We start from the raw sequence: 72,089 nt of genomic DNA on the forward strand, positions 1-72,089 counted from the left end.
AGGCGCGGCCAGGGGGCCCGCACCTAGCGGGCTTGTGGCCTCCTGCTGGTGCCCCTCTGGCACTTCTTCGGCCCAGTATTTTTTATAAATCCCAAAAAAATCCACGTTGATTTTCACAGCTTTTGGAGTTGCGCAGAATAGGTATCTCAAACTTGCTCCTTTTTCAGGCAGAATTCCAGCTGCCAGCATTCTCCCTCTTCATGTAAACCTTGCAAAATAAGAGAGAAAAGGCATAAGTATTGTACCGTGAAGTGTAATAACATCCCAAAAAGCGATAAATATCAACATGAAAGCATGATGCAAAATGGACGTATCAGTGTCTTCCACCCTAGTGCTAGCAGAAGATGTGGACCTGCACACACAACAAATAACTTTGCTCCCAACGAGTACACGGAGGTTGTCAATCTCTCCGGCCTTGTAGTTTGCAAAGGATCAAAAGACAAGCGGGAAGGTAATAGTGATTGCAACGGAAAAGTAAAGAAAGTGGTAAATGATGGAGGTGTAAACAATGATGGTGATATGGACCGGAGTCACATGACGTTCGCTAGTGATGTCTCTCTCCCAAAAGAAGATAAACAACTATGCTAGGGTAAACAAATCATAGTTGGGAAATTGACAAAATCATGATCGCACCGCAATGTTAATTATGCTCCTTGATAGTTAGAGGTTCAATAGTAATCGACAGTACACCAAGACAAGTAGACTGTTTATTCATCAGAATCTACTTACTAATCATCCACCTTGAGATATCTATCTAGAACATCTCTCCAGTATTAAGTTGTGAGCCCCACCCAAAGTGTAAACTCAAAGCAACGAACAACTGCATTAACGAACTATGCGTAAGGTAAACAATCCTTGCAACCGTGGTCACAAGCACCGTTGTTTTCTCCCTGGTGGCAACAAGCACATCCCCTAGTCTCATGTTTTGGACACTCAAGCTAGACATCGAGGGGCCCGAACCCACAATCATGCATAACGCTCCCTCTTGGAGTTACGATCTACTACTTGGCCAAAGCAATAAAAGGCAACGGAGAACATGCATGAATCACTAAGGAACATAATATAAAAGGATAATCGAATATATAACTCATAATAATCTGAACATAATATCATAATCCATCGGATCCCAACAAACCGAGCATAGCAATAGCATAAGAATTACATAGATGCCTTGATCATGTAGGGCAGCTCACAAGGACTAACCATTGAAGCACAAGATTGGAGAGAAGACATCACATAGCTACTGGTCATGGACTCATGGTCCAAGGAGGACTACTCACTGCACGTCCGGGAAGCGTCCATGGTGGTGGAGAAGCTCCCGAAGGTCAATCCTCCCTGTGGCAGGGTGCCGGAAAGAGGTCTCCTGATGCTCCCGATCTCGGAAGCACTGCGGTGGCGGAACGATGGAGAAATTCGTGATTCTCGAAAGTCTGCGAGGGTTTCCTCTCAGGACTCTAAATATAGGCCAAAGGAGGGCACGGGAGGAGGTGGGACCCACCCAGACGACCTCCTGGCGCGGCCTAGGGCCTGGCCGCGCCAGCAGGCCGCCTGGGAGGCCCCTCGCCCTCCTCCGGTGATCTGGAAGCTTCTGTTTTGCTGATTTTTTTATATAGTTTTTCTGAATTTTTTCGGTCTTCGGAAAATTGGGTAAAAGCCCCTGCAAAATAGACATCGGCAGACAGAAACTGCCACTAGATGCAGTGAGTTAGTAGGTTAGTACAAATATGTGTAAAATGATATAAAAGTGTAGCAAAACATATAACAATGACACCCAAAAGATCATGGAACAAGCAGAAATTATAGATACGTTTGGGACGTATCATTTGCCTTTCGGATGTCTGACATCGTAGTCGTGTCTTCGCAGGCCGATGAAACCCCGTGCACCCTATTGTACGATATCAATGGCCAGAAAGTGGACATGGGAAAGGGAACGATAATCAAACCGAAGGACCGCATGCTCCACAACAAGCAGATGCCACATGGCGTCTTGCTACAGCAACAAAGCTCGTTCCCTGGCGCTTAGGAATTCTTCTTGTTACTTCTCTGGTTTGCGTCGGTTTTTCCCTTGAAGAGGAAAGGGTGATGCAGCACAGGAGCAGTAAGTATTTACCTCAGTTTGAGAACCAAGGTATCGATCCAGAAGGAGGGCCTCGTCAAGTCCAAAGTACCTGCGCAAACACAAACAAGCTGGCACCCAATGCTTCAAAGGGGTTGTCAATCCCTTCAAGATTGTTTGGAAAGTGAGATCTGAAGGCGGAAAGAGCAACGAAGTAAAAAGTGTAAGGCTGAAAATATGGTGTGGAGTAGACCATGGGGGCCATAGTGTTCACTAGAGGATTCTCTCATAATAACAAATATCACGGTGGATGAACAAATTACTGTCGAGCAATTGATAGAACCGCGCAAAGTCATGACGATATCTAAGGCAATAATCATGCATATAGGCATCACGTCCGAGATAAGTAGACCGATACTTTCTGCATCTACTACTATTACTCCACACATCGACCGTTATCCAGCATGCATCTAGTGTATTGAGGTCATGACGAACAGAGTAACGCTTTAAGCAATATGACATGATGTAGAGGGATAATCTCAAACCAATGATGAAAACCCCATATTTTTACCCTTGATAGCAACAACATGATGCGTGCCTCGCTACCCCTTCTGTCACTAGGTGAGGTCACCGCACGGTATGAACCCAAAACCAAGCACTTCTCCCATTGCAAGAATCATAGATCTCGTTGGCCAAACAAAACCCACAGCTCGAAGAGAATTACAAGGATATGAAATCATGCATAAGAGAGATCAGAAGAAACTCAAATAAGATTCATAGATAATATGATCATAAATCCACAATTCATTGGATCTCGACAAACACACCGCAAAAGAAGATTACATCGGATAGATCTCCATGAAGATCATGGAGAACTTTGTATTGAAGATCCAAGAGAGAGAAGAAGCCATCTAGTTACTAGCTATGGACCCGTAGGTCTATGTTGAACTACTCACGCATCATCGGAAAGGTCATGGTGTTGATGGAGAAGCCCTCCGTGTCCGAATCCCCCCTCCGGCATGGCACCAGGACGTGCCCCAGATGGGATCTTGCGGAGACAGAAGCTTGCGGTGGCGGAAAAATGATTGTGATCTTCTCTTGAATTTTTTGGGAATATTTGGGAATATATAGGCGCAAGATCTAGGTCAGAGGACCTCCAGGGGGCCCACAAGCCTGGATGGCATGAACCCCTGGCCGCGGGGTGGGGGCTTGTGGGGCCCCTGGCGCTCCTCTGTCTTGGTCCCAAGTTCTCCGATCTTCTTCCGTTCCAAAAAAAGTCTTTTCGGGCATTTCCTTCCATTTGGACTCCGTTTCAAAATCTCCTCTGAAAGGGGTCGAAAACATGGAAAAAAACTGGAACTGGCACTTGGCACTGAGTTAATAAGTTAGTCCCATAAAATAAATAAAAAGCATGCAAAACATCCAAAGTTTGACAAGATAATAGCATGAAACCATCAAAAATTATAGATACGTTGGAGACGTATCAAGCACCCCCAAACTTAACTCCTACTCGTCCTCGAGTAGGGAAGTGATAAAGAATGAATTTTTGATGTGGAATGCTACCTAGCATAGTTGTCCTTTGCAACTTCTTTCACGTGGCATGAATGTTCAGATCCGTAAGATTCAAAACAATAGTTTGCTATTGACATGAAAACAGTAATACTTCAAGGAAACTAGCAAAGTAATCATGAACTTTAAAATAACAAGGCCAAAGAAAGTTATCCCTACAAAATCATATAGTCTGGCTATGCTCCATCATCCTCACACAACTAATGTAAATCATGCACAACCCCGGAATTGGCCAAGTAATTGTTTTTGCACTCTTACTTTCTCAAACCTTTTATAACTATCACGCAATACATGAGCGCGAGCCATGGATATAGCACTATAGGTGGAATAGAGTGTGGTGGTGGTTGTGAGACAAAAAGGAGGATATGGTCACATTGACTCGTCGTATCAATAGGCTATGAAGATGCCCATTAATAGATATCAATGTGAATGAGTAGGGATTTCCATACAAGAGATGCACTAGAGCTATAAGTATGTGAAAGCTCAAGAGGAAAACTAGTGGGTGTGCATCCAACTTGCTTGCTCACGAAGACCTAGGGCAATTTTGAGGAAGCCCATCATTGGAATGTACAAGCCAAGTTATAAAACAAAGATTCCCACTAGCATATGGTAGTGACAAAGCAAGAAGCTTTCAATAATGAAGAACATGGTGCTAACATGAAGGACAAGTGTGGAAAAAGATAGTAGCATTGTCCCTTCTCTCTTTTTCTCTCTTTTTTTATTTGGGCTCTTAGGCCTCTTTTTTTTATTTTCTCTTTCTTTTGTTTTAGGGCTCTTTGGCCTCTCTTTTTTTCCTCAGATGGGAAAATGCTCTAATAATGATGATCATCACACTTTTATTTACTCACAGCTCAAAGATCACAATGATGATGAATCCATAGGAAATGCCTCCGGCAGTGTACCGGGATGTGCAACGATCTAGTACGATCATGCAATGGCAATATGAGAGTGACGGCACAAGTCATGAGACGGAACGGTGGGAGTTGCATGGCAATATATCTCGGAATGGCTATGAAAATGCCATAGTAGGTAGGTATGGTGGATGTTTTGAGGAAGGAATTTGGTGGGTTTGTGCACCGGCGAGAATTGCGCGGCACTAGAGAGGCTAGCAATGGTGGAAGGGGAAAGCGCATCTATACCATGGGCTCACATTAGTCATAAAGAACTCACATACTTATTGCGAAAGTTTTTATTAGTAATCGAAACAAAGTGCTAAACGCATACTCTGAGGGGAAGGGTTGGTAGGTGTAAACCATCGCTTGATCCCGACCTCAACACAAAGGATGACAATCAATAGATCAATTATGCTCCGACTTCCTAACATAGCGGTTCACCATACGTGCATGCTACGGGAATCAATAACTTCAACACAAGTATTTCTAGATTCACAACACCTTACTAACATAACTCTCAATATTACTGAATCCACGTCTCAAACTAATTGAGAGGAATCAAAACTTCTCTTTCTACTCAATGCACATGAAGATGGAGGTTTTTGCATCCTCTTTGGGTACCTAGCACATTTGGGACTACTTTCATAGCATAAGCCAACTACCAAATCACGCACCTCCGTGCTCTAAAGATATAAGTGAAGCACAAGAGCAAAACTATCTAGCTCAAAAGATATAAGTGAAGCACTAGAGCAAAAGTATCTAGCTCAAAAGATATAAGTGAAGCACTATGAGCATTCTAGCAAAATCACGATGAGTGCATGTCTCTCTCTCTCTCAAAAAGGTGTGCAACAAGGATGATTGTGACACAATAAAAGAAAAGACTCCTAAGATACAAGATGCTCCAAGCAAAACACATATCATGTGGTGAATAAAAATATAGCTCCAAGTAATGTTATCGATGGATTAAAGACGAAAGAGGGGATGCCTTCCCGGGGCATCCCCAAGCTTAGGCTTTTTGGTGTCCTTGATTTTGGCTTGGGATGCCTTGGGCATCCCCAAGCTTGAGCTCTTTACACTCCTTATCTCTTTGTCCATGAGAACGTCACCCAAAACTTGAAAACTTCACAACACAAAACTTAAACAGAAACTTGTGATAACATTAGTACAAGAAAACAAACTACCACTTCTTTTGGTACTGTAGAAAACTTTAACTACATCTATATTGATGATGGGCTACTGTATTCTCACTTTTCCATGGCTAGTACCCCCCCCCCCCCCCCGATACTAACCATAGTTTCATCAAAACAAGCAACCAACTCAACAAAAACAGAATCTGTCAAAAACAGACCAGTTTGTAGCAATCTGTATACTTCGTATACTTCTGGTACCTCAAAAATATGAAACATTACGACGTATGGGGAAAAGCATATTAATCAGCAAAAAAAAGAATCAACTCATAAGCTCTTTCTGAACAAAAATGAAAAATCATCTCGTGAGCGAAAAGTTTCTGTCTTTTTCCAGCAGGATCAAACAACCGTTACCAAGACTAGTCATAAAGGTTTTGCTTGGCTCAAACACAAAAATAAACACAATAACAACAGAATTGTGAAAGTGTGGACTCAACAAAACAAAAATAAAAAGATAAATTCATTGGGTTGCCTCCCAACAAGCGCTATTGTTTAACGCCCTTAGCTAGGCATAGAAGCGATAGAATCACGTATCGTCGTCTTTGGTGCTCAAACCATAAGTGGCCCTCATCATGGATTCATAAGGCAATCTTATTTTCTTTATAGGAAAGTGTCCCATGCCCTTCCTTAAAATAAATTGAAATCTAATATTCCCTTCCTTCATATCGATGATAGCACCAATAGTCCTTAGGAAAGGTCTACCAAGAATAATAGGGCATGTAGGATTGGAATCAATGTCAAGCACAATGAAATCCATGGGTACATAGTTCCTATTTGCAATAATAATAACATCATTGATCCTTTCCATGGGTTTCTTGATAGTAGAATCAGCAAGATGCAAATTAAGAGAACACTCTTCAATCTCATTAAAACCCAGAACATCACATAAAGACTTTGGATTCGCAGAAACACTAGCACCCAAATCACACAAAGCATTGCACTCATAGTTTTTGATTTTGATTTTGATGGTAGGTTCCCACTCATCATGAAGATTTCTAGGGATAGAGACTTCCAATTCAAGTTTCTCTTCAAGAGCTTTTATCATAGCTTCGACTATATGATCGGTAAAGGCTTTGTTTTGGCTATAAGCGTGTGGAGAGTTCAACGTGGATTGCATCAAAGAAATGCATTCAATCAAGGAGCAACTATCATAATTGAATTCCTTGAAATCCACGGTAGTAATTTCATTACTACTGAAAGTTTTAACGTCTTCTACTCCACTTTTAATGCTTTTAGCATCAAGATAGATGGACTCCAAATCCTTGGGTACTTTTGAACCAAAGTGTATTCATATCCAGCCCCATAATCATTAGGTTTGACACAAGAAAACAAAGATTCAATGGGAGTCACACCAAGCACTTTAAGATCTTCATGATTCTCATCACGAGAACACGCCTTTTTAAGCCAGTCATGTCTAGCACGAATTTGGGCGGTTCTTTCTTGGCTCTCAATCATGGAAACACGCATAGATTTCAAAGTTTCATCCATGTTGATTTTAGAAGGAGCACATCTAGCTTTCAAAGCATCAACATCACAAGAAATCCTATGAACGCTCTTAGCCAAATCGTCAATTTTGAGTAGTTTTTCCTCTATGGACGCATTGAAAATCTTTTGAGAGTTGATGAACTCTTTGATATTACTCTCTAAATCAGAGGGTAATCTATTGTAATTTCCATGAGTATTGTTGTAGGAGTTGCCAAAGTTATTAGAGGAGTTACTAGGAAAAGGCCTAGGAACATAGTTTCCTCTAAAGGCATTGTTGTTGCCAAAGTTATTCCTACCAACAAAATTAACGTCCAAGCTAGCGTTGCTACTCTCAATCAAAGAAGAAAAAGGCATATCATTAGGATCCAAAGGAGCACTTCTAATAGCAACCAAATTCATTAACTCATCCATCTTAGCACTCAACGAGTTAATTTCTTCTATAGCGTGTACCTTCTTACTAGTAGGTGACCTTTCAGTGTGCCACCGAGAGTAGTTTGTCGTGATGTTGTCTAAGAGCTTTGTGGCTTCTTCTAACGTGATTTCCATGAACGTTCCACCTGAGGCGGAGTCCAAGATATTTCTAGAAGCGAAATTCAAGCCAGCGTAAAAGATTTGGATAATCATCCAAAGACTCAAGCCATGAGCGGGACAATTTCTAATCATTAATTTCATTCTCTCCCAAGCTTGTGCAACATGTTCATGATCAAGTTGCTTGAAATTCATGTATCATTACGGATAGAGATGATCTTACCTGGCGGAAAATACTTGGATATGTAAGCATCTTTGCACTTATCCCAAGAATCGATACTATTTTTGGGCAAAGAAGAAAACCAAGTTTTTGCACGATCTCGCAACGAGAAAGGAAAAAAGCTTCAATTTAATCACGTCATTATACACATCTTTTTTCTTTTGCATATCGCAAAGCTCAATGAAGGTATTGAGATGGGATGCGGCATCTTCACTAGGAAGGCCAGAGAATTGCTCTTTCATAACAAGATTCAGCAATGCGGCATCGATTTCGTATGGCTCCGCACTAGTGGCGGGAGCAATCGGAGTACTAATAAAATCATTATTATTAGTATTCGAGAAGTCACAAAGATTGGTGTTTTTGTTCATGGTAACTTCAGCAAGCAAGCAAGCACACGAGCAAACAAAGAGCAGGCGAGAAAAAGGGCGAACAAAAAGGCAAACGAAAAAGCGAACGAAAAAGGCAAATTGGTGAAGTGGGGGAGAGGAAAACGAGAGGCAACTGGCAAACAAAGTAAATGCAAGAGATGAGTTTGCGACACCTACTTGGATGAGTTCTTGACTTGATCTTCCCGGCAACGGCGCCAGAAATTCTTCTGCTACAGCAACAAAAGTCCTTCCCTGGCGCTTAGAAATTCTTCTTGTTACTTCTCTGGTTTGCGTCAGTTTTTTCCTTGAAGAGTAAAGGGTGATGCAGCACAGGAGCAGTAAGTATTTCCCTCAGTTTGAGAACCAAGGTATCGATCCAAAAGGAGGGCCTCGTCAAGTCCAAGGTACCTGCGCAAACACAAACAAGCTTGCACCCAACGCTTCAAAGGGGTTGTCAATCCCTTCAAGATTGTTTGCAAAGTGAGATCTGAATGCGGAAAGAGCAACAAAGTAAAAAAGTGTAAGGCTGAAAATATGGTGTGGAGTAGACCATGGGGGGCATAGTGTTCACTTGAGGCTTCTCTCATAATAGAAAATATCACGGTGGGTGAACAAATTACTCTCGAGCAATTGATATAACCGCGCAAAGTCATGACGATATCTAAGGCAATGATCATGCATATAGGCATCACGTCCGAGACAAGTAGACTGATACTTTCTGCATCTACTACTATTACTCCACACATCGACCGCTATCCAACATGCATCTAGTGTATTGAGTTCATGACGAACAGAGTAACGCTTTAAGCAAGATGACATGATGTAGAGGGATAATCTCAAACCAATGATGAAAACCCCATCTTTTTACCCTTGATGGCAACAACATGATGCGTGCCTTGCTACCCCTTCAGTCACTGGGTGAGGTCACCGCACGGTATGAACCCAAAACCAAGCACTTCTCCCATTGCAAGAATCATAGATCTAGTTGGCCAGACAAAACCCACAACTCGAAGAGAATTACAAGGATATGAAATCATGCATAAGAGAGATCAGAAGAAACTCAAATAAGATTCATAGATAATCTGATCATAAATCCACAATTCATCGGATCTCGACAAACACACCGCAAAAGAAGATTACATCGGATAGATCTCCATGAAGATCATGGAGAACTTTGTATTGAAGATCCAAGAGAGAGAAGAAGCCATCTAGTTACTAGCTATGGACCCGTAGGTCTATGGTGAACTACTCACGCATCATCGGAGAGGTCATGGTGTTGATGGAGAAGCCCTCCATGTCCGAATCCCCCCTCCGACATGGCACCAGGACGTGCTCGAGATGGGATCTTGCGGAGACAGAAGCTTGCGGCAGCGGAAAAGTGATTGCGATCGTCTTTTGATTGTTTTGGGAATATTTGGGAATATATAGGCGCAAGATCTAGGTCAGGGGACCTCCAGGGGGCCCACAAGCCTGGATGGCGCGCCCCCTGGCCGCGGGGTGGGAGCTTGTGGGGCCCCTGGCGCTCCTCTGGCTTGGCTCCCAAGTTCTCCGATCTTCTTCCGTTCCAAAAAAATCTTTTCGGGGATTTTCTTCCGTTTGGACTCCGTTTCAAAATCTCCTCTGAAAGGGGTCAAAAACACGGAAAAAAACAGGAATTGGCACTTGGCACTAAGTTAATAAGTTAGTCCCGGAAAATAAATAAAAAGCATGCAAAACATCCAAAGTTTGACAAGATAATAGCATGAAACCATCAAAAATTATAGATACGTTGGAGACGTATCACGTCTTCGAAGTTTGTGTGGCCAGTGTCAAAGCGGGCTTTGAGGATTTGGCTCTTCTGGCACCAGCCAGTGATGACGAGACCCCTCAACTAATTGGCGCATGCAAGAACTAGTTCTTGCCTTGGTCGGAGACTCACCTTCGTGTCGAGGCGCCCGGTAGCACACCAACGCCAACTCATGAACAAGGTATGAACACCACCCCACCTACCCAATTACATGCACCTGGCATGGGGGAGATAGCGGACAAAGCGGTGAGGGAGAGCCTCCATTAGTGCGAGATGACGCCGCCCCCATCGAAGAAGAAAATGTTGATGATGTCATGGAGGAGGGTGATGATGAGGACCCTAACCAGTATATCAATATCGGTTGTGACGATGCTCAGCAATATGACTCAGACTATGAGCGTGCAGATGACTTGATGATGCCTGATTTTCCAGAGCCGGAACATCTGACGGCTGATTGCAAAAAGTCTTTCTTCATGCAATCCTCGCAGGAGATGCCTCCAGATGTCGCCTCTACTCAGCAAGAACAACACAGGAGCCGTCCACTGATAATTAGCCCGACGACGCTGGGGTGTGGTTAGGGAAGGTATGGTGGGTTCAATACCGCCACCTGCCAAGAAGAAAAGGAGGAAACCGAAAAGAAAGGTTGTAAAGGTGCCAAAGCTGCTTCAAGCAGCCAGCCGCAACCCCGGGAGGTAGACAGGATACCTGTCGAAGGTGTGGAGCGTTTCCGTGTCGCCGGCCACCCGATCCTACCTCAGAAAACGGTAGAGAGCATAAAGAACAATAATCTAAGGAGACTTCATGATGATGTGCTGGCCACAGAGAAGAAACTTCTCAGCTCTAAAAAACCTGGATACTAGCTTTACCCGGTCCAAGTTCCGGGTGCGAGTGGATACGTCAACACATGGCCAGCGAACAAGTTCATCCTGCGATTTGACTACATCTACGACATGTTCCACCTGACTAAGCTGGATTTTCAGTTCATCTGCGTGTATGCATTGTATCTCAACTACATCATCAGGCACGAGAACATAGAATATATCTGCGTCGCGGACCCGTACTATATGCACGAGAGCTTGTTGGCTTGTTGGCAGAGTCTGAAGAGCACCAGGACTCTGTGAGCAAGTACATCAGTGACTTCATGCTCGCTAATAAGGACAAGGAAATAATTCTCCTGCCTTATCATCCCACGTAAGTTATCCACGGATATTCTTTCATAACTTTTGATCATTCCTTTGCAAGCATGGAGGCTAATTTGAGCTCTGCTTATTTTGTGCAGCGGGGGGCGGGGCGCCGTCCTCATCTGTTTGTACCCTCAATACTCCTATGCTCTGTACTTGGACTCATAGATGAACATCAAGAAGAAGGATTACACGCACATAAAGAATGTTCTCGATAGTGACATTTTCACGTACAGCCTTACTGGTGGATATATCAAGGTGAAAAAGTACAGGAACAAAGCACCGGCTTTCGGCCATAAGACCAAAATCTGGTGCATCCAGCAACCAAACAGTAGTAGGGCTGATGGATTCTACCTCATGCATCACATGATCGAGTTCGGAAGGCGTAGACAACGACTTCGCATGTCATCTAATTCCGGTGATGCCGATATTCTTAGATGGGCCACAAGCATAGGAAGCACACCAGATCATCGAATCCGACCTGAGTTTTATCACATCCAGTGTGAACTTGCCCAGGTGATCATGAAGCAGGTCGTCAAACTAGGAGGGATGTTCTACCATGGGCCAATGAGGCGGCAGACTGTCCGAGAGGTGCTAGTCGCTCATGGTCTGGACATGAATCCTTTCAAGAAGATCGGGTGCTTCATCCCTGAATATGAAGATTGGAACTTCGATGAAGAATAGTGATTGATGATGACAATGTGTGTGTTCAATTATAATTAATACTACTAGTCTTTATATGAACTACCGTACATTGCTCTAGTTAATTAGTTTGTGTATGAGGAACTTCGTTATTTATATATGTTTACTGCTTGTGTTTCTCAAGTACATTATGTTGCATATTATATATCATTGAATTAATCAACTTACAATGCAGGTACATAGATCGAAGATGGCGAAGGGCTGCTACATCGTATTCATTGGGAGGGTCCCAGGAGTGTACGACCACTGGCCAGACGCTCAGGCCCAGGTGGACAGGTACCCGGGGGCTAGCCATAGAGGGTTCGACAAAAGAGCCGAAGCGGAAATGAGTTACTTGAGGTGGATGATGCTACGGCAAGATACGGAGCGAAACCGGTGCCTCAAGAAGTACTACATAGTCGCGCTCTTGCTCATGTTGATCGCTCTTCTCTTATACGTGATGGTTTAGATAGGGATGATGAAACTTGTGTGTGTGTCATGACTCGTGTGTATCACTATTTTCGATATTTGATGATATTTGTGTTGGGTAATGATGATGATGATGATGGTATAAATGAAGAGACTACTTTATGTGTATGATGTGATGCAAATTATGCATGTTTATTATGATATGATGAAACCAATGTATAGAGCATGCACAGATACGTAGGGGGACATAAATACGACGCGAATTAAATATTAAAAGCAGGAATATTAGCAGTAACGCTGGAATATTAGCACTAGCGCTGCATTAGGAGTAGCGCTTTATTTATACAAGCGCTACTACTATTGTGTATACGAGTAGTGCTTCTAATTTCAACGCTACTGCTAATAGATTAGATGTAGCGCGATTGCAGTAGCGCTGGTGCCAGCGCTACTAGTAAGGGTAAAACCAGCGCTACTGGTAGCCTTTCTCCTACTGGTGTGGGTTTAATGGAAAGCCTATGATTCCTGGATCATGAGAGGCCCAAAAGGGACAGAATTTGTTTCCGAACAAAACGTATGTTGTAGATGTACATCTATCGACAATTAAGTTGTGGCGATGAGACATGCTCTATGTACCAATATGTGATGGAAGAAATAAACTAGAAAGTATAAATTCAAAAGTAAAAGTTGAGATCAAGGGGGAGAATGTTAGGTTGATCTCTTCCGTGTGGGCCCAACGACCCACCGGACCCTTGATCCACGCGCCCTGGCTGGGGGCGCGCAACCCATTATGATTGGTGGGCCCCTGCGACCCGCGCTATAAATAAAGAGGTGGGGGCCGGGCGCATGGTACGAGGTTCACCGCGTCGCCAAACACCTCACCGACATCCCTTCCGATCTAGAGTTAGTGTAGTGCTCACGGAAAGCACCGCCTCCACCACACCTCTCTCTGTCGCCGCCGCCGTCACCACCTCACCGATGAACGCCGACGGGAGCACCTCAAGTGCAGGACAAGGTAATCCCCATCATCTCTACCAGACATGTCTAGCCTAGTAGATCCGAGGATTGCATCACTTATGACCCAAATTATCAACGGATTTCTCCATTGTCTAATGAGTCGAGTGCCAGACAAGTGCCAACTTTTAATATGAACCATGGATAAGTGTTTATCAGAAGTTTGTATCACTTCATCATGTATTCCTTTGTTTAGCTAAGGTTACCCGTAATGGAAGTATCATAAGTAGTACTCCCTCCGTTCCTAAATATAAGTCTTTTAAGAGGTTTCACTAGGGAGGCTACATACGGATGTATATAGACATATTTTAGAGTATAGATTCATTCATTTTGCTCCGTATGTAGTCCTTTAGTGAAACCTCTAAAAAGACTTATATTTAGGAACGGAGGGAGTATCATGCATGTCAACTAGACAATTTCGATGAGGTGGCATAGAATTAAATGAAGAAAGAGAGGGTTGAATATCATATCATGATACCGTATCATATCATGATACCGTATCATATTGAATGATATGCTACTATGTCTTTTGCATGGCAATAAATGAACCACCATATGATACTAACACATGATATTATGCATTACGGTTGTGGTATCATACACTAGTATCATATGCACGATACTAATATATGATACTACCCGTTACAACCAGCCTAACCCGTACTTGTTCTGTTTTTCAGGGCCAAAGCTTTTATTAACAATAAAAACGGCGGGTCAACAGAACTGAGATGGTTCCTGTTCAAAATCCTTTGGCGAATGACCCACAAGTCCAAGATGACCCGACTCATGATGATGAGCCGCTATCCAAGTCGACCAGACAAGCCCTATTCGTGTGTCTACCCCTATGGTAGAGGGAATAGCAAATCCAGTTCGTGAGGCGCCTCTAGAGGCGACTCATGATGGGGTGACAATCTTGGGCGAAAAACATAGTGCTCCTCTGGAGTCATCAACCGCGTTGCCTAAGATTATAGCCAAAGAAAAATCCTCCAGCAAGGAGGAAGGGAAGACTAGTCTTCACTTTCAATCTCTTGAAGATCTCGATGTGACCTCCCTGCATCAAGGATTCCTGTCCCTGCTGTCTGAGAGCCGGGACACTGAGATTGTCATGATCAACACGCTAAAATGAAAATATAAGGTACTTCTTATTGCTTTTACTTCCTTACATATATACGTAGCCCCCAAGTCCAAAATAGGGAAAGTAGTAATTTACTTCCTTCCACATATATACACATATACGTAGCCTCCAAGTCTCAATCTTGGGCCTCTCACTCGCATTGTGCACTTGTACTCTGCAATTTATGATATCCTAATTTTAATGATATCCACGTCTTGTAACCTGTTGAAGTCTTAATATGCTTCAGTCATCGTCTTCTTCAGTTTGGAGTCATTTCAAAAATGCGGATATAGGTTTCAGAACATATGTTAGAGCAGAGTTAAGTACACTATTTTCTGTTAGAAAACACTCTTTTGTCCAATAGTTAGAAAAATCGTTGTTTCTTCTGGCTTGCTAATAAATATTTTGCGTATGTTTTACATTCGCGCTACCGATTAGTTCTATGCCGCTGAACCAATGTACTCTCTCCGGTTCTTTTTAGTCTGCATATTAGCTTTGTCCGAAGTCAAAGTATCTCTACTTTGACCAAACTTATCGAAACATGTATCAACATTCACAATACCAAATTAATATTGTTAGATCCATTACGAAATGTTGTTTCATGAAATGTATATTTGATATTGTAGATGTTGATATTTTTTAATATATATTTGGTCAAACTTTGTAAAGTTTGACTTGACACAAATCTAGTATGCGGACTAAAAAGGACCGGAGGAAGTACCGTTTTAGGGCAGATGTTTGCTAAAATTATTGTACCAATTATTCTGGTGATGTTTTATATGCGCATTGTTAAAACACCCACAACGAAAGTATTCTTCTTCTCAAGTCAATACATACAGACATGATTACAAAAAAAAGGTTAGGGTTTTCCCGTCCTAGCAAATATTGACATTTCACTCTGCAAACAAAAAAATGATATTTCATTTCTCAAAAAATGGACTTTCACCTCACGCCCTCCCTGCATTTTATAAATTTCTATTTTTCCACATATTTTATAAAATCCTACCTTTTATTGTTAAAAGTGGCAAACGCGACAACGTCCGTCGTCATGATCTGGTTGAGAATATGGTTCGGTTACTTCGGTGGAAAACCGAATGTTCTCGGCGGAGGTGACCCCGACGTGCGGGTAGTACCATTTTCCTTGTGCAGGTGTCGAGTTGGTGGTGGTGAGCTGATTCTGTTCGGTCGCTTGGGTAGAAAACCGAGTGTTCTCGGTTAGTGTTTGTGTTGCCTGCAGCACGAGCGCTTAAGCTTTCAGCGACGGCACTCCTCTCCACAGGGCAACAAGAGATAAGTCCCCTAGGTTCGCCGGCGAGAGTCCAACAGCAGCGCCAACGGGGCGCGAACCGGCGATTGCGAGCACCACATCGAGGCAGACATCAGCAGGTGACTCGAGCGGGACGAGAGAAGAGTGGGGCGCTGCCTGTGGCGCGAGGCGGCGAAACGACGGGGGAGGCGCACGCTACATCGTCGACACAAGGTCAGTTCTCCGCGCGTTAGCCTCCCAAAAATTTCGTCCCACAAACGGAACGGGGGGAGGGGATTTTTAGGGGCTCGTTTGGTGTGCGGAGAGAAGTCGGGGATCCCCGCCTAATCCTTGGGTAGCTGCCACCCGTGGATAATTCGGCCCGGGTAAATTAGCTGTGCATTTGATTGATCAAGAATAGAGGGAAATTCCATTTCCCACCAGATCCCTGTCAAATCTCGGGGCCAAAAATAATCTACCATTGAGTCGTGGAAAAACTACCCCCGTTTTCTCTCGGTTTGTTTATTCTCTTTTGATCAATTCTTATACGTAAGCTCTGTCCCCGGAGCGCCAAATGATGTCGAGAGATTCCCGAGGAATACGCCGTGGATTAGACTGTGTCTAGAAAAGTCAAGCCCGTGCCATGTAGCTCTGGAAAATCTCTCCCCGCAACCAAACATATGCATGGAATCGCCTACCACCCCACCATATAGTCACCATGCTCACGTCCTACTCAACTAATCCAGTACACTAAGTAGCTGTGACTCAAAGAGTGGAGAGCAAGTCGTCAACCAAGTCTGGCCACTCGCCCACACCCTTCACCATCGTAGGCAAACCTACAGGAGGGGCTTGCGTGCAGTAGAGAGGGGCATCAGCATCTTCATCATAGTTATCAGGGAGTCAGGGCCGGTCCTGAGATTTCTGGGATCCGGGGCGAAACTAAAATTTAAAGCCCCTAAGTATAAATAAATAGTGTAGGTTAGCGAAATAAATAGCAAGAAAAATGAGACACAATTTTTTTACGTGAAAAACCCTTACGGGAAAAAACCACGGAGGCACAAAGACGTAATTCCACTATGATATATAAGTTTGTCAACCTGTTTCGATTAAACTAACCATTTTCGATCACGTACCTCTCTGTTGCTCATTGTTCTAGAGTAATGGGCATATGAAAAATGTCTTCTCTTGCCATTTAAAGGAAAAGTAATGTCAGCTTCTCTAATAGGCCCCTTCTCAACTATTATATCCCTTGCTTTGTTATCAAGACTAGCCCAATTTACTGGATCATAAATATCCACATGAATTGGTTCTTCATCAACACTAGCAGATTCCATGGGAGATGGATTATGGTCATGATCACTCACATTTTTATCGTCCGCGTCGATGTCAACATTGTCTTCTGTATGGATATCATCTTTCAGATTCACATTACTTGGTTCTTCCACAAGAACTAACGCCGACTCGTCTGGATTTTTTGAAGTGGCTGGGTTACTCGTCAAAAACTTACGAAGAGATCCTCTTTATGAATCTACCAATTTTTGATCTCCTTTCCTCTTTCTTTTTTTTGCAGCACCTGATTCAGGCTTCATACTAATTCTGAAAATAAATAAATACGAATCAAAAATAGGGCATAAACTACCCAAAAATTAAAAAAGAATCACTAGAAGTAATTGCAGGTCTAGATCCATCAGGCATCAGTAAATTGCAAACTAGAACGAGAACTGATCTACGAATCAAACTAAAATGAGACCCATCAGGAGAACAGACGGCAACTTATTCCAAGGGTTTGCTTATTCCAAACTAGAACTGATCCAAACTAGAACGAGATCCGTCAGGAGAACAGACAGACTGACGTACGTTACGGGAGAAGTTACAGACGAGGGTCCAGGACATGCCCGCGTGCCGGCGTGCGTGCCTGCGTGGCAATGAAGCCGGCGTCCAGGGCCTGCCCGTGTCGTAGTCTCGTAGTCCTGGTAGTAGTCTCGTACTCTTTTGTGCCTGCAGATGAGAGTCGCGGCGTGCAGGGAGACGAGAGACTTTACAATGCCTAGTACAGGCCTGACCTAGTATACGTATTATATATGCAGCGGGTCCCCAACAATTTTGGGCCCCGTGCGGCCGCCCCCGTGGAACCCCCCCAGGGCCGGCCCTGCAGGGAGAGTATTCAGATCAATGCCAACCATTTGTGAAGGAAACAGAAAAAGGGGTAGATCAGCAATAGGTGGGATGAAGGCAACTTTTGAATTTTTACGTTCTTAGTTTTAAAAGTTCATTTCTCCAAAAATCAAGCATCTGTTTAAACCCAGATTGCCTACAACCCTTCTCCTTTTCTAGTAAACCAAACAGTCCTGAGCAACCTCAGGTAAGCGGTACACATATTACCATGTTATAATACATATAACTTACCGGGGTATATTTTTAATAACTTTTTTCTCAGGTCAAAGTTATGGCTTCGCTTGTATGTGTCTAAGTTATATGACCTGTTATGCGTATATTATCATGATATTTATATTGTAGTTTTCGAGCTCCGTATTTAACAACCTTTTTCATCGGATAAAAAGTTATCGCTATGTTTGTACATAAATAATCAGCTAGACGGTGCGTATATAACCATACTAACAAAGTAGATGAGTCATCGGACTAGAAAAGAAAAGGAAAAATAAAGCCAAAGTGGTAAAGAAAAGATCAGCGTAAAAAAGGAAAAGAAGGTTTATGTTTCACTTTACGTTACATACATGTACAAGCACTACCAGCCTATTCGGAAACACAAGCCCAGTGTAGGCCATGTGGTTTCCTGCCACAGTTATCTACCAAGAGGTGTATCCCTAAAAAAAAAATCTACCAAGGTGTGGAGTTCGACTACCACTTCCTTGAAATGCTTTTACTATGCCAGAAAAATAGAAGAAGTTGATCGAGAAAAAATAACAGTCAGAAGCGAACAAATGGGAGCCCATGACCTCACACCATCCCGCCGCGTCTTTCGCGAACAAAACCCCAACGCGCGGACCATGCAGTCTTAAAATAAATGTCATCGCCCGTTCAGATCTGTTACATATTCCCGAACGTTTGGAAAATAGCTTTTCCGTTTATTTATTTAGTACTTTAGATATTAATATGCTAAAAGTTTGGTCAAACATAGAAACGCTTGACTTGAAAAAACAAAATATGCACTATACCGTGGAAGGGAGGGAGTACTATTCTCAGTTGATGTCATCATCTGCTGTGTCTCGTATGCCCTTTATTTTGATCCATAATAATGCAGGTATTTGGCATACTGGCACTGACACATCACCTCTGTTATGTGAAGCAAACAGAGTTAAGATTATAATCAGCGGCAACCCTTCGTTCTTCAATCAAGATAAGGCTGATATCAGCTTTCAGAAACCATGAAGCTAGTACATGGATTAATTTTTCTGGGGTTCTTACAGTCTGTTGCATGTCAGATGGTCGATCAACAGGGTAAGACCTTTATACTAGGACTTTTACCTTAAGCACACATAAAGTAACTGGACAAGTGAACTGCATATTCAGATTGAGAATTTTGACCAGAAGATGTCACACATTACTAGTGGCGCAAAAAGAAGTGCTGTAGAACAGATTTTTTTTCAAAGGGATGTAGAATACAGTAGACTCTTTCGAAAATATAAACACTTCACTGGATTTTAGATCCTTGAACCTGTCGTTGTCAATTGTGTGAATTAGCAATGCCGAGAAAACAACCATAAAGAGAGACGAACGCATATCCTTTTCATGTTATATGTTTTACGATTGTATATATCATTTCAGAAGCTCTACGTCCGTTACAGTCCATATTGCAAATGAAACATGCAATAGATGTTCTCTTTGATTGACTGTTTACCTTTTTATTTACTACTAATAAAACTTGCCTTTCTCCAGTCCAGGCTCTGTCTGAGGTGAAGATGATGCTTAATGACAGTCGTGGTGTCCTAGAAGAATGGAAAGACCATCTAGATACTGCATGTAGTGCTATTGCTACTGTCTTGTGTGCTGGAGGACAAGTCGTTCAAATGTAAGTGAAGCCTAGCCCAATCATCTCAGTTCTCCACTGAACCCGTCCGGCAAAAGGCAGTTACAGTATGTTTACATTCTATCCTTTGAACAGAGGAAAGAATCTCGCGCATTTTCAGTTAAGCATATCCTTTGTGTTTGATACCAACTTTCCCTTGGATAAAGAGATTCCATTTAGATTGCACATTGCTCATCTTTTACTTTTTTGAGAAATTGCACATTCCTTATTAAAAATTCGTTTTCGCTCCCAGGCTCATATGCTCCTGCGATCTGTACCTCTCACTCATGTTGAGATTAGCACTAGCTCTTGTAATCCATCCATATACGACATTTCATATTATTTTTGTGAGACACCGCAAGGCCCATGTTTGGCACTCAAATTGAATGCATTTTCCACATCTGTGCTGATGTAGGCACTAGACATACCGTTTTGTACCTATAGCCAGCATCCATCCCCCACCACACAGGCCCACGCAGCTCAAACATTGACTTCGGCACCCCATAATCGCCATGGAATTTCTGCTTCTTCCTGGAGGTAGACAGAGGATCTCAACATCCTCCCACTTGTATCATACCCTCTGCATTCAATCTCCCTATAGTACGCTGGGTATATTGGTGTTCATGTGCATGTATCCTCAACGAAAATGTGTATGGCACACACATTTCCAGCCCATACTTAATGGTACAGATATATGGAGCATATGTGATCGGTGCCAGAGCATCGTGCCCATCATTATAATCGCTAGTTCCATACAATTTACGGTTCACAAGGATGTTTGCTTAGCATCTATTACTAAGTTTGTAATAGCACGTACATCTGTTCACAAGACTATTTGCTTAGCTTCTCATTTCTGAATTTTCAGAAGCTTGAGCTCATCAGGGTTAAGTGGAGTCTTGTCGCCCAGCATTGCGAAGTTGAAAACACTACAACGGCTGTAAGACCAAGGATCGATTACTTATGAAATCTATGATTTTTTTCTCATGATTTTTTTGAAACAGTCACCCGAGGGCAAAGACTCTCCACTTGAATATATTTCAAAAAGAAACTGATCCAGTTTATAAAAAAATGGATTAAAACCCAAACATGACAAATCAATTTATAAGGCGAACCAAACAAAAAACCGCACAAGCAACGAAGCCTCGTCATTCACACGACACAAGGCTACCATCGCATCAACACACACCCAAGTCCGGAGCCGCCTTGACAACCACCCCTCGCACGCGAGCCACAACGCCGCACAACATAGACATCCTATAGCCATAGCCAGTGGCGAATCTAGAAAAACATAAAGGGGGGCTGGGCTGCCTAATTGGGGTGAACATTTATTGGCTGGACTGGCAAGTGGTTGAATTAGGCCTTGAGACTAATAGTAAAAATTAATTTTTCAGTGTTGAGGGGGGGGGGGGGTGTTCAAGCCTATATTAAAGCCCCTAGTAGATTCACCCACTAGCACTAGCTACAGGAGACAACCGCCCGCAGACCACGTATGCTTTGCCAAAAAATCAGGGCCACCGCCCTGACATATCAGTCAAACCGACACGTCTTATCGCGTCGACCGGGTCGACGCGCTCGCTACCCTCGCAGCACAAGGACGACACCCACACAAAGAAAAGGCACGATCCTGCCCCATGGAGTCATGAATGCACTGCAATTCGAGGCTGCCGCCCCGGCGCACATCCACCTTCCGGAGCTGCCGCTCTGACATCCACCAAACCCGAGCCGCACGAGGATAAAAACACCATAGACGAAGGCTCCAATCAACCGAGACCATCCATGATGCCTCAGAGCTATTGATGTAGCTGAAGGGCAATTGGCGATCGAGTCCACACCCGAACGAAGAGTCACACACGGCCGAGGCTACGTCAAAACAGCGTCACTGTCGGCGAAGCCGAAGGGCATCAAGGAGCAAAGTCTAGAACCGAATCGCTTTACTGTGCACACTAGCGTCAAAGGCATCACCGTCGAGCCCCAAAGAACACCATCGAACAACCACCATCAACTCCAAACCAGTCGCACTGTCACCACCACCACCACTGGTCCCAACTTTCAAAAAAGATGTTCAATGCACCGCCATCACTAGAGACCATAGATGTAAGGTTTCCTCAAAATAAGGGACGGTGAGAGCGTCTCTAGCAGACCCTGTATAATGTTGATCCGCAAAAGTCGTTTACAGTTCGCGAAAGACGGTCTTTGCGGGCCGGTGCATGTGCGGGCAGAGGCAGACCCCCCCCTAAAAAACGGACCCGTATAAAAGGACATTCGCAGAAGATGCTATTATATGGGTCGTCAATGCGGGGTCTGTTCGGGCGCCACCGCGTCGACCCGCAAACCGGAAAACCTCCCAATAAAACATAGTTGGAATTTGACGACGATTCCGGCAAATGAGTTCGAATTTAAACAATAAAACATAGTTCGTGCGTGAAATGAGAGCATAGTTTAAAAGACAAACGCAAAAGGACTTCATGTATCCTGGTCGTTCTTCAGTCTGCACCATCGAGGTCATCGCCGCTCCCGAATCCATCGACTCCCCAGAATCCATCGTCTGCACTTGTTCCTACTCCGGCACCATAATCTGTTGGAATTATGCCCTAGAGGCAATAATAAATATAGTTATTATTACAATTCCTGTATCAAGATAATCGTTTATTATCCATGCTATAATTGTATTGAACGAAGACTCATTTACATGTGTGGATACATAGACAAAACACTGTCCCTAGCAAGCCTCTAGTTGGCTAGCCAGTTGATCAACGATAGTCAGTGTCTTCTGAGTATGAACAAGGTGTTGTTGCTTGATAACTGGATCACGTCATTAGGAGAATCACGTGATGGACTAGACCCAAACTAATAGACGTAGCATGTTGATCGTATCATTTTATTGCTACTGTTTTCTGCGTGTCAAGTATTTATTCCTATGACCATGAGATCATATAACTTACTAACACCGGAGGAATACTTTGTGTGTATCAAACGTCGCAACGTAACTGGGTGACTATAAAGATGCTCTACAGGTATCTCCGAAGGTGTTCGTTAAGTTAGTATGGATCGAGACTGGGATTTGTCACTCCGTGTGACGGAGAGGTATCTCGGGGCCCACTCGGTAATACAACATCACACACAAGCCTTGCAAGCAATGTGACTTAGTGTAAGTTGCGGGATCTTGTATTACGCAACGAGTAAAGAGACTTGCCGGTAAAACGAGATTGAAATAGGTATACGGATACTGACGATCGAATCTCGGGCAAGTAACATACCGAAGGACAAAGGGAATGACATACGGGATTATATGAATCCTTGGCACTGAGGTTCAAACGATAAGATCTTCGTAGAATATGTAGGATCCAATATGGGCATCCAGGACCCGCTATTGGATATTGACCGAGGAGTCTCTCGGGTCATGTCTACATAGTTCTCGAACCCGCAGGGTCTGCACACTTAAGGTTCGACGTTGTTTTATGCGTATTTGAGTTATATGGTTGGTTACCGAATGTTGTTCGGAGTCCCGGATGAGATCACGGACGTCACGAGGGTTTCCGGAATGGTCCGGAAACGAAGATTGATATATAGGATGACCTCATTTGATTACCGGAAGGTTTTCGGAGTTACCGGGAATGTACCGGAATGACGAATGGGTTCCGGGAGTTCACCGGGGGGGGGCCACCCACCCCGGGGAAGCCCATAGGTGTTGGGGGTGCCGCACCAGCCCTTAGTGGGCTGGTGGGACAGCCCAAAAGAGGCCTATGGGCATTGGGAAGAAAATCAAAGAGGAAAAAAAATGAGGAGGTGGGAAAGGGAAGAAGGACTCCACCTTCCAAACCAAGTAGGACTCGGTTTGGGAGGGGAATCCTTCCCCCCTTGGCTCGGCCGACCCCTTGGGGGTTCTTGGACTCCAAGGCAAGGCTCCCCCCTCCCTCTCCTATATATAGTGGGGTTTTGGGGCTGATTTGAGACAACTTTTGCCACGGCAGCCCGACCACATATCTCCACGGTTTTGCCTCTAGATCGCGTTTCTGCGGAGCTCGGGCGGAGCCCTGCTGAGACGAGATCATCACCAACCTCCGGAGCGCCGTCACGCTGTCGGAGAACTCTTCTACCTCTCCGTCTCTCTTGCTGGATCAAGAAGGCCAAGATCATCGTCGAGCTGTACGTGTGCTGAACGCGGAGGTGCCGTCCGTTCGGCACTAGATCGTGGGACTGATCGTGGGACGGTTCGCGGGGCGGATCGAGGGACGTGAGGACGTTCCACTACATCAACCGCGTTCACTAACGCTTCTGCTGTACGGTCTACAAGGGTACGTAGATCACACATCCCCTCTCGTAGATGGACATCACCATGATAGGTCTTCGTGCGCGTAGGAAAATTTTTGTTTCCCATGCGACGTTCCCCAACAGTGGTATCAGAGCTAGGTTCATGCGTAGATGTCTTCTCGAGTAGAACACAAAAGTTTTTGTGGGCGGTGATGTGCGTTTTGCTGCCCTCCTTAGTCTTTTCTTGATTCCGCGATATTGTTGGATCGAAGCGGCTCGGACCGACATTACTCGTACGCTTACGAGAGACTGGTTTCATCGCTACGAGTAACTCCGTTGCTCAAAGATGACTGGCGGGTGTCAGTTTCTCCAACTTTAGTTGAATCGGATTTGACCGAGGAGGTCCTTGGATGAGGTTAAATAGCAACTCATATATCTCCGTTGTGGTGTTTGCGTAAGTAAGATGCGATCCTACTAGATACCCATGGTCACCACGTAAAACATGCAACAACAAAATTAGAGGACGTCTAACTTGTTTTTGCAGGGTATGCTTGTGATGTGATATGGCCAACGATGTGATGTGATATATTGGATGTATGAGATGATCATGTTGTAATAGAAAATATCGAATTGCACGTCGATGGTACGGCAACCGGCGGGAGCCATAGGGTTTTCTTTATACTAACGTTTGTGCTTGCAGATGCGTTTACTATTTTGCTAGGATGTAGCTTTAGTAGTAATAGCATGAGTAGCACGACAACCCCGATGGCGACACGTTGATGGAGATCATGGTGTGGCGCCGGTGACAAAGAAGATCGTGCCGGTGCTTTGATGATGGAGATCAAGGAGCACGTGATGATGGCCATATCATGTCACTTATGAATTGCATGTGATGTTAATCCTTTTCTGCACCTTATTTTGCTTAGAACGACGGTAGCATTATGAGGTGATCTCTCACTAAAATTTCAAGACGAAATTGTGTTCTCCCCGACTGTGCACCGTTGCTACAGTTCGTCGTTTCGAGACACCACGTGATGATCGAGTGTGATAGACTCAACGTTCACATACAACGGGTGCAAAACAGTTGCGCACGCGGAACACTCGGGTTAAGCTTGACGAGCCTAGCATGTGCAGACATGGCCTCGGAACACATGAGACCGAAAGGTGGATCATGAATCATATAGATGATATGATTAGCATAGGGATGCTTACCATTGAAACTATACTCAACTCACGTGATGATCGGACTTGAGCTAGTGTAAGTGGATCATGAACCACTCAAATGACTAGAGAGATGTACTTTTTGAGTGGGAGTTTAGCGAATAATTTGATTAAGTTAAACTCTAATTATCTTGAACATAGTCTAAGTCCACTTTGAACATATTTGTGTTGTAGATCATGGCTCACGCGACAGTCATCCTGAATTTTAATACGTTCCTAGAGAAAGCTAAGTTGAAAGATGATGGAAGCAACTTCGTAGACTGGGCTCGTAATCTTAAGCTAATCTTACAAGCTGGGAACAAGGATTGTGTCCTTAATGCTGCGTTAGGAGATGAACCACCCGCTACGGCCGATCAGGATGTTAAGAACGCTTGGTTAGCACGTAAGGAGGACTACTCAATAGTTCAATGTGAAGTCGTGTATGGCTTAGAACCGGGACTTCCACGTCGCTTTGAGCGTCATGGAGCATTTGAGATGTTCCAGGAGTTGAAGTTTATCTTTCAGAAGAACGCCCGGATCGAGAGGTATGGGACCTCCGATAAATTCTATGCTTGCAAGATGGAGGAGAACTCGTCTGTCAGTGAACATGTGCTAAAAATGTCTGGGTACTCAAACCGTCTAGCTGAGCTGGGGATTGAACTCCCGCAAGAAGCTATCACTGACAGAATCCTTCAATCACTGCCGCCAAGCTATAAAGGCTTTGTGTTGAACTACAACATGCAAGGGATGAACAAGTCTCCCGGCGAGTTGTTTGCGATGCTGAAAGTCGCAGAGTCTGAACTCCGTAAAGAGCATCAAGTGTTGATGGTGAATAAGACCACTAGTTTCAAGAGAAACGGCAAAGGCAAGAAGGGTAATTCGAAGAAGAGCGGCAAGCCTGTTGCCAATCCGACGAAGAAACCCAAAGCTGGACCTAAGCCTGAAACAGAGTGTTACTATTGCAAGGGTATGGGTCACTAGAAGCGCAATTGCCCCAAGTATCTGGCTGATAAGAAGGCGGCCAAAGAAAAATCAGGTATATTTGATATACATGTTATTGATGTGTACTTAACCGGCTCTCGTAGTAGTGCCTAGGTATTCGATACCGGTTCTGTTGCTCATATTTGCAACTCGAAACAGGAACTGCGGAATAGACGAAGGCTGGCGAAAGATGAAGTGACGATGCGCGTGGGAAATGGTTCCAAGGTTGATGCAATCGCCGTCGGCACAGTCTCACTTCAGTTACCGTCAGGATTAGTTATGAACTTAAATCATTGTTATTTAGTGCCTGCGTTGAGCATGAACATTATATCTGGATCTTGTTTATTGCGAGACGGTTACTCTTTTAAGTCAGAGAATAATGGTTGTTCTATTTCTACGAGTAACATCTTTTATGGTCATGCACCCAATGTGAGAGGATTGTTCATACTGAATCTTGATAGTGATACACACATACATAACATTGAGACCAAATGAGTTAGAGTTAACAATGATAGCGCCATATTTTTGTGGCACTGCCGCTTAGGTCATATTGGTGTAAAGCGCATGAAGAAACTCCATGCCGATGGACTTTTGGAGTCACTTGACTTTGATTCACTTGACAAGTGCGAACCATGCCTCATGGGCAAGATGACTAAAACTCCGTTCTCTGAAACAATGGAGCGTGCAAGTGACTTGTTGGAAATCATACATACCGATGTGTGTGGTCCGATGAGCGTAGAGGCACGCAGCGGATATCGTTATTTTCTCACCTTCACTGACGATTTGAGTAGATATGGTTATGTCTACTTAATGAAGCACAAGTCTGAAACATTTGAAAAGTTCAAACAATTTCAGAGTGAAGTCGAAAATCATCGTAACAAGAAGATCAAGTTCCTATGGTCTGATCGTGGGGGGTGAATATCTGAGTTTCGAGTTTGGTGCTCACTTAAGACAATGTGGTATTGTTTCACAGTTGACACCGCCTGGAACACCACAGCGTAATGGTGTGTCCGAACGTCGTAATCGTACTTTATTAGAGATGGTGCGATCTATGATGTCTCTTACCGATTTGCCATTATCATTTTGGGGTTATGCATTAGAAACAGCTGTATTCACTTTAAATAGGGCACCATCAAAATCCGTTGAGACGACACCATACGAACTGTGGTTTGGCAAAAGGCCAAAGTTGTCATTTCTTAAAGTTTGGGGATGTGATGCTTATGTCAAAAAGCTTCAGCCTAAAAAGCTGGAACCCAAAGCGGAAAAGTGCATCTTCATAGGTTACCCAAAAGAGACAGTTGGGTACACCTTCTATCTCAAATCCGAGGGCAAAGTGTTTGTTGCTAAAAACGGAGCTTTTCTCGAGAAGGAGTTTCTCTCGAGAGAATTGAGTGGGAGGAAGATAGAACTTAACGAGGTTGTCAAACCTCTCATCCCTCTGGATGGTGGCGCGGGGCAAGGGGAAACCTCTGTCGTTGCGACGCCGGTTGAGGAGGAAGTTAATGATGATGATCATGAAACTCCGGTTCAAGTTTCTGTCGAACCACGCAGGTCGACGAGACCACGTGCTGCTCCAGAGTGGTATGGCAATCCCGTCTTATCGATCATGTTGTTAGACAACAATGAACCTGCAAATTATGAAGAAGCAATGGTGGGCCCAGATTCCAACAAATGGCTAGAAGCCATGAAGTCCGAGATAGGATCCATGTATGAGAACAAAGTGTGGACTTTGGAGGTACTGCCTGAGGGCTGCAAGGCTATTCAGAACAAATGGATCTTTAAGAGGAAGACGGACGATGACGGCAATGTGACCGTTTATAAAGCTCGACTTGTGGCAAAGAGTTTTTCACAAGTTCAAGGAGTTGACTACGATGAGACATTCTCACCCGTAGCGATGCTTAAGTCCGTCAGAATCATGTTAGCAATAGCTGCATTTTTCGATTATGAAATCTGGCAGATGGATGTCAAAATGGCGTTCCTTAACGGTTTCCTTAAGGAAGAATTGTATATGATGCAACCCGAAGGTTTTGTCGATCCTAAGGATGCTAACAAGGTGTGCAAACTCCAGCAATCCATTTATGGACTGGTGCAAGCATCTCGGAGTTGGAACAAACGCTTTGATGAGGTGATCAAAGCATTTGGGTTTATACAAGTGGTTGGAGAATCTTGTATTTACAAGAAAGTGAGTGGGAGCTCTCTGGCGTTTCTAATATTATATGTGGATGACATATTATTGATTGGAAACAACGTAGAGTTTTTGGAGAGCATAAAGGATTACTTGAATAAAAGTTTCTCTATGAAGGACCTAGGAGAAGCTGCTTACATTCTAGGCATTAAGATATACAGGGATAGATCAAAACGCCTGATAGAACTTTCACAAAGCACATACCTTGATAAAGTTTTGAAGAGGTTCAAAATGGAACAGTCCAAGAAAGGGTTCTTGCCAGTTTTACAAGGTACGAGATTGAGTAAGACTCAGTGCCCAGCAACTGATGAAGATAGAGAACATATGCGCTCCGTCCCCTATGCTTCAGCCATAGGTTCTATCATGTATGCAATGCTGTGCACTAGACCGGATGTTAGCCTGGCCATAAGTATGGCAGGTAGGTTCCATAGTAATCCAGGAGTGGATCACTGGATGGCGGTCAAGAATATCCTGAAGTACCTGAAAAGGACTAAGGAGATGTTCTCGTGTATGGAGGTGACGAAGAGCTCGCCGTAAAAGGTTACGTCGATGCAAGCTTTGACACAGATCCGGACGACTCTAAGTCGCAAACCGGATACGTATTTATTCTTAATGGGGGTGCAGTAAGCTGGTGCAGTTCCAAGCAGAGCGTCGTAGCAGATTCTACATGTGAAGCGGAGTACATGGCTGCCTCAGAGGCAGCTAAGGAGGGTGTCTGGATGAAGCAATTCATGACGGATCTTGGAGTGGTGCCAAGCGCACTGAATCCAATAACCTTGTTCTGTGACAACACGGGTGCCATTGCCCTAGCAAAGGAACCACGGTTTCACAAGAAGTCCAGACACATCAAACGACGCTTCAACCTCATCCGCGACTACGTCGAAGGGGAGGACGTAAATATATGCAAAGTGCACACGGATCTGAATGTAGCAGACCCGCTGACTAAACCTCTTCCACGGGCAAAGCATGATCAACACCAGAACTGTATGGGTGTTAGATTTATTACAATGTAATTCGCATGATGATGTGAGGGCTAGATTATTGACTCTAGTGCAAGTGGGAGACTCTTGGAATTATGCCCTAGAGGCAATAATAAATATAGTTATTATTACAATTCCTGTATCAAGATAATCGTTTATTATCCATGCTATAATTGTATTGAACGAAGACTCATTTACATGTGTGGATACATAGACAAAACACTGTCCCTAGCAAGCCTCTAGTTGGCTAGCCAGTTGATCAACGATAGTCAGTGTCTTCTGAGTATGAACAAGGTGTTGTTGCTTGATAACTGGATCACGTCATTAGGAGAATCACGTGATGGACTAGACCCAAACTAATAGACGTAGCATGTTGATCGTGTCATTTTATTGCTACTGTTTTCTGCGTGTCAAGTATTTATTCCTATGACCATGAGATCATATAACTTACTAACACCGGAGGAATACTTTGTGTGTATCAAACGTCGCAACGTAACTGGGTGACTATAAAGATGCTCTACAGGTATCTCCGAAGGTGTTCGTTAAGTTAGTATGGATCGAGACTGGGATTTGTCACTCCGTGTGACGGAGAGGTATCTCGGGGCCCACTCGGTAATACAACATCACACACAAGCCTTGCAAGCAATGTGACTTAGTGTAAGTTGCGGGATCTTGTATTACGCAACGAGTAAAGAGACTTGCCGGTAAAACGAGATTGAAATAGGTATACGGATACTGACGATCGAATCTCGGGCAAGTAACATACCGAAGGACAAAGGGAATGACATACGGGATTATATGAATCCTTGGCACTGAGGTTCAAACGATAAGATCTTCGTAGAATATGTAGGATCCAATATGGGCATCCAGGACCCGCTATTGGATATTGACCGAGGAGTCTCTCGGGTCATGTCTACATAGTTCTCGAACCCGCAGGGTCTGCACACTTAAGGTTCGACGTTGTTTTATGCGTATTTGAGTTATATGGTTGGTTACCGAATGTTGTTCGGAGTCCCGGATGAGATCACGGACGTCACGAGGGTTTCCGGAATGGTCCGGAAACGAAGATTGATATATAGGATGACCTCATTTGATTACCGGAAGGTTTTCGGAGTTACCGGGAATGTACCGGAATGACGAATGGGTTCCGGGAGTTCACCGGGGGGGCCCACCCACCACGGGGAAGCCCATAGGTGTTGGGGGTGCCGCACCAGCCCTTAGTGGGCTGGTGGGACAGCCCAAAAGAGGCCTATGGGCATTGGGAAGAAAATCAAAGAGGAAAAAAAATGAGGAGGTGGGAAAGGGAAGAAGGACTCCACCTTCCAAACCAAGTAGGACTCGGTTTGGGAGGGGAATCCTTCCCCCCTTGGCTCGGCCGACCCCTTGGGGGTTCTTGGACCCCAAGGCAAGGCTCCCCCTCCCTCTCCTATATATAGTGGGGTTTTGGGGCTGATTTGAGACAACTTTTGCCACGGCAGCCCGACCACATATCTCCACGGTTTTGCCTCTAGATCGCGTTTCTGCGGAGCTCGGGCGGAGCCCTGCTGAGACGAGATCATCACCAACCTCCGGAGCGCCGTCACGCTGCCGGAGAACTCTTCTACCTCTCCGTCTCTCTTGCTGGATCAAGAAGGCCGAGATCATCGTCGAGCTGTACGTGTGCTGAACGCGGAGGTGCCGTCCGTTCGGCACTAGATCGTGGGACTGATCGCGGGACGGTTCGCGTGGCGGATCGAGGGACGTGAGGACGTTCCACTACATCAACCGCGTTCACTAACGCTTCTGCTGTACGGTCTACAAGGGTACGTAGATCACACATCCCCTCTCGTAGATGGACATCACCATGATAGGTCTTCGTGCGCGTAGGAAAATTTTTGTTTCCCATGCGACGTTCCCCAACAGTGGTATCAGAGCTAGGTTCATGCGTAGATGTCTTCTCGAGTAGAACACAAAAGTTTTTGTGGGCGGTGATGTGCGTTTTGCTGCCCTCCTTAGTCTTTTCTTGATTCCGCGATATTGTTGGATCGAAGCGGCTCGGACCGACATTACTCGTACGCTTACGAGAGACTGGTTTCATCGCTACGAGTAACTCCGTTGCTCAAAGATGACTGGCGGGTGTCAGTTTCTCCAACTTTAGTTGAATCGGATTTGACCGAGGAGGTCCTTGGATGAGGTTAAATAGCAACTCATATATCTCCGTTGTGGTGTTTGCGTAAGTAAGATGCGATCCTACTAGATACCCATGGTCACCACGTAAAACATGCAACAACAAAATTAGAGGACGTCTAACTTGTTTTTGCAGGGTATGCTTGTGATGTGATATGGCCAACACACCCGTGCAAGGATTCATACACACTGAACTCCAATCCTTGATCAAGATTTGATCTTCCAATATCGTGTACTTCTTCGATCTCACACTTTTTTCCCTGCGATTGCTGATACGTTCCCTCATCTACCTCCTCCACCTCATTTTCACCACCGTGGTCATCAACGCCACCCGCCAATTCATTATAATCGAAACCAGCTATCGGGGCTTGATCGATGTCAATTTTGTTGGTGGCCAACAAGTTCACGAACTCGGCAACGACATTGTTTGAACCAGCGCTACATTAAGTAGAAGCTCATCACGACCTACGACAATGGCAAAAAATCGAAGCAAAAATAAGTGAGTGAGGATGCATACCTTCCGGCCCTTTCATCGAACACCTCGCCTATGGTGCAAGCAGCGCCGTAGATAGGCACCGTCGGGGAACGTCTCACCAGGGGGGATGGAGTGACCGAAGGTTTCTTCGTAGGAACCTTCTTTCGCTTCACGTCCGAAACCTCTTGTTCATCTTCCCCGCCGGCGTCCGGGCAGATCGTGCAGCAGCGACGGCGCCCGGCGCGACTTCCCTTCCGGCTGGGTTAGCCGGAATGCCGCCCTACACGAAAATGTTGCCTTGCCGCTTGCAGGCTGGCGCATTGGTGACTATGGCGACGGCAGGGGTGACATGGCCGACAACGAGATCCGTCTGACGGGGTTGCGCGTGCGCGACCTCCACGTTGACAAGATCAGCCGGCTGAAAGGCTTCCATGGCGGGGAAGAAGGTCCGGAGCATGCGGTGGGCGGGCAAAGGCTGCGAGGAGGGGGAGCAGGGAACGGCCGCGCGGAAATTTCCCTTGCGCCAAATCTTGTTGCGGATAAGGGGCGAGCTCGGGTTGGCCTCCCACCCCATGAATCTAAAGGTTGTGGACGAATTTTTGTCGTGCCCTGCAAAAAAAATTATGGACCAGACGCGTTTGCGGGTCTGATCTGGCAGTATTTTCTGTCTTGATCTGTATTTTGATAGTTATTTTGGGGGTTGAGGCATTATATAGGGTGTGTTAGAGATGATCTCCACAGTAGCGACGCCCGCCGACTTCACCCCGAGCCCCCGACCATAGGCAGAGACAGACTTTCATGCCACATACCAAACTAGCTGGCCCACTGCATCCACCGTCGACCACCAACCAGTTATCTGCCGTACGTCCACACGAGCAGAGCACCGCAACCCATGTACCACTGCCCCGGAGCCGCTGCACCAGTCCTGGCCAAACGGGCTGGCCCGGCACGGCCCGCCATAAACGGGGCCAGGCACGAATATTAGCCGGGCCGTGTCGTGCCGGCCCATCTGCGCAGCCTCCCGGCCCAGGCACGACACGGGGCTATACGGTCCGGCCCGCCGGCACGCCAGGCCTGCTAGGCTTTTAACATTTTAGGTTGTTATTTGGGCCGATTTTGGGCTATTCGGCTGTTTTTGTGTCGATTTTAACATATTGGACTGTTTTTTTGGTCGATTTTAAATTATTTGGCTATTTTTATCTTATATATATAAATAAATAATAATAACGGTAAACGGGCCGTGTCGTGTCGGCCGGTGTGCCTAGCCTTCAGGCCCAGGCACGACCCAAGACGGGCTGCGTGTCTGGCACGACCCGATTAGCCCGTGGCATGCCGGGCTGTCGTGCTTCTGGGTCGGCCCAAACCTGGGCAAATGGGCCGGGCTAAACAAGCCGGCCCGCCAGCCCGCCACGACGACACGGGCCCGGCCCGACACGATTTAAACGGGTCATGCCAGGCACGCGGGCCGGCACGGCACAACCCGTTTATTTATTTATTTACTTATTTATATATATAGGATAAAAAAACAACATAACAGGTCAAAATTGATCCAAAACACAGTCCAATATATTAAAATAGGCAAAAAACAGCCTAATAGACCGAAATCAGCCCAAATAATAGCCTAAAAAAACTAACAAGCTAGCGGGCCTGGCGTGCCTACGGACCGGCCCGTATAACCTTCGTGCCGTGCCTGGGCCGGGAGGCTGCGCCGGCGAGCCGGCACGGCACGGTCCGGCTAATAATCGGGCACAGGCGTGCCTTGCCGTGCCTGGCATGGGCCGGGCCGTTTGGCCAGGTCTGGGTCGGCCCAGGAAGCACGCCCGTTTGGCCAGGACTGCGATGCACCGACATCCACGAATGCCACGAACCATGCCCGGCTCGAACTGGAGCCAAACGGCAGATCCGAGTAGCAGGACCCCCGCCACTGGTCAGCACAACATCACCGGGACCGCTGTAGACCACCGCCTCCAGCTTAGCAATGCGCGGACGCCCGGAGGCAGAGGAATGCACAGCCCGTGCACCAGCCCGGATCCAGGCGCGGTGGCAAGATCCGCCGCCGAGGGGAGCCACCCACGCGCGGGGAGCAGCCATGGCGAACGGAGCAGGCGACGGCCGCGACCCAGCCCAGCAGTCGGAGCACAAGCAGAGCAGTATCGAGCGCGATGGCCGCCGCCGCCCGACCAGCACATGCGTCCACCTCGAGCTCTCCCCGAGCCTCCCTTGGAAGCAGGGGGCCGCCGCCACTGCGGCTACACCAACGGCAGTGGGCAGCGGCGGAGGAAAATGGTTCTAGTATCGTTATCGTCCATCTATACATGAAAATGGTGTACAAAAAGATATCCATTAAAAATGGTTCTAGTATCGTTATTGTCAGATATCTTCATCCATTAAAAATGGTTCTAGTATCGTTATTGTCAGATATCTTCGTTTCAGGTTTTTAGATGGTAACGACATAAGTGGAGGAATCCCACAGGAGATCGGGAATCTTTCAAGTCTGATAATTCTTAGACTTGAAAATAATCTATTCAATGGCTCAATACCCGATCCTCTTGGCCGCCTTTCAAAACTGCAACATCTGTAAGTCAGACCGTGACTTCTGTTATCTCTTCGTATTGTGGTTCACTAACAAACGTAAGAGTGTGGCAACTTTGACAGGGATCTGAGCCAAAATCTTCTAAGTGGAAATATTCCAATCTCTCTGTCCAATATTCCATCCTTGAATTCCATGTAAGTTTTCTTTTCAATGCTGATATAAGAAGAAAAATCACTGAATGTCATTGTTGTCATTGCAAGCCTTGTATTTATTTTAATAAGCGAATAAGACCATATGAACTCAATTATCTGATGATCCCCATGTTGTGTTTTGCAGCAATCTGGCATATAACAATCTTAGTGGTGAAATACCTGAACTACTTCATGCGGCCCTATACAAGTATGACCTACCTCAACTTTAGTACTAGCTTATATATATATATAATCAATTTTATGACTCCTTCAATTGTCATAATGAGTGTAATCGTGTGGTTCTAGCTATACCGGCAACCACTTAAATTGTGGTCCACACTCAATGCCATGCGAAGGAAACATCAACAATACAGGTAATCCAGAAACCTACATGACAATCTATATGGAAGCCAACATTTGGGTTGAAAAGCATGTGCTTGCATTTCATAGTAAACATTTGTTGACAGGTGGATCAAGAAAATCCACCATAAAGGTGGTTCTTGGAAGCATTGGTGGAGCAATAGTTCTCGTCCTTGTTGCTATTCTAATCTTGCGAAGAATGCATAGCCGACATTATTTATGTTTTGATGTTCCAGGTTAGTAAGGATTAGCTGTAAAATTATTTTTGTTCATGCATGTTTACCATATTGAAATGTTCACCATGAAAATAATTTTCCATCTATTCTAGTGGAATTCCACAAAGAAAGGCTTTTTTTTATCAACTGAGGACATGATAAACCTGTAAATTAAATTTCAGATGAGCATGCTCTAAGCCTAGATCTTGGGCAGACACAACAGTTCTCGTTCCATCATCTCATGATTGCAACAGGAAATTTTGGTAGAGAAAATTTTATTGGCAAGGGCTCTTTAACTGAGGTTTACAAAGGAGTTCTTCCAGGCCAAGACGATAAAGCAGTTGCTGTCAAACGATTTGTCAAAATAAAAAAGCATGAGGATGATATGGCTTTCAGACGAGAAGCTGAAGTTATAAGGGTGGCTGTCCACAACAATATATTGAGATTGACAGGGTATTGCATGGAACGAAAGGAGCGCCTCTTGGTTTATCCTTTCATGGAGAATTTGAGTCTTTCTTCTAATTTAGAAGGTAATATCACATTGCTAGTAGATTTTCTTATATATTTGTCTATGCACATATCTTGTTGATGGCTTTTGCTCGGTTGGAGGATTCAGTTCTAATATAGTCATTGGCAGACACAATGTCTTACTTCTGTGAATGATGAATTACGAATCTCTGGCATCACCTAAAGTAAAGATAATTGAATTATCTCTACTTCTATGAGACGCAACATAATAACAAGAAAGTCAGTCTAGGATAGTATTATACATTTATACTCCTATAAAACGTCTTGCATTTGTTTACAGAGGGAGGAGTATCATATTAGTCTGCTTCGAACTATCGTTGAAGAAATTGATGAAATCACATAAATATGCAGGTTTAAAACCAAATCAACCAACATTGGATTGGGCAAAAAGAATGAAAATTGCTCTTGGTGTTGCCCATGCTTTGGAATACCTTCATGATAACTGCAACCCCCCGATTATCCACCGTGATATCAAGGCTGCCAATGTCCTGCTCAATGGAAATTTTGAAGCTGTGCTAGGAGACTTCGGATTAGCAATGATAATGGACCAAGGGAAGGCAATAGTGACGACAGAGATCCAGGGAACAGTGGGCTACATGGCTCCTGAGTACAGGAGTACAGGAAAGGCATCAACGAAAACGGACGTATATGGATATGGTGTCTTGCTGCTAGAGATTGTGACAGGAAAGGGTCCAGACTTCCATGTTAATGTAAGCTTCTCTATCCTATTGTTATTATTCACAAGTACTTTGACCTCTTCTTTGCAGATTTGTGTATGTTGGTACACAATATATTTTTTAATTTTATTTATTTTTCATCACACATCTGAATAAATCATTTCACATTAGCAATATGAGTAAGGTTTGATATTTTAATAGTCAAATTTATAGAAGTTTGACCGCATGACTATGATGACATGTACTGTATTTAAAAAGAGAGGTCGTACAAATTAATGTGGGAATTTTTGTGCACATAACAATGAAGTGTAGGTTTTTGCTTCAGTACAACCCCTCTAATTAAAACAATGCAAGAGAGTAAAACATACCCCTTCAGATGAGAGGGTATGCTGGTCTAATTAAAAAATAAGCAATATTCATTGATTGATGTATGTAACTTCAATCTATATCAAAGTTTACATAGACTTAGACACAGGCAATTATTAACAGAGACTTAGACTTGGACTTAGAAGGGTATGTGCTTAGAGCTGGATCCCCACTTATTAATAGTATAAAAGATAAGATTACCTTTATTTTGTTTTACTTTTGAAAGGAGGTATACTGACACGAACCCCTGAAATGTAACTATTAACAGTGTTACAGCGGATGACTCTGACAAACAATAGAACAAAATTCCTTTTCATGGTTTATAAAGCTTCGGCTCCTATGGTGTTGACCGTTTGATTAATGTGAAGGTGAAGCATTTCATGCAAGAAGGCCAACCGCAAGAAATTGTCGACCCCAATTTGGATCGTGCATATCAGCGTGAAGAGCTGATACAACTTATGAATATATCACTCCTCTGCACCCAAGAGGAAGCTGAACTCCGACCTACGATGTCGAGAATTGTAAAGATGCTTGAAGCAGATGCCCGGCAAGATCGGTGGGCTGAGTCGCTACATGCTCAGCTTATCTCTCGGGGTTGGCTCGAGCAGTATGAGGAAAGGGCGATACAGAAGTTCGCAGGTAATGCCTTTGCCCCCTCTCCTGATAGCTAGCCTGTAGCGGAGGCCGACAGCGAGAAGAGCAAGCAAGTCTTGGGGGAGAAGAAGAACAGGGCCCGTGGACAGAGTGGGAGAGAGGGGAGAATAGCCGTCGGCGTGAGTGGGCGAGTATGATGTGTGGGACCCAGGGTCCAGGGGCCGTATAGGAAGGCAAGCGTGCATTGTAATCGACAGCTATCGAGAGGGGGGCGTTGTGGAGGCAGAGCTCCTTGCAGGCCGTAATCTGTGTCGAGCGTTTCAGCATCTGCATGCGTGCCGTGAGCCTTTTCAGCTACTCTATATACGATCTCTATTTAAGTGAAATACACCGGTGCCATACTATCGTGTTCGATAAAGCTCTGAGAATTCGTTGCAAAAACAAAAAAAATACTATCGTGTTCGCCATTTGTACGTGGGCCTACGTTTAGCCGGTCTATCGCGTGAACATGATGTTCTTCGTGGTTGGATTTGAATTTGGCCCACTGCACGGGCTGGTGACTGGTTGATTGCCCGATAGTTGACACGCTATGGTGACCATTACGAGGTTAGGCAGTGCACAGGGTACGTGTGTTCGGCCCGTCGACCCCAGCTGTAGCATGCCGGAGTAGAGGGCTTTCGTGATGGATGCCATGGAGTTCTTCTACGAGGAATCGGATGCAGGGTAATGTTCCGCTAAATCTGGATTTTTCCCTATTTTCGCTCTTGGGGGTGTCTGTATTTGCGGTGGCAGTAGCTTGGATTGGCGTTTTCTCGTATTTGTTAATCTAAGATCATATCTGGCTCTGTGTTGTTTTTCTGGGCAGGTTCGTCCCTCATTTGGGTATCAGGTTTGCATTAAGAGATGGAGTTGCCAGCGAGCAGTTGATTGATGATGAGACGAGTAGAACTGCTGGTGTCCAAGACGACTTGATTTCTTCTGAGCAAGTGCGCGGGGATGGGTACCATCTGGAAGACGAAGCAGTTGAGCAGACGGAAGGAACATTCGGATTTGCTACAACTCAGCTAGCTGAGTTTTACTTATAGTCTCATTCACCGTTGTAACCATTAGATATGTGTTTTAAGATTCGTGCGAAACATTTCTTTCGCGTGACAGGATGCAAGGCTGTTCTCGTACAGGGCAGCCCCATGTGCGTTGATTTTTTTGTCTGTCCTTTGTCTGTTTGACTATTGGGCTGGGCTATGTGCGTTTTTCTTTTCTTCATATTTCCTAGCCCAATGAAAAACCATGGGGTCAGAGATATAAATGTAACGTTGTTACTTTTCTGTTTTGTCATTTCTTCACTGTAGCATTTTGTAATGATGTTTTTTTTGTTTTACCATCCAATCGTCACACAATAGATTGTAGTCGTTGTGTGTTCTGTCTATGGAAAAAATAACACGCTATACCGTCGCTAGCAACATGCTATAGCGCGTATAGATAATTGTCTCGTTAAATTAGTTAGTGTATAATGTCTTGCTAATAACACGCTATAGCATGCTAATAATATATTTCTAGAGACGACACTATTTTGTATAGCGCGTTATTTTTTTCCTTGGTTTTGTCCAAGCGAGGCGGCTCTAGTTTCATATAGGACGTGGCCCATGTGCATGAGTAGTAGCTTTTTCGTTTTTCGTTTACGGAGCTAGGTTATATGGGTTTTATTCTTCTTTTTCTTCTTTTTCTTTTTCTTTTTTACTCAGTGGAAAAAGGAAAGGAGGATATGATTCAATGATGTGAATCGTTGATGTGCTAATTGCATGTTATTGTAACTTGTTTTCATTTTTAAATCACGCTAGTGTCATCTGTTGACAGTAGCTTTTAGGGTCAGCTCTTTGTAACGACTTTCTTTTCATATATTTTTCTCCCATGATTAATTGCTGTTTATTTTTTCTTATTTCACTAATATGTAGTAGAATACAATTCCAATATTCTCCCATTAACTAAATTAGTGTATTCATTTTGTTTTCTAGATTAATATTCATTTGTTACCATAGATTGGATAATTGATTATTAAGGGATTTCACTATTTTTATTTGTCTCTTCCATTTATTCATTTTCTATATTTTTTGTTTCATATTTTCATTTTTCATTTATTTTCTATTTTTATTCATCTTATTTATTTTTATTTTGTGTACTTTTTTCTAATGATATCAAAGCACATGCCTCCTTTTTGGTAGAAATGTTTTTTCATTAGTTTTTCTGTCAAAAGTTTCGTGCTACAAAAGTTTTTAACTCTGGTCACAACTGCTAGTTTTTTAAATTAGGTTGTAATTACAATCTATCAACTCGGGTTGCAACTATTAGGTTTTACGTGAAGTCGCAACCGTGAGGTTTTCAAAAATGGTACGCGAACACCATTTTTCAAATGTGGCCTCGACTATGGGCTTTCATATCGTGGTTGTAACTGCAAGTATTCGAAGCCGATTCGCAACTGTAGGTTTTCAAAGTCGGGGTAGCAACTGCAAGTGTTCTATGTCGGGTCGCAACTGCAAGTTTCTAAAGCCGGGTCGCAACCGCAAGTTTTCAAAGCCGGGTCACAACTGCAAGTTTCCAAAGTCGGGTCGCAACTGCAAGTTTCCAAAGTCAGGTAGCAACTGCAAGTGTTTAAAGTCGGGGCACAACTGCAAGTGTTCAAAGTCGGGTCGCAACTGCAAGTTTCTAAAGTCGGGTCGCAACTGCAAGTTTCTAAGGTCGGGTCGTAACTGCAAGTTTCCAAAGTCGGATCGCAACTGCCAGTTTCTAAAGTCGGGTAGCAACCGCAAGTGTTTAAAGTCGGGGCGCAAGTACAAGTGTTTAAAGTCAGGCCGCAACTGCAAGTGTTCTAAGTCGGGTCGCAACTGCAAGTTTCTAAAGTCGGGTCGCAACCGCAAGTTTCCAAAGCCGGGTCGCAACCGCAAGTTTCCAAAGCCGGGTCGCAACTGCAAGTTTCCAAAGTCGGGTCGCAACTGCAAGTTTTCAAAGTCGGGTCGCAATTGCAAATGTTTAAAGTCGGGGCACAACTGCAAGTGTTCAAAGTCGGGTCGCAACTGCAAGTTTCTAAAGTCGGGTCGCAACTGCAAGTTTCTAAAGTCGGGTCGCAACTGCAAGTTTCCAAAGTCGGATCGCAACTGCCCGTTTCTAAAGTCGGGTAGCAACCGCAAGTGTTTAAAGTCGGGGTGCAACTGCAAGTGTTCAAAGTCGGGTCGCAACTGTAAGTTTCTAAAGTCGGGTCGCAATTGCAAGTTTCCAAAGTCGGGTCGCAACTGCAAGTTTCCAAAGTCGGAGCCCAACTGCAAGTATCCAAGTGTATTAAAAAAAGGGTGTTAGTACAAGTTTTGAAGTCGGGTCACAACTGCCAATTTTCAAAGTCGGGTCACAACTGCAAATTTGCTAGTGAGGTCGCAATTACAAATATTAAAAGAGGGGCCCAAGTGCAAGTTTTCATAGTCGGGTTCCAGAATCGATCATTTTCAAAATGATGGATTTTAATAAACAAATAAATAAATAATGCATGGGACAAGACCGGGATAGATCATGTGCGCCAGTGGTATCATGCCGGTGATTACTGCTGAACGGAGGCAAAACTGAAAAAACAACAAAGGAAACATCTTTTTAAGACAACTCGTATTGTTCTTCTTATGTCTGGATATAGCTCAAGAAGAGCACACTCCACAACTATGTTATGGCAACCAAAATATGTTGTACAGACCAGCCCACTAGGACATATGTGCTTCTCTTATGTATTCGTATGTTTGCTCTTGCATGAGTGACAATAGAAATGGAAAGGCTAAGCCCAAAAAACAACACGACATGTACAAACCTTGGAGAGAAGGAAAAAATTCAATCAAGATATATGATGATGTCATGTGAGTGAGACCATAGATAAATCTCAGCTAGCTGAGTTCTAGATACTTCCAAGAACATTCGCCTTTAACGTAGTATACATATACGTGATTGAGTTCTTTTCACGTTGTTCCCAGGATTATTGATTTCGCAAGACGAAAAAGTAGATGTGATTGTACTAGCATTCATGTCACGTTGTTCCCATAATAGGACTATTGATTTCGCAAGAAAAAAGAAGCAGGATTATTGAATCACTCGGTCAAATAAAAAAACTAGACTATTTATTCACGCACACTAAGCTTTTCTTTCTTTTTAAGTCACAACACAATAAATATTCTATAGAGAAACGGAAATCTCACATCACACTTTTTAAGTCACAACACAATAAATATTCTATAGAGAAACGGAAATCTCACATCACAAGAAAATTAATACGAGATCTCACATCCCTGAAAAAAGAAAGAAGAAGTATCACGTCACTAAATATCCATCTCCAAAAAAAGGTAACAAATTTCTCCATCTCATGTCTCAACTTCCATGTTGAAGATTTATTTTCTACAAGATCTCCACCTAATCCGTCATCTCTGCCCAAAATTATTGCTATGCAAATATCTATATGAGGTCTCGAGTTCCAGCGATGATGGCAGTGGCGGAGCCAGCTCGGCCGGCGAGCCGGGGCAAAGTACACGTCGCTCGTATGTGTTAATTTTTTGCCCATGCAAAATGATAATTAGCTGTGTGTTTGCTGCTAGTATTGAAACGTGAATGCATAGTAGAGCCTGGGCAGCTGCCCCGGGTAGCCGGAAGGTGGCTCCGCCACATGATGGCCTACCATGTGTGACACCCTTGCGCTAGGACCACAGCCTAACAACGATGCACAACACAATATAAGCCAGCAACTACTAATCCACACCCCTATTATGGACGGAAAAGAAAGATGATGTGCTTGCCGGAACTACTAACGATTGAGCCCGCATCTGGATAGGAGAAGGAGACGCACGTATGAACACAATGACCACTGTGATGACTAAGAAGCATTAGTTCGTGTCTGGCTTGAGCACATGAAGGTCCCAGTTCACACAGAGCATCGAGCCGGACGTGCGTGTTGTAGTCGAACAACTGTCGCATGTTTGCATTTCCATCCGGCAGGCGGTTGTGTACATTGAAAGTTGACGGTGCACGCATACATGTTGGATTTTGCCTTATATCTTTTATTCTTTATATACTTTTAAAACAACTGTTTGTTTTATGAGTATAGTCAGTATAGGTTTGTGAAACTAATTTTCTGTTTCAGTGTTTCTTTTTCAAACACCTAGTCATATTATGAAAAACAATTGGAAGGAACATGGGTCTATATGTTCTTGCATAAAATACTAAAATTCTATATATCCGAGTCACCGAAATGCCTTAGCATATCATGTTTTATGGTAGGATGCGTGTTAATATGCCTTTTCTCAGTGCTTCAATATCACACCATACCACACCATCACGGGTTCAAAAGGTGATGAAAAGTGAAAGGAAAAAAAACATGTGATGAAACTCACCTAAAGTGCATGGCTGCAAACCTTCCCATAGTGCTCAATCATCCCACACTCGCACTTGAACTCATCAGCTGAATCTACCACAAACGCATTCTTGCACCACTTCTCTCTTGACTGAATTTTGATGTGCCAAGCCATGTACTCCAAGTGAGGCTCGACCTTGATGAGGTCGTATGACCCACATTCATAGAGCACATGTCTTGGGCAACACCAAGAGCAATTTTCATTCTTTTTTCTCTATGAATGTGCTCTATGAATGTGGGTCATACGACCTCATCAACACTGTAAGACATGAACACTGTGACGTGCTGATTTGTGTTATGACTCCGAGTTGTGCTAAAAAGTAACATAAATTGGATGGTTGAGATAGATGGTTAACTAAATTACACGGTTAAGATAATTCTGATAATGTGGATAAACGTGAAACCTCGTATGGTGCATCCAATTAGTAAATATAAGATATAAGATGCTTGATATAGCCTCTAAGAATTAATATGAGTAGTTGCTGTCATTCTTGCAAAGTTTTATTGACATAATTTTGTGGTCCAAAAATTTCAAAAATTTGTGCTTAGGGAGATGAGTTTCTTTAGGAGGAGATCCTCGAGAAGGCGTAATTCTGGTGAGTCACCGAGTGAGGGCTCTACACCACAAGCTTACACTGAGCCTCGGGCCAATCAGGTAGTCATGGCTGACACGAAATCATGCCGGTGGCCAAGTGATGAGTTCATGAATGGTGTAGGTATCAAGGAAGAATTTGATCATTTAATTTACAAAACCGGCCTCACCAACTTCCTCGCATATAAGTGTGTCCAACATTATTACCTTACATGCACTTTCATGAATGAATTCCGTTATCTCTCTAATACTTCTAGAGTGTCATTTAATCTCTATGATAAATCCTTTAGCATGATCATAGAAGAATTTTCTATTGCATGCAAACTCCCACTTTGGGGTTCACTAGAAAACCCATCAAAAGCTGATTATAATATGTTTCTTGAGAGCCTCTACGTTGGCGAAAATAGAGGAGTAACGCATGGTAGAATTAAAAGCATCCATTTTCCCTCTATTCGCTACTTTGCACTATTTAACTCAAAATGCGTAGTAGGGAAACAAGATTGCAGTGTGTTATGTGCCCCTGACTTAAGCCTTATTCACACTGATGTGACTGATGAACAACGCTATAACCTTGGTTCAATTGTTGCTCGAAGGTTGTATTCTAACTCTAGCAATGGTGATTTGTATGGAGGCATTTATTACTCCCCCATAGCTACACAATCAGGGGTGACACCCCAATTTAATATCCTATTTTGCCTAATAGATATTTAGACTTTGAAGCTATGCCTTATCATGAATTTATTGTAAATCGTTCTAGAGGATACGAGTATAACTTGATATTTGATAAATATACGCTTGTATGCCTGTCACTTTGTCTGCTCCCGCCCCCATTTAATTACCAGGCTCGTCAGAGATACTATGTCCTTGAGAACGAAGTGTAGGAGTAAAATGTTGTAGTAGAGGTTGCTCGCTTGGCATAGGAGGCAGCCAGGAATGCCCCCACAAGGTATAATCTCGACCATTTTCCTAATTACCAGCGGTGATTACCAAACTAGCCAAAAGCCTAAGCATGGGGGAGTACGTGTTTCTCATCGAAATTACATTCACACTCACACACTTTGTATAAATTGTCGGTGATCATCCTCTTTCATTTTATATCCATGTTAGCTTTATTTTTCGCTTTATTCTTGTGTGTGTGAAAAACTTTAGGAAATCCAAAATTATTTCTCGCTTCTTTTCATTTTTTCTTTCCCGTTTAGGTAGTTGTAGTATTAAAGAAAACCCAAAAAGATGTCCTCTTGCTTTTCGGGAGCTGTACTGTGTAAATATTTTTTTCTCGTTCTTGTTTTCCCTTAGTTTATTTTTCTTGCTTGAGAAAAAAAACTCCAAACATATTTCATTGTGTTTCTCTAAATTTTCTATTCCCTTTGTGTTGAGTTATGAAAGGAGAAGACCACAACGAAAATGTTGAGTGGCTCCCATATGCTTTGATTGTTTACCTAACGAAGAGCCAATATTACTATGTTTTCTCCTTTGTTTAAAACCGGTCCGTAGATTCTAGCTTAGTCCACGACACCCTCGCACCTTTATTATTATCTCATCGTTCGGTCATGCAAGTGAAAGGCAATCATAACGATATTTGATGAAGTGATCATGGCAAATGACACGGGTATGAACTCTTCTTGTTTCTCAATTTTGTAAATATGTTGGCTAGTTTGATCTTGATTCGGTATATCATGATTGGACATGTTTATATGGCAATTAGAGATCATAGCTTTATGGTACACGGGTATGATGTCAACATGCATAAAAATATTTATGATGTGATATGGTACTATGGTATTTCCCTCTCAGTAATTCAGTGGTTTGACTTGGCCCATGTGTAAACATGTAGTTGATTCAAAACCAATGCAACCTTCATGATGTTTAAATTCAGAGTGCTCATATCCTACTCATGCTAATGTTCAATGTTAATTATTTTCAATGCATGTTCATGACCGTTGTTGATCTCTAGTCGGTCGCTTCCAACCTATTTCTAGCCTCCACCTATAAATTTGCATCCAATTTCCTGAAATCAAGTTGTTCCACATGAGTCCACCATACCTATGTATATGCGTTATTACCCTGCCGTTCCAAGTAAATTTGCATGTGCCACCTCTAAACATTTAAACAAACATCTATTTTGTGCGCTCGTAACGCTCATGGAGCGACGGGGCAATCGATATCTTCCATGCCAAGTAAGTTACTCTCAAGACGGACGTTTATTCGCCGTCATTGCATGAGAGAGGTTGGTAAAAAGGGTGCCCAACCATGCTTTATAAAAAAAACAAAAAAAACTCCTTGGGAAAGATGATATGTTGGAGGGCACCCGTGAATTCGGCTAGCCATGGTTGTCTCTGGATGATGGATGGGAGTAAACCTTTACAATTCCGCTTGGGAACCACCTATAATGAGAAGATATTAAAACCTTTCTCATAACATTGACAATAAAGAACACTACTCAAAAACCATATTTCCTACATTGCTTTAAAATTTGAGTTGTGGCACCGCTGCAAATCAATGCTTCCCTCTGCGAAGGGCCTATATGTTTACTTTTATGTTGAATCATCACCTTCTTACTAAAAGCACCAAACCGAAGATCATTGTTTTCATTCTTATGCATTGAATCTAGTTAATGATTTAATGAGAGCATGACTCGAGCTTGCCTACCATGGATATAATGTTTAGTTACTGCTTGAAACTCAGAGGTGCTCTGCATTTATGCTTTGCGGTCTCAGAAAGGGATAGCGAGATACCATGTCACCATATTATATCATGATCATTTTGATAACTTGTTGGCATGTGAGATATCTTATTATTCCTTGCTCGTTGGCTATGCATTGACATGATTGAATATGATGCTGAATTGTTATCTTGGATCTAATTACCTATGATTTATGCTGAAAACTAGAACAGTAGCTAAGCATGTGTATAAGGACGAGAACAAAAGAGTTTGTAAAATTTTTCCTTATCACTTTTAGTTTATCAACTGAATTACTTAAGGACAAGCAATGAGTTAAGTTTGGGGGAGTTGATACGTCTCCAATGTATTTACTTTTCCAAACACTTTTTGCTCTGGTTTTTACCTCTAGTTTGCATGATTTGAATGAAACTAACCCGGACTAATGCTATTTTCAGCATGACTACCTTGGTGTTATTTTTTTGAAGAAATAAAAGTTTTCGGAATTGGATGAAACTTTTTGTGAATTATTTCTGAGATTTATAAGGATTTATGGAGCGAAGACCTGCTGTAGAAACGCTGCTCGGGGGCACAAGCCAACACGGCGCGGCCCCTCCAGGCCTCGCCCTGACGGCTTGTGGGGCCCTGATACGTCTCAAACGTATCTATAATTTTTTATGGTTTCATGCTGTTATATATCTTGTCATATTTGGATGTTTTATGTACCTTTTATATATTTTTTGGGACTAACTTATTAATTCAGTGCCAAGTGCGAGTTCGTGTTTTTTCTGTGTTTTTTGCTCTTTTCAGATCTAATTTTGGAACGGAGTCCAAACGGAATAAAATCACCGAAATGATTTTTTCCCGAACGGAAGAAGATCAGGGGGCTTGAGGGCCAAGCCAGGAGGGCTACAGGGGGCCCACAAGCCTGCTATCCGCCACCAGGGGGGCAGCGGCCAGCAGGCTTGTGGCCTCCCTGGCGCCCCCTGACCTAGCTCCTTCGCCTATATATTCCCTAAAATATATAAAAAATCAAGGGATCCACGAAAATACTTTTCCGCCGCCGCAAGCTTCCGTTTTCGCGAGATCTCATCTGGAGACCCTTCCCGGTGCCCTGCCGGAGGGGACTTTGGAGTTGGAGGGCTTCTTCATCATCATCATCGCCCCTCCAATGACTCGTGAGTAGTTCACTTCAGACCTACGGGTCCGTAGTTAGTAGCTAGATGGCTTCTTCTCTCTCTTGGATCTTCAATACAAAGTTCTCCATGATCTTCATGAAGATCTATCCGATGTAATCTTCTTTGGCGGTGTGTTTGTCGAGATCCGATGAATTGTGGATTTGTGATAAGATTATCTATGATATATATTTGAGTCTTTGCTGATTTCTTATATGCATGATTTTATATCCTTGTAAGTCTCTCCGAGTCTTAGTATTTTTTGGCCAACTAGATCTATGATTCTTGCAATGGGAGAAGTGCTTGGTTTTGGGTTCTTACCGTGTGGTGACCTTTCCCAGTGACAGTTGGGGTAGCAAGGCACACATTGTGTAGTTGCCATCAAGGATAACAAGGTGGGCTTTTTCGTAGATATGAGATTGTCCATCTACATCATGTCATCTTGCTTAAGGCGTTACTCTGTTCTTTTGGACTTAATACACTAGATGCATGCTGGATAGCGGTCGACGTGTGGAGTAATAGTAGTAGATGCAGAAAGTATCGATCTACTTGTTTTGGACGTGATGCCTATAGATATAATCATTGCCATAGATGACGTCACGACTTTGCACGGTTCTATCAATTGCTCGATAGTAATTTGTTCACCCACCGTCTACTTGCTTTCATGAGAGAAGCCACTAGTGAACACTACGGCCCCCGGGTCTATTCACATCTATCGTTTACACCTCCGCTTTTACTTTGCTTTGTTACTTTGTTTCTTTCAGTTCTCACTTGGCAAACAATCTATAAGGGATTGACAACCCCTTCATAGCGTTGGGAGTAGGTTCTTTGTGTTTGTGCAGGCACTTGTGTTACTCCTTCACTGGATCGATACCTTGGTTCTCAAAACTGAGGGAAATACTTACCACCGCTGCGCTACATCACCCTTTCCGCTTCGAGGGAACACCAACGCAAGGCTCCAAGGCCACGAGGAAATCCTTTGCATATTTTCCTAGGAAGTCCCTAAATGCGTAGCCGTAGAAGAAGGATTCCTGGTGCCGTTGCTGAGGAGAATGAAGACAAGAACAGTCTCCCGTCAGCACATGTTTCTGGCGCTGTTGGAAGGTCTTTTGTTGCAGTAGCATGCCCACGTAGATCGTCTGACCCTAATTTTAGTCCTATAAATTCACATCTTCAGAGAAAAAATCGGAGAGAATTTTTCATCGTGTTTTACGAGACGAAGCCACCGCCACCTCCCGTTCTTCCTTCGGAGGGCAGATGTGGAGTCCGTTTGGAGCTCCGGCGAGGGGGATTCGTCGCCATCGTCATCACCAACCCTTCTCCATCAATAACGCTATGATGATCACAATCGGGAGTGAGTAATTTCTTTGTAGGCTTGTTGGACGGCGGTGGGATTGGATGAGATTGATCATGTAATCGAGTTAAGTTTGATAGGGCTTGATCCCTAATATCCACTATGTTATGAGATTAATGTTACTATGAGTTTGCTATGCTTAATGCTTGTCACTAGGGCCCGAGTGCCATGATTTCAGATCTGAACCTATTATGTTTTCATGAATATGAGAGTGATTTGGATCGTATCTTGCAAGTTGTAATTACCTATTACGTGTCTTGATCTGCATACCCCAAGGTGAGAATAATTGGGATTCTTTCTGGTGATTGTCGTAGTTGAGGAGTTCATGTATTCACCATGTGTTAATGCTTTGTTCCGGTTCTTTATTAAAAGGAGGCCTTAACATCCCTTAGTTTCCTATAGGACCCCGCTACCACAGGAGGGTAGGACAAAAGATGTCATGCAAGTACTTATCGCAAGCACGGATGAGTATATAAGGAATGCATGCCTACAATATATTGTTGAATTGGAGCTAGTTGTGTGTCGTCCTGGTGTGTAACTGTTATATGATCAATGTCATCTAAATCATTATCCACTGTTGATCCATGTGCCTATGTTTTACATATACTGAATCTTGCTAAGTTACTACTCTTGTTGCTGTTGTTACACTTGTACTCAATTGTTACTCTTACTACTATTACCAAAATTACTGCTATCACTATTACTGTTACTACTATAATTTGATGTGCTACTAAATAATTGCTGCAAAGAGATATCCGAGGTGTGGTTGAATTGACAACTCAATTGTTACATCCAATAAATATTCTTTGGATCCCCTTGTGTCGAATGAATAAATTAGCATGAAATACTACCCGTGGAGAGTGTAGCGATCCCCTATACTTGTGGGTTATCACTTACCGCCAAAGGTAGTGGTGGTAAGATCTGGGACTTTGGGGCAGCTGTTACGCGGGCAACCAGACGGGTGTCTCATGATGCACACCACACCACTACCCTACCGCCATCCTTTTTGGTGGTAGGGTGACATAGCCTATCGGATGTGCCTCTGACGGTAGGTTCCTAGAATAATCAGTAAAGAGACTCTAACAGTCTCTTTTTCAATAAAACAATCAAATCAGTAAAGAAACTATAACAGTCTCTTTTTGCAATAAAACAATCAAACATAAAACTAAATAATCAGGCTTGAGGAGTTGTCAAATATTTCTGACATAGCTCATTACATTGACAAGTTCAAATGATAATGGTAGAAGTCATTACAATCTTGTTCTACACGAGTAACTAATGTATAATACGTTTAATACGTTCAATTTGTTCATCACACTCAGATTAGGCTCCAGTACAAACTGGGTGGATCCCAACCAATGGTTCGTCACAACTTTTACAGCGCGGAACCGGTCCCATCGAGGAAGTCGGTTAGGATCGTCGGACACACCTTGTTTGATTGCCCATCCAATAAACTGTCCAGGTCTTGTCAAGTCCAGCTCTTGGAATTCTTGTTTGTTGACACAGAACATTATCTCCATTTCCAAAGCATGTCTACAAGTATCTTCCTTCTCCTACAACTCATGAAATATATTTTCTTTTTCTTTCATAACTTTCTTATTCTTTAAAGAGTGATACTTGTTGAAATCCATCATAGCTGCATTTGCCTCCTCGCAACTCTTTATCCATGCTTCAAGCCGCGTCATCACCCAACTGCATGCTCCTCTAAACACTTCTCCATTCCTACGTGCAGAGCCATTTCTGGAACAACCATCCTACATGAATATTGCGGTTTCAAATATTACTTCAAATGACATACAACAAAACACAACTGAAATGAAATATAGAACATGAAGTTACTTAATATGACATAGAATATAAAGTTCTTCAGGAGTTTAAATGATAATGGTACAAGTCATAATAGTTCAAATGAGAACACGATAAGCAAATGTATACATGTCATTATAGTTCAAATGACAAAGGTTACATAGTCGAATGCTAAGCTAATGAACACCAATCCTATTTGTCCTACGGTCCCGAGTTACAACAACGAACATCCTTTCTTTCTTTGACCCATGCCCAACGAGAAGCCTGCTTTGATAGCAACAAAAATGGTTGCCTCACACACTAGTAGGAACAACCTTATAGGTAGGAGACTAGTAGTAGCGCTGGAAAATAGCACGCGCTGCTGCTACTTAGCAGTGGCGCTAGAAATAGGACGCGCTACTGCTAACTACCGTAGTAGTAATGCGGGATGCATTTCCAGCGCTACTGCTAAATGGGGCCCAACGAGGCCACCCACAGTATCTATAGTAGTAGCGCTGGACCGTAAGAAGCGCTACTGCTAAGTGCCATAGCAGTAGCGCTTCCCTGGAACCAGCGCTACTGCTAAAAGGGGCCCAACGAGGCCACCGACAGCAGCTGTAGTAGCAGCGCTGGTTGAGGAGCATCGTCTAGGGGTATCTGACCCAAGAGTGCATCTCCTTTTGTGATAATTATATGGGCAAAGAAGACCCTATTGTTGGTTTGCTCGTCAACAACCACCAATGGAGGCTCGAAGGAGAAGGTCACAACAACGGTCGGATGGAATTGCATGCGGACTACTCGGATCGACGGGACGACTTTGACAGGGCTAACTTAGTAGTGCTACAACACCTAGATGCGGTAGATGATTATGTAACACTGCACAAAGAAATCATCGCAAAGAAGTACCATGATCAGGGGATGCGCAAGACGGACAATGAAGTTACTATAGAGCACAACGCCACTTTCTTGCGTTGGTTCAAAGAGCAGGTTCGTGCTAATCCCCTCGAAGAGGGCAGTGCGGACGGGTCTCTCATACACGTCTTAGCACAGGGTCCCGCGCCCAAACTCGTGTCCTATGAGGCATATGATATCAATGGGTACACGTTCTACACGGAGGCCAAACACATGGACAGTGATTACCAGAACTCAGGGGTGACGATTGAATGTGTGACCGACTCCAACGGCATAACTGAAAGATTCTACGGAAGGTTCGAAGAGATCTGGGAGCTTAACTATGCTGGAAAGTATGATGCGACGATGTTCCGTGTCAGGTGGGCTAAGGCCATCATAAGATAAAACTCACTACCATGTCTATACCCGACGCAAAGAGCGCTACCGTCAACGTTAACGTCATCGCCAAAACTGAGCCATGGATACACGCTAAGCACGTGACATAATGCTTCTTCATAACCGATCCGACCAACCTGAGTCGTGTTGTCATGAAGAGAGGCAAAAGGAACATCGTCGGAATGGATGGAGTCGCCAACGAGGAAGACCACGACCAATACGGCAACCCGATGAGGGAAGATGACGATGACGATGAAGCATACGTGAAAAGAAGAATGAAGATAACATTACCTAAGAAAGATTGTACTACATGGTGCCGGAAAAGAAAAATCAAGACAACAAAAAATAAAGGGAAGAAGCTCAACGTGAAACGTCTTCGATGCAGCTGACAAACAATCATTTATATATATGTACGTATTTTGTGTACGCAACAACACATGGTTCCGGTAATATTCGCGTAGTGTGGAAGGTATATTTTCTCGTCATCGGGTGCATGCATGCATGCAAGAGGCTGTCGGGAGAAAAACAAAAAACAAAAAGGGAGAAAGCAATACAAAAGAAAAGAAAAGTAAATAGAAAAGGAAAGGAAAATAATAAAAAGGAAAGAAAGGTAATAAAAATAATATAATAAAGAAAAATAATTAAAACAAATTAATAAAGAAAATCAATAAAGAAAATATAGTTAGCAGTAGCGCTAGTTTGGCACCAACGCTACTACTAACTTAGCAGTAGCGCTCGAACCAAACCATCGCTACTGCTATATAACCTAGGTCATTTAGCAGTAGCACTGGGTTAGCACGAGCGCTGGAACGAATCCAACGCTACTGCTACCTGTGGTTAACCCGACCCAAAATCCCCTAACTCCCCCTATTCCTCCACTGCTTCCCTCTCCCCCCTCTCCCACGCGCACTCCACTCCCTGATACGTCTCCAACGTATCTATAATTTTTGATTGTTCCATGCTATTATATTATCAACTTGGGATGTCTTATATGCATTTATAGGCCTTTTTATATCATTTTTGGGACTAACCTATTAACTCAGTGCCCAGTGCCAGTTTATGTTTTTTCCGTGTTTTTGACCTTTTTCAGAAAAGAATATTAAACGGAGTCCAAACGGAATAAAACCTGCGGGATGATTCTTTCCATAACATAAGATATGCAAAGGACTTGAGAACCAAGGTAGGAGCTCTCCGGGGAGGTCACGAGCCCCCTAGGCGCGCCCTAGGGGGGGCCGCGCCTAGTAGGCTCGTGGGCCCCCCGTGGCTCCTTTTCCCTACCTATTTCGCCTATAGATTCCCAAAAATTCCGAAACCTCCAGAGGGAGCCACGAAAATACTTTTCCGCCGCCGCAAGCTTCTGTCTCCGCAAGATCCCATCTGGGGACCGTTCTGGTGCCCTGCCGGAGGGGGATTCGGACACGGAGGGCTTCTTCATCAAAACCATTGCCTCTCCGAGGATGCGTGAGTAGTTCACCACAGACCTTCAGGTCCATAGCTAGTAGCTAGATGGCTTCTTCTCTCTCTTGGATCTTCAATACAAAGTTCTCCATGATCTTCATGGAGATCTATCCAATGTAACTTTCTTTTGCGGTGTGTTTTTCGAGATCCAATGAATTGTGGATTTATGATCAGATTATCTATGAATATTATTTGAGTCTCCTCTGATTTCTTATATGCATGATTTCGTATCCTTGTAATTCTCTTCGAGTTATGGGTTTCGTTTGGCCAACTTGATCTATAATTCTTGCAATGGGAGAAGTGCTTGGTTTTGGGTTCATACCATGCGGTGTCCTCACCTAGTGACAGAAGGGGTAGCGAGGCACGCATCGTGTTGTTGCCATCAAGGGTAAAAAGATGGGGTTTATATCATATTGCATGAATTTATTCCTCTACATCATGTCATCTTGCTTAAGGCGTTACTCCGTTTGTTATGAACATAATACACTAGATGCATGCTGGATAACGGTCGATGTGTGGAGTAATAGTAGTAGATGCCGATAGTATCGGTTTACTTGTCTCGCACGTGATGCCTATATGTATGATCATTGCCTTAGATATCGCCATGACTTTGCGCGATTCTATCAATTGCTCAACAACAATTCGTTCACCCACCGTAATACTTGCTATCATGAGAGAAGCCTCTAGTGAACACTATGGCTCCCGGGTCTATTTTACACATCATATATTCAGATCTACATACAAAAACACCAAAAATATCTTGCTGCACTTTTACTTATTTACCTTTCATCTCTGTTAGATCTCACCTTGCAATTAATCGTGAAGGGATTGACAACCCCTTTATCGCGTTGGGTGCAAGTTTGTTTGTTTTTGCGCAGGTGCATTGGTGCCTCATCTTGATACTCCTATTGGATTGATACCTTGGTTCTCAAACTGAGGGAAATACTTATCGCTACTTTGCTGCATCACCCTTTCCTCTTCAAGGGAAAAACCAAGGCAAGCTCGAGAAGTAGCAAGAAGAATTTCTGGCGCCGTTGCCGGGGAGTATTCAAGTGAAGCATATCTACCAAGTACCTATCGCAAACTCATCTCTTGCATTTACATTATTTTCCATTTGCCTCTCTTTTTCCTCTCCCCACTTCTAAAACAAAATTTACAAAAAGATTTTCCATTTTATTCGCTCTTCTTCCGTTTGCCTTTTTGTTGCTATGTTTCCTTGTGTTGCCATGTGCCTTCTATTTGCTTGCATCTTCGCTTGCTAAAAATCTATTGATATGGATCCTCATCCACTTGCTAATCTTTTCAAAAGACCAAATTATTATGAACAATTTGCTAGTGAGTTGAGTGCACTTGACTATCTCTATGGAGTTTTGTTTGAAAATCATGAATCTGAAAATTTTGATGAAGTGCTGAAAGAATAAAATTATAAAGTGGTTCATGATATCTGCTTGAATGAAAAACATGATTGCCATGTTGTTAGTATGAATTCTCTGAATATCTATGATGCTAATGGTATGCAAAACCACAAGCTTGGGGATGCTATGCTTGATGAAGATGATATTTTTTGTTTCCCAAGTTTTGGTGATGACCCTTATGCTATAATTGATCATGAAAAGAATGCTTTGTGTGATAGTTATATTGTAATATTCCTTCATGATGTTACTGAAAATTACTATGAGAGAGGAACATATGCTTTTACATATTGCAATAATATCAAGCTTCCTCTCCATGTGTTCAACTTTTTGAAGTTATGCTTGTTTTGCCTTCCTATGCTAGTTAATTCTTGTTCCCATAAATTGTTTTCTCACAAAATTCCTATGCATAGGAAGTATGTTAGACTTAGATATGTTTGTCACATGTTTCATGATGCTCTCTTCGTGTCCAACTGTTATCTTTTATGTGAGCATCATTGAATTATCAATGCCTAGCTAAAAGGCTTTAAAGAAAAGCGCTTCTTGGGAGGCAACCCAATGAATAAAATTATTTTTGCTTTTCACTTTCTGTTTTTTTGAGTCCACACCATCATGATTCTGTTATGATTATGTCTTTTATGTTTTAATTAGTGTTTGTGCCAAGTAGAACCTTTATGATTAGTTTTGGTGATAGTTGTTTAATCATGTTGAAAAAGACATAAACTTTGTGCTCACAAAATTATTTTTAATTCATATCTAGAAAGAGCTTTTGAGTTGATTGTTTTTGCTGCTGATTTATATGAAAATTTACCTAATTGTCATAATTTTTCAGAATATTTTGGGATAGCATAGGTATACGAAATATACAGATTGCTACAGGCTGTTCTGTTTTTGACAGATTCTGTTTTGTTGTGTTGATTACTTATTTTGATGAAACTATGGTTAGTATCGGGGGTACGAGCCATGGAGAAGTGATAATACAGTAATATAACATTAATATAAATGGAAATTAAGTTTACTACAGTACCTAAAAAGTTGGTGGTTTGTTTTCTTATGCTAATGATATCACGAGTTTCTGTTTAAGTTTTGTGTTGTGAAGTTTTCAAGTTTTGGGTGATGTTCTTATGGACAATGGAATAAAGAGTGGAAAGATACTAAGCTTGGGGATGCCCAAGTCATCCCAAGCCAAATTCAAGGACACCAAAAAGCCTAAGCTTGGGGATGCCCCGGGAAGGCATCCCCTCTTTCGTCTTCAATCCATCGGTAACGTTGCTTGGAGCTATATTTTTATTTACCACATGATATGTGTTTTGCTTGGAGCGTCGTGTATTATAGGAGTCTTTGCTTTTTTATCACAATCATCCTTGCTGCACACCTTTTTGAGAGGTACATGCACTCATTGTGAATTTGTTAGAATACTCAATGAGCTTCAATTATATCTTTTGAGCTAGGCAATTTAGCTCCCATGAGCTTCACTTATATCTTTTGAGCTAGATAATTTAGCTCCCATGAGCTTCACTTATATCTTTTGAGCTAGATGATTTTGCTCTAGTGCTTCACTTAATCTTTTTAGAGAACGGCGGTGTCATATTTTGTAGAAATAAAAACTCTCGATCTTCACTTATATCATTTTGAGAGTGCTCTCTCTAAGAACTTGGTAATTGGCGTGTGCTATGAAATTAGTCCTAAATATGGTAGGCATCCGAAGAGGATATAATAAAAACTTTCATATTCAAGTGCATTGATTAGTAAGATAAGTTTGATTCCTCACAATTAGTTTTGAGATATGGATATGGTAATATTAGAGTCATGTTAGTAGGGTGTTGTGAATCTGGAAATACTTGTGTTGAGGTTAGTGATTCCCGTAGCATGCACGTATGGTGAACCGCTATGTTAGGAAGTCGAAGCATAATTGATTTATTAATTGTCATCCTTTGTATGGCGGTCGGGATCGCGCGATGGTTAACACCTACCAACCCTTCCCCTAGGAGTATGCGTTTAGCACTTTGTTTTGATTACTAATAAAACTTTCGCAATAAGTATATGAGTTCTTCATGACTAATGTGACTCCATGGTATAGATGCACTCTCACCTTCCACCATTTCTAGCCTCTCTAGTGCCGCGCAACTTTCGCCGGTGCACAAACCCACCATATACCTTCCTCAAAACAGCCACCATACCTACCTATTATGGCATTTTCATAGCCATTCTGAGATATATTGCCATGCAACTTCCACCGTTCCGTCTCATGACATGTGCCATCATTTTCATTTTGCCATTGCATGATCGCAAGATAGCTAGTGAGATGTTACAACGTCATACGCTAAGCTAGATCGTTGCACTTCCCGGTACACTACCGCAGGCATTTCATATAGAGTCATTATTGTTCTAAGTATTGAGTTGTAAGTAAATAAAAGTGTGATGATCATCATTATTAGAGCATTGTCCCATGTGAGGAAATAAAAAAAATAGGCCAAAGATGCCCACCAAAAAAAGGAAGAGGCCAAAGAGCCCAAACAAAAAAATGATGAGAGAAAAAGAGAGAAGGGACAATGCTACTTTCTTTTTCCACACTTGTGCTTCAAAATAGCACCATGTTCTTCATGATAGAGAGGCTCTTGTTTTGTCACTTCCATATACTAGTGGGAATTTTCATTATATAACTTGGCTTGAATATTCAAATGATGGGCTTCCTCAAAATTGCCCTAGGTCTTCGTGAGCAAGCAAGTTGGGTGCACACCCACTAGTTTTCTTCTTGAGGTTTCATACAATTATAGCTCTAGTGCATCCGTTGCATGGCAATCACTACTCATTCACATCGATATCTATTGATGGGCATCTCCATAACCCATTGATACGCCGAGTCGATGTGAACATTTCCTCCTTTTTGCCTCACAACCTCCACCACACTCTATTCCACCTATAGTGCTATATCCATGGCTCAAGCTCATGTATTGCGCAAGAGTTGAAAAAGTTTGAGAAAGTAAGAGTGCGAAAACAATTACTTGGCCAATGCCGGGGTTATGCATGATTTAAATTCTTTGTGTGGGGATGATGGAGCATAGCCAGACTATATGATTTTGTAGGGATAACATTCTTTGGCCTTGTTATTTCAAAAGTTCATGATTACTATGCTAGTATGCTTGAAGCATTATTGTTTTCATGTCAATATTAAACTATTGTTTTGAATCTTACGGATATGAACATCCATGCCACAATAAAGAAGTTACAAAGAACAAATATGTTAGGTAGCATTCCACATCAAAAATTCGATCTTTATCACTTCCCAACTCGAGGACGAGCAGGAGTTAAGCTTGGGGATGCTTGATACGTCTCCAACGTATCTATAATTTTTGATTGTTCCATGCTATTATATTATCAACTTGGGATGTCTTATATGCATTTATATGCCTTTTTATATCATTTTTGGGACTAACCTATTAACTCAGTGCCCAGTGCCAGTTTCTGTTTTTTCCGTGTTTTTGACCTTTTTCAGAAAAGAATATTAAACGGAGTCCAAACGGACTAAAACCCGCGGGATGTTTTTTTCCATAACAGAAGATACGCACATGACTTGAGAAGCAAGGCACGAGGTCTCCGGGGAGGTCACGAGCCCCCTAGGCGCGCCCTAGGGGGGGCCGCACCTAGCAGGCTCGTGCCCCCCCCGTGGCTCCTTTACCCTACCTCTTTCGCCTATAAATTCCCAAAAATTCCGAAACCTCCAGAGGGAGCCATGAAAATACTTTTCCGCCGCCGCAAGCTTATGTCTCCGCAAGATCCCATCTGGGGACCGTTCTGGTGCCCTGCCGGAGGGGGATTCGGACACGGAGGGCTTCTTCATCAACACCATTGCCTCTCTGATGATGCGTGAGTAGTTTACCACAGACCTTCGGGTCCATAGCTAGTAGCTAGATGGCTTCTGCGCTCTCTTGGATCTTCAATACAAAGTTCTCCATGATATTCATGGAGATCTATCCGATGTAACTTTCTTTTGCGGTGTGTTTTTCGAGATCCCATGAATTGTGGATTTATGATCAGATTATCTATGAATATTATTTGAGTCTCCTCTGATTTCTTATATGCATGATTTCGTATCCTTGTAATTCTCTTCGAGTTATGGGTTTCGTTTGGCCAACTTGATCTATAATTCTTGCAATGGGAGAAGTGCTTGGTTTTGGGTTCATACAGTGCGGTGTCCTCACCTAGTGACAGAAGGGGTAGCGAGGCACGCATCATGTTGTTGCCATCAAGGGTAAAAAGATGGGGTTTATATCATATTGCATGAATTTATTCCTCTACATCATTTCATCTTGCTTAAGGCGTTACTCCGTTTGTTATGAACTTAATGCACTAGATGCATGCTGGATAGCGGTCGATGTGTGGAGTAATAGTAGTAGATGTAGACGGTATCGGTCTACTTGTCTCACACGTGATGCCTATATGTATGATCATTGCCTTAGATATCGTCATGACTTTGCGCGATTCTATCAATTGCTCGACAGTAATTCGTTCACCCACCATAATACTTGCTATCATGAGAGAAGCCTCTAGTGAACACTATGGCCCCCGGGTCAATGTTACACATCATATATTCAGATCTACATACAAAAACACCGAAAATATCTTGCTGCACTTTTACTTATTTACCTTTCATCTCTGTCAGATCTCACCTTGCAATTAATCGTGAAGGGATTGACAAGCCCTTTATCGCGTTGGGTGCAAGTTTGTTTGTTTTTGCGCAGGTGCATTGGTGCCTCATCTTGATACTCCTATTGGATTGATACCTTGGTTCTCAAACTAAGGGAAATACTTATCGCTACTTTGCTGCATCACCCTTTCCTCTTCAAGGGAAAAACCAACGCAAGCTCGAGAAGTAGTAGTGCCCCTTTCGCCGCCACCGCCCGCTGGAGCCCTCCCTGCTCGCCGGAGCCCTCCCCGCCCCCCGGAGCCCTCCCCACCCCCTCCAATCCATGCCCGCTCCGGTAAGCCCCCATCCCCTCCAAGCCCTCCCCGCTTCGGTAAGCCCCCCGCTCCCCACCTGCTAGAGCGCTCCCCCGGAGCCCTCCCCACCAGAGCCCTCTGATCCCCCGGAGGCCTTCCCACCGGATCCCTCCCCACCGGTGGTGGTTTTCTCCCCAAGAATAGGCACCAACACGGAGAGGGCTTGTGCCTTTTTCTGTACCTATATTACTTTATGGCATATTCTCTTTCATTTTGTACCTAGATTTACAAATGATAATTCTGCTTCATGTGGTCATATATGATAATGATCACCTTGATATGTTCATATATTATCATATGGTCATATATGATAATGGTAATTTTGTGCCTTTAGAGCATCTCGATTTTGCATAAATTTTACTCAAAATGATAATGATTACTTTATGTCATATTCTCTTTCATTTTGTACCTAGATTTACTTATTAGGAGATGATCCAGGCCACTAGTTAGTAGTTTAATTAATATGCATGTATCTCCAGAGTGGGAATTCTAAACATATGGTCATAAGTGGTTAATTACTTTATGGCATATTTTCTTTTATATAAGGCACTACTTCGGACGGCTAATCTCAGAGTGAATATAGTCCTTGGTTACAGTTTGGGGAGGAAATTATCAGCATAGTGATGTGAACTAAATCTGAGTATTGTTTTTCTAGACAATTAGACTATTGTTTTTTTGACTGTTGGAGAAATGACTTAGGAGTATATGATTTTTGAGGAGCATGTCAAGCATAAATGCCAGTGCTATGATTTGCCTATATGGTTTTCAGTTGTACTTGTTCATTGTTGCTATATCCGAGTGGCCTATGTTTTGCTGGAATGTTGATTCATTTCCGTCCCGGCAAATTTCAGGCGCTCCATATGTCCACTTTTTAGCAAAGGTCATGCCGAAATTTTTCATGAATTTCGGCATGACTAGTGCTAGAAACTAGGACATATGGAGTATCGTGGAATTGCCGGAAATGGGAAGGAGAGGGAATTATAAATTTTTAGGTTAATTATGTTTTTAGAATTATTTAGGTTAATTCTGTTTTAGAATTATTTAGGTTAATTATGTTTATAAATGTCATGAACTATTATAATAGGTCCCTTTTTATTATTCATGTTATTCGGCCTAGAATTAAACTATTATAATGAAATACTCATAGGAAATTAATATGTCTAGCCACAACGAACCGGGGGTTATCGTCGCGCCGAAGATGACCATTTTCAGGAAGCAGATGAATATTTCAATTACCTGGACCAATGCAAGCCGGGGACGTAGGGTGGTAGTGAGACCAACCCCGCCACCGACGCTGGCACCGGCACCACCCCCAAGTCCGGCGACGATGCTGACTTAGTCGGTGAAGGACCGAAGACGAAGAGGGCAAGAAAACCAAATGAGCTTGGCACCGGACAAATCGTGGTCACGGCGATGCACCCCACGAAATTAGAGCCAACGGAGCCGGAGAAAGCGCACAAGTGCTACGACAATCAACTAGGATGCATCCTCAGGGAAACTGCTAACATCAACGATGAAAAATTGAAGAAGATACCATATATGGAGAAAACGCTCCTAACGAAGTTGCACAACAGGTTCCCCTTCCCCAGCCAGGATGAAGAGGTAGAACATCCGTGGAAGGATGAAAACATGACAAAGATAAATAACAAGGCAATGGTGAGGTTCACCAACGCCTTGTCCGCCTGGAAAGTACGGGTGAAAAAAGCCATTCTGAAGAATGAACCGTGGTCCAAGATTCATGCTGACAATCCGTCAATAATGAAGAGGACTTTGAAAAATTCAAAGATACTTGCACTACAGAAGAAGCCCAGCAAAAGTCGGAGAAAATGAAGGGGCTCCAAGCGAGGAACACGCGTGCCCACCGCCTCAGAAGTCGTGGTTACGAGGGGAAGAGGAGAACATGGGACAAGGAGGACGCCGAACGTTAAAGTCACAGAATTGCAGACCCCTTGGCGGAGTTCACCGACCCGCTGGAGCGTGACTGGATCAGGGCCAGACACAAGTGGGACCCTGTCAAGAAGATCTTTTACACGGACCTGAACACGAGGGAGTTCATGAGACTACTGGTAATTGTTGTATTACCAGCTTAATTATATTAATTAGCTTCTAATTAATTCAACAACCAGTTTTGTCACATTTGTAAACCATCCACGTTCCTTCTGCAGAAAGAGCAGCACCAAAAGGCAGCCGAAAGCAACGAGTCGTCTCAGTCGTCGGCGAGGCCCAAGTGGGACAACCCGTTCAACCGGGCCCTGAACATACTGAAAAATGTCTCGGTGCACAAACCTTTGTTGGGTGGACGTGTGCACGACATCGGAGATGGCACCTCATGGAAGAAATGCTACCACGAGAGGCCGGAGGAAAGAAAGAAGAGACGGGAGCATACTCAACTGACCATCGACGAGAAGGTCACGCGGGCGGTCGATCAGACCAAAGAAGAGTTGACCAAGGTAGTCGACAATAAGGTCAATGCAGCTATGGCAGCTTCCTTGGGCCAACTAGTTCTAGCAGTTTTTGAGTATCTGAGGAGGAATCTAGAAGCACGGGCAGAGGACTTTCCACTACTCAGCTTTGTCAGGAGCAATTCGGCAAACATCGCACCACCAGCACCTGCTCACGGAACCGTAAATGCTCCCGTACCTGGTCTCGCTCCGATTCATAGCAGCCCATCCTCCGTCTGTGGCATGCTCGGCAGGGCTTCGTCTTTGGCTGAGATCGAAGCCATCACGGTAATTACGCGTCATACACTTGTAACAGGCATATCTATATAGTCTTCTGTTTCAGTTGCCTTTCGGATGTCTGACGTCGTAGTCATGTCTTAAAGGCCGACGAAACCCCGTGCACCTAATGTACAATATCAATGGCCAGAAGGTGGACGTGGGAAAGGCAACGATAATCAAGCCAAAGGACCGCATGCTCCACAACAAACAGATGCCCCATGGCATCTTCAAAGTTTGCGTGGCCAGTGTCAAAGCGGGCTTCGAGGATTTGGCTCTTCCGGCACCAGCCGGTGATGACGAGACCCCTCAACTGATTGATGCATGCAAGAACTGGTTCTTGCCTTGGCCGAAGACTCACCTTCATGTCGAGGCACCTGGTAGCACACCAACGACAACTCATCAACAAGCTATGAACCCCATGCCACCTACCTAATTACCTGCACCTGGCGTGGAGGGAGATAGCGAACGACACGGTGAGAGAGAGCCTCCATTAGTGTGAGATGACGTCGCCCCCGTCGAAGAAGAAAATGTTGATGATGTCATGGAGGAGGATGATCATGACAACCCTAACCAATATATCAATACCGGCTGTGACGATGCTCAGCAATATGACTCAGACTATGGGCATGAAGATGACTTGATGATGTCTGATTTGTCAGAGCCGGAACATCCGACGGCTGATTGCAAAAAGTCAGTCTTCATGTGATCCTCGTAGGAGACGCCTCCAGATGCCGCCTCTACCCAGCAAGAACAATACAGGGGCCGTCCACTGATAATTAGCCCGATGACGCTGGAGGATTTGGTTAGGGAAGGTATGGCGGGATCACTACCACCACCCGCCAAGAAGCAAAGGAAGATACAGGAAAATAAAGGTTGTAAAGGCGCCAGAGCTGCTTCAAGCAGCCAGACGCAACCCCGGGAGGTAGACATGATACCTGTCAAAGGTGCTGAGCGTTTCCATTTCGCCGGCCACCTGATCCTACGTTAGAAAGCGGTAGAGAGCATAATGAACAATGACCTAAGGAGACTTCATGATGATGTGCTGGCCATAGAGAAGAAACTTCTCAGCTCAAAAAAACCAGGATACCAGCTTTTCCCGGTTCAGGTTCCGGGTGCGAGTGGATACGTTGACACATGGCCCGCAGACAGGTTCATCCTGCGATTTGACTACATCTAAGACATGTTCCACATGACCAAGCTGGATTTTTAGTTCATCCACCTGTATGCGGTGCATATCAACTACATCATCAGGCGCGAGAACATAGAATATATGTGCGTCGCGGACCCGTACTATATGCACGAGAGCTTCTTGGCAAAGTGCCAAGAGCACCGGGACTCTGCGAGTAAGTAGATCATCGACTTCATGCTCGCTAATAAGGACAAGGAAATGATTCTCCTGCCTTATCATCCAATGTAAGTTATCCGCGTATATCCTTTCGTAAGTTTTGATGATTCCTTTGCAACCATGGAGGCTAATTTGAGCTCTGCTTATTTTGCGCAGTGGGGGGGGCGTCCTCATCTTTCAGTACCCTCAATAATCCTATGCTTTGTACTTGGACTCATCGATGAACATCAAGAAGAAGGATTACACGCACATAAATAATGTTCTCGATCGTTCATACGTCTTCGTCGTATGTACTTTTCCGAACTCTTTTGCCCTTGTTTTGGACTCTAATTTGCATGATTTGTATGGTACGAACCCGGACTCATGCTATTTTCAGCAGAATTGCCATGGTGTTTGATACGTCTCCATCGTATCTACTTTGCCAAACTCTTTTGCCCTTGTTTTGGACTCTAATTTGCATGATTTGAATGGAACTAACCCGGACTGACGATGTTTTTAGCAGAATTGCCATGGTGTTGTTTTTGTGCAGAAATGAAAGTTCTCGGAACGTCCTGAAAATTTACGGAGAATATTTCTGGAAAATATGAAAAATACCTACACAAAGATCCACTGGAGGGGACGGGCCAGTGGGCCACAAGCCCTGTAGCCGCCGCCCCTGGTGGCGGCTACCAAGCTTGTGGGGCCCACGTGGCTCTGCCGCCCCCAAACTCAGCTCTATAAGTTCACTTTCGTCCCGAAAAAATCAAGAGAGAAGATTTCGTCGCGTTTGCAATACGGAGGCACCGCCACATCCCGTTCTTCATCTGGAGGGCAGATCTGGAGTCCGTTTTGGGCTCCGGAGAGGGCAAATCGTCGCCATCATCATCATCAACCTTCTCCCCTCTCCAATTCCGTGAAGCTCTTCATCATTCGTGAGTAATCTATTCGTAGGCTCGCTCGGCGGTGATGAGTAGGATGAGATCTATCATGTAATCGAGTTAGTTTTGACGGGGATTGATCCCTAGTATCCACTATGTTCTGAGATTGATGTTGCTACTACTTTGCCATGCTTAATGCTTGTAACTAGGGCCCGAGTGCCATGATTTCAGATATGAAATTATTATGTTGTCACCAATATATGTGTGTTTTAGATCCGATCTTGCAAGTTGTAGTTACCTACTATGTGTTATGATCCGGCAACCCTGGAGTGACAATAACCGGAACCACTCCCGGTGATGACCATAGTTTGAGGAGTTCATGTGTTCACCAAGTGCTAATGCGTTGTTCCGGTTCTTTATTAAAAGGAGAACCTTAATATCCTATAGTATCCTTTTGGACCCCGCTGCCACGGGAGGGATGGACAATAGATGGCATGCAAGTTCTTTTCCCTAAGCACGTATGACGACACACGGAATGCATGCCTACATCACATTGATGAACGGGAGCTAGCCACATATCTCTCCGTGTTATAACTGTTGCATGATGAATGTCATCCAAACAAATCACCGACCCATTGCCTACGAGTTTGTCCGACTATTGCTGTTACTTGCTTTGCTCTGCTGCTGTTACTTGTTTTGCTCTGCTGCTGTTACTTGCTTTGCTCTGCTGCTACTTGCTACTGCTGTTACTTGCTACTGTTGTCACTACTGTTGTTCCTTGCCGCTGCTGTTACTCGTTACACTGCTGCTACCTGCTACAATACTTTTTCTCGCGCCGTTGTCCGGAAAGAATATTTCCCGTCCACGGTCAACTTCTGGCGCCATTGATACAACCGTTAGGAATAGTCTGTCGTCAACAGATCGTTTCTGGCACCGTTGCTATCATACTACTTTGCTGCTGATACTTTGCTTGCAGATACTAATCTTTCAGGTGTGGTTGAATCTGACATATTCAGCTGCTAATACTTGAGAATATCCTTTCACTCCCTGTCGGGCGAACCAACAAATTTGGGTTGAATACTCTACCCTCGAAAACTGCCGCAAACTCACGCGCTCGTGGGCCATTGCAAGACAATTGGTAATTGTTGAGCAAGTGGGAGCAGTTCTCGCTCCGTTGCCGTGGAGGCATCAAGTCAGGAACACGTCGACAACATTTTTCTAGTGTCCTTGCCGGGGACTGCTAGCAGTGTTGTTTTTGCGCAGAAATAGAAGTTCTCGGTATGACCTACAAATCTACGAGGAATTTTTCTAGAATATATAAAAAATATTGGCGCAAGAATCAACTGGAGGGACGGAGCCAGGAGCTCACAAGCCCACTGATACGTCCATTTTGCATCATGCATTCATGTTGATATTTATTGCTTTATGGGTTGTTATATTACTTTGTGGTACCATATTTATGCCTTTTCTCTCTTATTTTGCAAGGTTTATTTGAAGAGGGAGAATTCAGGCAGTTGGAATTCTGGACTGGAAAAGGAGCAAATCTTAGTCCAGTATTCTGCACATCTCCAAATGCCCTGAAAATTTACGTGGAATTTTTTGGGATTATATAAAAAATACTGGGCTGAAGAAGTACCAGAGGGGAGCTACCAGGGCGCCACAAGCCTGGTAGCCGCCACCCCCTGGTGGCGGCTAGCAAGCTTGTGGGCTCCCTGACGGCCCACTGGCCCCCCTCTTTTGCTATATGAAGGGTTTCGTTGCAGAAAAAAAAAATCAGTCGGGAGCTTTTTCGTGGTTTCGCCGCTGCCATGAGGCGGAACTTGAGCAGATCCAATCTAGAGCTCCAGCAGGACGATCCTGTCAGGGAAACTTCCCTCCCGGAGGGGGAAATCGTTGCCATCATCATTACCAACACTCCTCTCGTCGGAGGGGAGGCATCTTCATCAACATCTTCATCAGCACCATCTCCTCTCCAATCCCTAGTTCATCTCTTGTAACCAATCTTCGTCTCACGACTCCGATTGGTACTTGTAAGGTTGCTAGTAGTGTTGATTACTCTCTGTAGTTGATGCTAGTTGGATTACTTGGTGGAAGAGTTTATGTTCAGATCCTTTATGCTATTCATTACACCTCTAATCATGATTATGATTATGCTTTGTGAGTAGTTACTTTTGTTCCTGAGGACATGGGATAAGTCATGTTAATAATAGTCATGTGAATTTGATATTCGTTCGGTATTTTGATATGTTGTATGTTGTCTTTTCCTCTAGTGGTGTTATGTGAACGCCGACTACATAACACTTCAACATATTTGGGCCTAGAGGAAGGCATTGGGGAGTAGCAAGTAGATGATGGGTTGCTGGAGTGACAGAAGCTTAAACCCCAATCTACGCGTTGCTTCGTAAGGGGCTGATTTGGGTCCACTAGTTTAATGCTATGGTTAGATATTGTCTTAATTCTTCTTTCGTAGTTGCGGATGCTTGCGAGAGGGGTTAATCATAAGTGGGATGCTTGTCCAAGTAAGGGTAGTACCCAAGCGCCGGTCCACCCACATATCAAACTATCATAGTAACGAATGCGAATCATATGAACATGATGAAACTAGCATGACAAAAATTCCCGTGTGTCCTCGGGAGCGTTTTTCCTCCTATAAGACTTTGTTCAGGCTTGCTGAAAACCGTTTATCAGAGCCTTCTGCTCCTCGTTGGGTTCGACACTCTTACTTATCGAAAGGAGTACGATTGATCCTCTATACTTGTGGGTCATCAAGACTCTTTTCTGGCGCCGTTTCCGGGGAGTGAAGTGCCTTTGGTAAGTGGAAATTGGTAAGGAAACATTTATATACTGTGCTGAAATTTATTGTCACTTGTCACTATGGAAACTGTACCTTTGAGGAGTTTGTTCGGGGTATCTTCACCGCGAACGGAAGCACGAGGAGTTTTTCCTCAACCTGAGGTACCTACTGAAAATATCTTTTATGAAATTCCTTCGGGTATGCTTGAGAAACTGCTGGCTAATCCTTTTAGAGGAGATGGATTTTCACATCCAGACTTGCATCTGATCTATGTAGGTGAAGCTTGTGGTTTATTTAAGCTTGCAGGTTTGCCCGAGGATGAGGTAAAGAAGAAAGTCTTTCCTTTATCTTTGAAGGATAAGGCGTTGACATGGTATAGGCTATGTGATGATACTGGATCATGGGACTACAATCGGTTGAAATTGGAATTTCATCAAAAGTTTTATCCTATGCATTTAGTACATCGTGATCGGAACTTTATTTATAACTTTTGGCCTCGTGACAGGGAAAGCATAGCTCAATCTTGGGGAGGCTTAAATCAGTGCTATATTCATGCCCCAATCATGAGCTCTCGAGAGAAATTATCACTCAAAACTTTTATGCTCGGCTTTCTCATGAAGATCGTACCATGCTTGACACTTCTTGTATCGGTTCTTTTATGAAGAAGGATATTGACCACAAGTGGAATTTATTGGAAATAATCAAATGTAACTCTGAAGATTGGGAGCTGGAGGAAGGTAAGGAGTCAGGTATGAATTTCCAGTTTGATTGCGTTAAATCTTTTGTTGAGACAAACACTTCTAGAGATTTTAGTGCTAAGTATGGACTTGACTCTGAGATAGTAGCTTCTCTATGTGAATCTTTCGCTGCTCATGTTGATCTTCCCAAAGAGAAGTGGCTTAAGTATCATCCTCCTGTAGAAAGCAACATAGTCAAAACCAATCTAGTTGAGGAGAAAGTCATTGCTTTTAGTGATCCTGTTGTTCCTTGTGCCTACACTGAGAAACCACCATATCCTACTAAGATAAATGATTATTCTAAAGCTCCAACTCTGATATGTAGGGGTTACATTAGACCACTTGCACCCCCTGAGGAGATTAGAGTTGAACCTAGTATTGCTATTATCAAATATCTCTTAGCCGAAGATGTAGACGGGCATGTTATCAAATTCTGTGAGGACTCAGCTAGAATTGCTAAACCTCACGCGAAAGACAAATACGGACCTGTAGTTGGCCTGCCCGTTGTTTCTGTCAAGATAGGAGATCACTGTTACCATGGTTTATGTGATATGGGAGCTAGTGTTAGTGCAATACCTCGTTCTCTATACGATGAAATCAAAGATGAGATTGGACCTGCTGAGTTAGAACCCATTGATGTCACTATTACGCTAGCTAATAGAGACACTATCTGCCCTCTGGGAATTGTGAGAGACGTAAAGTCCTGTGTGGTAAGACGAAGTATCCTACTGATTTCCTCGTCCTTGGTACTGCACAGGATAGCTTTTGCCCCATCATATTCGATAGACCCTTTCTCAACACTGTCAATGCTCACATTGATTGCATTAAGCAAACTGTTAGTGTTAGTTTCGAGGGTGTGTCTCATGAATTTAACTTCTCCAAGTTTGGAAGACAACCCCATGAAAAAGAGTCGTCTGGTAGGGATGAAATCATTGCTCTTGCCTCTATTGCCGTACCTCCTACGGATCCTTTAGAGCAATATCTTCTTGAGCATGAAAATGATATGCATATGGAGGAAAGAGATGAGATAGATAAAATTGTCTTAGAGTAATATCCTATTCTCAAGAATAATCTGCCTGTTGAACTGCTTGGGGATCCTCCCCCACCAAAGGGTGATCCTGTGTTCGAGCTTAAACAGTTGCCTGATACTCTTAAGTATGCATATCTTGATGAGAAGGAGATATATCCTGTTATTATTAGTGCTCTCCTCTCAGAGCACGAAGAGAAGAAGTTACTAAGAACTCTGAGGAAGCACCGTGCTGCTATTGGATATACTCTTGATGATCTTAAGGGTATTAGTCCCACTCTATGTCAGTACAAGATTAAAACCGATCCTTATTCTAAACCAGTTGCTGATCATCAAAGGAGATTAAATCCTAAGATGAAAGAGGTCGTTAGAAAAGAAATATTAAAGCTTCTGGAAGCAGGAATCATCTATCCTGTTGCTCATAGTGATTGGGTAAGTCCAGTACATTGCGTACCTAAGAAGGGAGGTATCACCGTCGTTCCTAATGATAAGAATGAATTAATCCCACAAAGGATTATTACTGGCTATAGGATGGTGATAGACTTCCGGAAATTGAACAAGGCAACCAGGAAAGACCATTATCCTTTGCTGTTTATTGACCAAATGCTAGAAAGGCTATCCAAACACACACACTTCTGCTTTCTAGATGGTTATTCAGGTTTCTCGCAAATACCTGTTGCACAATCTGATCAGGAGAAAACCACTTTCACCTGCCCCTTCGGTACCTTTGCTTATAGACGTATGCCTTTTGGCTGATGCAATGCACCTGCCACCTTTCAAAGATGTATGATGGCTATATTCTCTGACTTTTGTGAAAATATTGTCGAGGTTTTCATGGATGACTTCTCCGTTTACGGGTCTTCCTTTGATGATTGCCTCAACAACCTTGATCGAGTCTTACAGAGATGCGAAGATACCAACCTCGTCTTGAATTGGGAGAAGTGCCACTTTATGGTTAATGAAGGCATCGTATTAGGACACAAAATTTCTAAAAGAAGCATTGAAGTTGATAAGGCTAAGGTTGATGCAATTGAGAAAATGCCTTGCCCCACAAATATCAGAGGAATACAAAGTTTCCTAGGTCATGCTGGTTTCTATAGAAGGTTCATTAAAGACTTCTCTAAGATTTCTAGGCCTCTTACCAACCTCTTGCAGAAGGATGTTCCTTTTTTTTGATGAGGATTGTGAGGAAGCTTTCAAAATACTTAAGATGGCTTTGATTACCGCACCTATTGTTCAACCACCTAACTGGAACTTGCCCTTTGAAATCATGTGCGACGCTAGTGATTATGTTGTTGGTGTTGTTCTAGGACAAAGAGTTGACAAGAAGTTGAATGTCATTCACTACGCTAGTAAAACTCTAGACAGTGCCCAAAGAAACTATGCCACTACGGAAAAGGAGTTTTTAGCAGTCGTGTTTGCATGTGAAAAGTTCAGATCTTACATAGTTGACTCCAAAGTCACTATTCACTCTAATCATGCTGCTATTAAGTACCTTATGGAGAAGAAGGACGCTAAGCCTAGGCTGATCAGGTGGGTTCTCCTGCTACAGGAATTTGATTTGCACGTCGTTGACCGAAAGGGTGCTGATAACCCTGTAGAAGATAACTTGTCCAGGCTAGAGAATGTCCTTGATGACCCACGACCTATTGATGACAGCTTTCCTGATGAGCAATTAAATGTCATCCACACTTCACATAGTGCAACGTGGTATGCCGATTATGCAAATTATATCGTGGCCAAATACATACCACCCAGTTTCATCTATCAGCAAAAGAAGAAATTCTTCTTTGATTTGAGACATTACTTTTGGGATGATCCTCACCTTTATAAGGAAGGAGTAGATGGTGTTATTAGACGTTGTGTGCCTGAACATGAATACGGACAGATCTTGCAGAAGTGTCATTCTGAAGCCTACGGAGGACACCACGCTGGAGATAGAACTGCCCATAAGGTATTGCAATCAGGTTTCTATTGGCCCACTCTCTTCAAGGATGCCCGTAAGTTTGTCTTGTCTTGTGACGAATGCCAAAGAATAGGGAACATCAGTAAGCGTCAGGAAATGCCTATGAACTATTCACTTGTCATTGAACCATTTGATGCCTGGGGCTTTGATTATATGGGACCCTTCCCGAGTTCCAATGGGTACACTCACATCTTAGTTGATGTGGATTATGTCACCAAGTGAGTAGAGGCTATTCCCACTAAAAATGCTGATCACCACACCTCTATTAAGATGCTTAAAGAAGTCATTTTCCCAAGATTTGGAGTCCCTAGATATCTGATCACTGATGGCGGTTCACACTTCATTCATGGTGTTTTCCGCAAGATGCTCGCTAAGTATGATGTCAACCATAGAGTTGCATCTCCTTATCATCCTCAGTCTAGTGGTCAAGTGGAGTTGAGTAATAGGGAGATCAAATTGATCCTACAAAATACCGTCAATAGATCTCGAAAGAATTGGTCTAGTAAACTTGACGATGCACTATGGGCTTATAGGACTGCCTATAAGAATCCTATGGGCATGTCGTCGTATAAAATGGTTTACGGTAAGGCCTGTCATTTACATCTTGAGCTGGAACACAAAGCTTATTGGGCAATCAAAGATCTCAACTTCGATTTCAAACTTGCCGGTGAGAAGCAGTTGTTTGATATCAGCTCATAAGATGAATGGAGGGCCGAGGCATATGAGAATGCCAAATTGTTCAAAGACAAGGTTAAGAGATGGCACGACAAACGAATACAGAAACGAGAGTTCAATGTAGGTGATTATGTCCTGCTATACAATTCTCGTTTGAGATTCTTCGCAGGCAAGCTTCTCTCTAAATGGGAATGTCCCTATGTTATCGAGGAAGTATATCGTTCCGGTGCCATCAAAATCAATAACACAGAAGGCAATTTTCCTAGAGTGGTAAACGGGCAAAGAATCAAGCATTATATCTCTGGTACTCCCATAAATGTTGAGACCAATATCA

General features: G+C 43.4%; 1 protein-coding gene across 7 annotated transcripts; it reads left to right on the forward strand.

Moving 5' to 3' along the window:
- Positions 1-15,657: 15,657 nt before the first annotated feature.
- On the forward strand, positions 15,658-38,808 carry LOC123412289 (LRR receptor kinase SERK2-like). 7 transcript variants are annotated; one of them, XM_045105244.1, is made up of 13 exons: positions 15,658-15,988; positions 19,062-19,213; positions 19,657-19,784; positions 20,647-20,718; positions 34,453-34,596; positions 34,675-34,746; positions 34,889-34,951; positions 35,050-35,117; positions 35,211-35,339; positions 35,501-35,848; positions 36,198-36,556; positions 37,258-38,206; positions 38,349-38,808. In XM_045105244.1, the coding sequence occupies exons 3-12, from the start codon at positions 19,675-19,677 to the stop codon at positions 37,558-37,560; spliced, it is 1,668 nt and encodes a 555-aa protein (XP_044961179.1). In that variant the 5' UTR covers positions 15,658-15,988; positions 19,062-19,213; positions 19,657-19,674; the 3' UTR covers positions 37,561-38,206; positions 38,349-38,808. The 7 variants fall into 7 exon arrangements, with proteins under 7 accessions (XP_044961179.1, XP_044961181.1, XP_044961178.1 ...); XM_045105243.1 differs by having other exon boundaries at positions 15,660-15,988; positions 19,017-19,213; positions 19,652-19,784; XM_045105241.1 differs by having other exon boundaries at positions 15,660-15,988; positions 19,652-19,784.
- The last annotated feature ends 33,281 nt before the right edge of the window (positions 38,809-72,089 follow it).

The sequence above is a fragment of the Hordeum vulgare genome, chromosome 7H (assembly GCF_904849725.1).
Source record: "Hordeum vulgare subsp. vulgare chromosome 7H, MorexV3_pseudomolecules_assembly, whole genome shotgun sequence".
NCBI classification, from domain to species: Eukaryota; Viridiplantae; Streptophyta; class Magnoliopsida; order Poales; family Poaceae; genus Hordeum; species Hordeum vulgare.

What these genes read in the sequence shown, in the direction of transcription:
- LOC123412289 (XM_045105247.1), top strand. Translation starts at nt 33,998, where the DNA reads ATGCGCGGACGCCCGGAGGCAGAGGAATGCACAGCCCGTGCACCAGCC. An exon ending in GGCAGCGGCGGAGGAAAATG is followed by an intron (nt 34,306 to 34,452) that starts GTTCTAGTATCG and finishes TCTTCGTTTCAG; the next exon opens with GTTTTTAGATGGTAACGACA. An exon ending in CTTTCAAAACTGCAACATCT is followed by an intron (nt 34,597 to 34,674) that starts GTAAGTCAGACC and finishes CAACTTTGACAG; the next exon opens with GGATCTGAGCCAAAATCTTC.